Here is a 71,041-nt window from a genome sequence, read left to right as displayed (position 1 = left end):
GTTGAAACTCTATAAAGAGGTGATTACTTGTTACATGCGCTCACATGACCATGAGGGGCTGATTGCCTGCTGTAAGAAACTAGGGGACTCAGGGAAGGGAGGTGACCCTTCTCTGTGGGCAGATCTATTGAAGTACTTTGGTGAACTTGGGGAAGAGTGCTCCAAAGAAGTGCGGGAAGTCCTGACTTATATTGAAAGAGATGATATTTTGCCTCCTATCATGGTTTTGCAGACACTTTCCTCAAATCCATGTCTCACTCTCTCTGTCATCAAAGATTACATAGCTAGGAAACTGGAACATGAATCCAAGCTTATTGAAGAGGACCGTCGCATGATTGATAAGTACCAGGTAACTTTTGAGTTCTCTACTCTAGAGATTTCTATGTTTCTTAGTTCTTACATTGAAAGGGTATGTTTATTGAGGATTGGCAGTTAAAGATAACCAGTCATAAGCAGCATTAATTCTTGATTGACTGACTTCCTTGGTTCAATATAAGATGGTTCATAGTTGCCTAAAATTTATTTACATGAAATGAGGTATCGTTAAACAGTTTTCATCTTCTTACTTACTGGGTTTATATGTGAGTTGTCTCTAGTTTAGGATTCTACCCTCATGCAATAAGTAAGTACAACCTAGATTTAGTCGTCACCATCTATAAACAATTACATTATCATTCTTAGAGTCATAATAATGATTTTGGTGCAATGCAAGGTCATTTATTCAAGTTTGTTTCAATGGGCTAATTTTGGGACTTATCACTTGTAGAAGTAGGATTCTTGGACATTACTAATATTCTACTTCCCCATTGTTAATTGTAGGTTGTTAGACTATCATGTAATTACTCATTCTGGCTTTTTAGGGCAATTTAGTACTCAAGGAATTAGGGATACTTTCAAAGTAGGGCTTAATATTGATTCTTTTGCACATTCATGTACTAGGTTTTTTTTGACATATTCATGTACTAGGTTTCTAGAAAAAAATTATTTGAAATTTTAATAAATAGTGGAAGCAGTTGGAAAAGAGCTTATTTTCCTCAAAACGCCAATGGCATCTAAATCTAATGCATAAAGTAGGACCAATGTCATCCTAGTAGGGGTTGCATGTGTGCATGCTTTGTCTTCTTCTTGTTGTTTAGATGGCAGTTATGTTTGGTTCAGACGGGGTAGGACTGGACAGGTGAGAGTGACATTGGAATTTTTTAAGATTTTAATTTGACATGATTAGTTTAGTAATTTACCAATCTTGTATCATCTCCTTGATATTTGTTCCACCTATTTTGGTGGGACAAAAAGAATACATTTTTGTCCAACTCAAGTCATGTCATGTCCCAGTCTAATATCACATCAAATGTGGGATAACAAGTTTTTGTACTGCACGCATACCAAACGCACCCTAAATGGAAATTACAGAAAGCACTTTCATTTCTAACTTCATGATCTGCAAAGCACTTCATCGGTGTCTTTGTCTAAATGTAACGATCTCTCTGAATACCCCTTTTCTTCTACAAGGGACAAAAACCCGAGTATCCCTATGATGTGAAACTTTTCATATAAACAAATGAACCACTATGTATCTAATCGATCTCTTCAATTCTACAGGAAGAAACAACAACAATGAGAAAAGAAATCCAAGATCTCAGGACTAATGCCCGAATCTTTCAGCTAAGCAAGTGTACTGCTTGCACTTTCACCCTTGACCTTCCTGCTGTCCACTTTATGTGTATGCATTCTTTCCATCAACGTTGCCTTGGTGACAACGAAAAAGAATGTCCTGAATGCGCCCCTGAATACAGATCCGTTCTAGAAATGAAAAGAAGCTTGGAGCAAAACTCCAAGAGCCAAGATCAATTCTTCCATCAAGTTAAGAATTCAAAAGACGGGTTTTCCGTGATTGCTGAATATTTTGGAAAAGGGATTATTAGCAAAAACAGCAAAGGACAAGCTGGATCTCTGAACTCAACCTCTACTTCCACCGATGACTTCTGAGCATAATAGCTTTCGCTATTTTCACTCTCTTTCATTTGTTTCTTGGATCTTTTTGCAGTTTGTTTTAGAAACCGACGAAGAGCGGGAGATTGTGCCTCTTAGCCAAGAATGGGAATCAACGGTCTCTCTGTTCATGAACGAAGGAGTAATTCCGGAGGTAATACACTGCTTTATCTTTTTTCAACTTCTGCAGCCTCAGATCAGAGGTGTTTTTGTGATATTTGAAAAGTTTTGGTGTTTCACATTGAATTTTATTATACATGCTGTGTTTGTGACACGTTCCGTAGGGTGTGTTATTCGATTGGGTACTATCGTTCAATACATTGATCAGTTGCTCGGTTTGGTTAACTTGGCTTTCCGCATAAAATTAAAATTAAAATTAAAGCTTCTAACAAGGAGGTCTTCAGGGTCGTTTTACCAAACACAAATTGGGTGTTTTGGATGGACTAAATTCTTAGTCAATAAATATATATTATGGAAGCCCAATCCAGGTAGAAATTCAAGTCCAAACTCTATAACCTGTTATTGCTTATTTATACTATATTATAAATAGTGATGGCCAAACACCGGTCCCGGGCCGGGCTGGGCCGGGCCGGTCCCAAGATTTCTCATAACTGGTCCTGGTCTCGGTCCCGCTCGAAAAAGTTGAGCCCGACAAGCTTTATTGTAACCGGTTATGGCTGCCGGTCCCAACCGGTCCTGGTCATTATAAAATATTTTTATTTTATTTTTTTAATGATATATATTTTTAAAACATTATCAAATTTGTAATTGAGTCACTCAAATACATTTTAAAAATGCGTTTTATTATAATTAAAATTACATTGTCTTACAAGATATAGCGAGAAACCGATAATTGTGAACGTTTTTAGCGTTTTTTACGAATCGAAAACTTGATATGTAAATCTCTCAACCAATACACTTATATGTAGTGTTTAGAAAGCAAAAAATACAAAAAAGGGCCAAAAATGGCTACATTAAAAAAAATAGTTACATTTTTTAAAAATCGGGACGGGCCTAAACCGGTCCCAGTCCCACGAAACACCCCAAATCCATAACCGGTCCCAGATTTTGGTCCTATAACCGGTCCCGGGCTGGGCCGGACCTTGGCCGGTCCCGTTCCCGGTCCTCCGGCGGTCTCGGGCCGGGCCGGTTTGACCATCACTAATTATAAAGCATTGGACAAAAACTTTTAAAAACCATTTTTTATTAATGAAATATTGTTTGTTAATGCATATACTTAAAATTCTAGATTACAAGTAAACTATGCGTAAGTACAACTTATTAAAATTCCATGTTTGAATTCGTGTAACTAACTGCAAATAAACATAATCAAATAAAAGATAAAGTTTTCATTTTAAATATAAAAAATTAAAATATAATTAGGATAATTATTAGTTCTAACAGATTACTTAATTATTAAAAAAATTAAGAAAACTACACAAAAAAACCGAGAAATTTTATAATTTTTTCTAATTTTTTTGATATCTTTAAATTTATATTTTTTTCAAAAATAAAAAATTTATCGGTTTCCCAAAACCACATAAAACCGTTATATAACATTGACGTAGACAAAAAATAAAACGAACATTAAAATCGAGATGTATCTCGCTGCATTATGCGAATAACCTTCTAAAATAAATAGACCAGGAGTTATAAAGTGTTCAATCTTTTACTCTCTTTTCTATATGAGAAAAGATTCCCGCAAGACTATTCACATGTTTTTTTACATATATCAAAGTATCTTTCGGTTTGAACTTTCACTTAGTGTAAGTAATTCAAATATGAATTACACTGGTGGTCCATGTGGTTTGTTCAAATTTTGGATTTGGTCCCTAAAACAAACTATCTACACTGGTGGTCCCAAACTTTTCATTTTCATAGCATCATCCCTCCACTTAACGCTCTTAGTTAGCAACCATTGTGAATAATTTGTTAGTCTTTACACAAACTTTAGGGACCAAAAATGCAATTTACTCTAATATATAATTTAATTCACAGTCTTTTTTTTAAAAAATTATTAAAAATATTTTATATATTCATTCACAAATCAAATATCTTAAATAAAAGTTTTTATATTTATTTAAAAAAAGATAAAATTCACACAAAAAAAAATAAAGTTAAAAATCTCAAGTTTAGAAAAACAAAAAAAAATCGAAATAAATTCACATGTCTTTTGAGTTGAGAATTGAAATATGCGAGTAAAATATTAAAAATTAAGTTTGGTTAACTAAGATTATTAAAATACAGTCAAATTACAAATAAATTACAGTAAGAACAAAATATAAGTTATAAATTAATATTAAAAAACACTGATTATTCGAACAATTAAGGAAAACTATCGTTACAACAAAATTAAGTTTATATGATGCCAACAGAATTAAGTGTACTAATAGCCCACTTTATAAGACTTAATTTATGGGACAAAAACTAAAGTGTGCTATCTAAATGCATTGCAATAAGTTTATAAGACGCTTTTAGACGTCTTAACAAGTTTTTAGAATACTTATAATACAAATCCCTGCATTAATAATTTTATATTTGAAAAGGTTTTATATAAAAACAAACGTTCTATAAAAAAGATGGGTTTTTAGAACGTTTAATTTTTTTTGGTGTCATATAAACCTAATTTTGTTGTAGTGATAGTTTTTCTTGATTATTTGAATAATTAGTATTTTTCTAATCTTAATTAATAATTTCTATTTTGTTGTTATTTTAATTATCTGTAGTTTGACAACATGCATACGCTCATCCAGTGGCTTGGTAATTTAGTATTATCCAAAACTGTAACAACATATAGCGTTTGAGCCAAGATCTCATATGTAGGGTATTTGTTCACATGGAGGTTTTTTGGTTTGTTTCATGGGTTGTGCTCTTTTTGAACCTTTGATTACGTTTGAAAGTTACGTGTAAGGTTTTTGTTCTTTTGACCGTCTGTTTGGCTTCTTATGCTGCATTTGGTACTTGAAATGAAATAAGATAAAGAGTCTTTGTCACATGGCAAACGTATAGGCACGGGATTAGGCAGGACAAAAGTGATTCTCATTGGTCCCATAAAAAAAACACCAGAACAAAGCGGAATGATTTAGTAAAAGACCATTTTACCCTCGTGCTAACATTCAAAAATAACCCCTTTGCGCTTGTTCCTAAAATCAAACCCTCTTGTATCAACGCCCTTTTCCTTTAGGATTATTGCTCCAGCATCGTGCGTCGCTGTCAAAGAAATAAAAAAATCTTGTATTTTTTTTGTTATTATTATTTCTTTCAGAACCCAGAAAACCGAAGACTCTCGATTGTGATTTTTAGATTAACAAATTATTAAGCCAAATTAATGTGCATAAACTGCTGTATTATGGAGATCGGGTTAGACCAGTAAAGCAACTAATTAAGAGTTGCACGATTAATACTGAACCAAAAACAAACTTACTCAAATATATAAATACTTATTATAAAACATCTAACAATCTACATTACATCTCAGTAAATCAGTTTCTTTACTAAGGGACCGTCTACCAAACACATACTCGGTAAGCACTTAACAGTAAAATTTAACACTACCACTTACTTATCGGGTAAGACTTTAGTCCACCAAAACAACATCGTAAAAAAACAATTTAATCAGTAAATGCTTACCATGGTAAAAAAGTCGTCGCCCTCACTTATCGGGTAAGACTCTTGGTTATTGTCTCGTTCTTACCGGGTAAAATTCTTAGTTCATTACCATATTCATCCGATAAGATAATATGACTTGATAAACGGCTACCTAGACAAATATAAAGATTGATTTATTGTTTACTTTTTACCCCAATCTCCATGAGATCTAAATCTATAGAAAAGGCAAAAAAAATTGCATTGTGATCTTTACTTTTTTGCATAGTGAATAAAAAAGGAAGAGTCATTGAAGGACCATGTGTTGATCAAATCCATATTAAAGTTTTCCTTTTATTATATGGTTTTATAGTAAATAAAATGGTTTTTATTTATATATTATAAAGTATTTGATAAAAACTTTTAAAAACCATTTTTTATACATAAAGTATTGTTTATTAATGCATGTTACTTAAAACTCAAGATTACAAGTAGATTTGTGCATAAGTCCAACTTATTAAAGCTCCATATCTGAATTCGTGTAACTAACTGCAGATAAACATTATCAAATACATGATAAACTTCTCATTTTAAATATAAAAATTCTAAAATATAATTAGAATAATCATTGAGTTCTAACATAATACTTAAATGTTATCTTTATAAAATGTTATATTATTAAACCTAAAATAAATTATTTTATTATTAAACTTAAATTTAAAAATAAAAATAATAAATTAAAGAAATTACATAAAAAAATGAGAATTTTTAGATAGTTGATTTGATATTAACATTGATATATATATATATATATTTAATTTTTTATGATATCTTCAAATTTATATTTTATTCAAAAATGAAATCATTATTGCTTTCTTAAAAACACATAAAAGCGTATTATAACATCGACATAGACAAAAAATAAAGTAGAACAATAAAATTGAGATGTGTCTCGCTGCATTGCACGAGTACTCTACTAGTTATTATTAAAAATGTATTTGAAGTTATATTATTGTTTGAAAATCCTATAAAAGATATGCTATACGAATTACTAGTAATAAGATCTCCTTGTGGTCACGGAAGTTCAAATGCGGTGACTCCAACCTACCCGTGAAACGGATGGTCGTACTGGAATTAGTCGGCTCGCATAACATGTTGGATATCTAGATTAATTAAATATATATATATATATATATATATATGATTTTGTATTAAAGCTTCCTCCAATGAATTATCGATGATGAGATATATAATATCGTATTAAAACTTCAGTGAATAGAGTAAATTACATTTTTGGTTCATGTCACTTGTTATTAAGTCTGGCTTTTTTATTTTAAAATGATTACATATTCATCATTGTGGTTGCCGCTTTGTTACACAAGTGGTCACTGTTGTTGCCACTTTGTTAAGCTTTTTGTCTTTCTAACTAAAGCGTTGGATTCCGGTGAGAAGGGAAGTTATGGTGAGAAATGTAAGAAGAGACTTTCACCCTTGAATCAATCATAATTGAATGTCAACACTAATGAGGTACACGAAATCAATTCCCTTCTAAAGCGCAATTCCCTCCAGACCTCCAGTCATCTTATCCGGCTACTGCCTCTGGTCCACGATTTCATCTTCTTCTACCACGAAGAACCCAACTCCGAACAAAACCCACTATTCAAACCCAAACAAAAAACAATTAGGTCTCAGGTTCAAATCCAAAGAGCAATAAAAATCTCCTCGTGGCCATGAAGGTTCAAATGCGATGACTCTGAACTATCTGCAAAACAAGTGATCATCCTAAGATTAATCGGCTCGCATAGCTGGTTGAATATCCAAGTTTTTTTTTTTTACTGCTAACTGTAATTTCTTTCAATGTATAAGCCCAATAATGGGTGTAGGCCCAAATCCATACGTACACTTACTATCAATTTGAGACATGGTGCAGTGGTTGGACATGTGACAACTTCATGTAAATATCCACACTTTTTTTTTTCCTTCTAAAATAATTATAATATTTTTAATTCATTTTAAAATAAATATAATTCGTTTTAAAATAGGTATCATCTTATATTCAGCATTAAGCCGGATCTAGATTTTCTTTGTCCAGATACAAGACAAGTTCTGGGTTTGATCCTGATCTATGTTTTTAGTCTCAACTGTTGAGTGAGCCAAAAAATACCGTTTCAAATTGGTATCTTTGGAAGTTATTATGTGTGGGGATGGTACAGATTGTCGGTAATCAGCTTTTTTGTCCAAAAATAAATATTAATCTTAAAATTTACGGTTTTACTTAAAATTATATATAATGGGTTTTTTTTGGTAACATCGAAGGTTTTTTTTATCTTCTCTTTCTGTTGCTACTACCAAAAGTTTAAAACACAATCAAACACTGTTAATAAGCTGCAACCATTTTTTTTATAACTTGAGGAAACACATATCAATTTAAAAACAGATTCATCTTTAAAGACTTACTAGTTGTTTGTTTACCTTTTAATAGTTTAATTAAAAGGTAATATCTGAACCGTTAAGAGGTGAATCTTGTTTGGCAAAAAATATTTACATCTTAGTGGTTCTAAAAACCTCTTAATAATTTTGTATCATGGGTCTCCTTTAACCATTCAACGCCCTAATTTCATTGTAAACAATACCAAAAATTTACACTTCATTTTGCACTATATCATGAAAGTCTCTCGTTCCGACCATTTAATCATTCTCCACCAAATCATTCAGCAACTGCCAAACAGCCCCTTATTAAATCCACAAAACTAGTTGAATTACTTTCATTTAGCCAATTTACTTGATTCGAATCGAAAAATACACAGTTATGATACTTGAGACTTATTTATCGAAATAAATTTTTATTTTTATTTATGAAAAACAAAAAACAAAGTTCTCACAATATTTTTATTATATATCTCGAAATTATAAATAAAGTAGAAAAATGTTAAAAAATATTATCTATTTTTTATGAAAATTCCAAGTAGATTATTTAATTATAAAAACACCAAAAAAAAGTATTTAATATGCAATATGTATCATTTATGTTACATTCAGTTTAAAATTGACATTGAAAATGACTATTATGCCCCTCAAGTTTATTTTAAAATTTTAAATCATCAAATAACGACTAATTTAAAATCTAAAAAGACAATTAAAATGAATTTTTTATAATTTTTATAGTAAACCAAAAATCAAATTCTCTAAAAAATAATCCGTTGGGGCAAAATCTCCAAAATGTCTCATTCGAAATGTCTGTTGAAGATGCTTTAAATATTTTCAACAGAGACATATACCAAATATGACATTAAGGGGTCGTTTACTAAACACTTACATTGATAATCGTTTACTGACAAAACCGTCTATTAGCATATTAAATACGAGTTTTTTGAACAGGGTCTCCAAAATTCCGAGACCCATTTTTACTTGTGGTTGGGCCTGATTTATGTAAACGTGGGAACCACCTAATAATTTATTTCAAAATCAAAACGGTCATTTAATTTCAGAATATGCTGATAAAAAACAAAAGCGACTCTTCGATATTCTTCTAACTTTGTCATACTAAACATTTTCAAAACCAGTAGGAGGATCCTACTTACTGGTTTATTACTTTACTCAGTTTACTGAGTGAACATAACAATAACTAGTAATTTCACCCGATAAGAGACAATACAAGAACCAAAAGTCTTACAAGGTAACTCGGTAATTGAGGATGATAACTCTTATACCATAATGTAATGAATAGTAATATACACCCGATGTATATTGATTTTTATGGATTTGATACAAGATTGTGATCGAAACAGATATAAATTAGGCATTTGAGCTAATTTTAGTTGAGATTTTTCTTTAGGATTTAAATAGTAATAAAAAAAGAGATGGGTGGGAAGGGGAAAGGGACAAAAATGGAAAATACTAAAAGCAAAACAACGAGGGAGGGTCCACATGGCAATATCGACACACAAAAGAGACTTTGGGGTCACACACACTTACAAGCTTTGCTACGAACTGCTATCCCTCTCTCTCTCTTCTTTCTCTCTCTCTCTCTCTCTCTCACACACAAACACACACTGAAAAAGGGGCATGTTCTCTCTCGCCATCATATCAACTGATCCAATAGCCTAATCGGAACACTCTTTCCTTGGTAAATCTAATCGATTCTTTTGTTTTCTGTTTCAAGATTCCGTAAATTAACGATTTCTTTGATTCAATTGCTACTTTTTTTTTATTCACTTTGGGATTCTTTTCTAGGGTTTGTTTGGTTTTGCGTTTTTTGTTTTCGGGACTGGAGATTTCGGGAGATGAGCAAAGAACGGCCACCGGAGCCGCTTGATTTCTTCATTTGGACGGTTGAGGTATGCTTGATTACTTATGGTTATATATATATATATATATATATATTTGTATACAGATGATAGATCTTGTGCTTAATTGTGTTTTGAGTTGGAAATAGATGATGGGTAATTGGGCATTTCGTTGTTTCTAATCGACAAATGTGGGAGGGGATTTGAAGGTGTTGACCTTTTTGGTATCGTGTCTTTCGTATGGGTATTAACTAAACGTACCCAGTTACAGCTCTATTGATAAATTTTGATTCGAGTTGTTTGATTTGTTGGGCGATTTATCTTCAATTGAAGCATCAAATTACATTATCATGTTTGGTTTGTATTTGGGAGTGAATAAAGCCATTTCAACAGACCAACCAAACTCATTGCCTGCAAATGACACGACCTCCCCCTCTCCATCCTCCTTGTGTGGTTGTATGTGAGAGAAGGTTTCTTATCTACAAGAAATCTGATGGCTTCTTGTACTATGGCAACAGTAGGACACTACAATCCTATTCAATTGATCGTGCTTGTTTGGTGGTCGTATAATTTAGATATGATTCCTCAAGATGTATCAACAGTTTGTTGTGTTTATATCTGTTTTCTATCTTTTTTTGGTCATGATCCCAATCTTCTGTTAGGAACTATTGGAGATGAAAGATTAGGGTAACAGACTAGGGGGCTGTTTGGTTGGTTTTCCATTAAGTCCTGCATGGATAAAGTTGTTTGTATAGATTGGAAAGGTTATTGTTTGGGAGGGTTTTTTTCATAGATAAAAGAAGCGTATTTTTTAATTGGGAGGGCAGGTTTGGCAAAAAACTTGGCTTTCTGCATAAACCCCCCCCCCCTAGAAGCTTACTGAATAAGCCATTTTATATACCATTAAGCCACCAGCCCACCACCAAACAGACGTGTATAGAGGACTATTAAGCTCATTAAGCCGCTAACAAACAGGCCCTAGGGGTGGGCTCCCTTAGACAGGAGGAAGGGATCTGGAGAGGTCGAAGATGGGGTAGGGTTAGTCAGTGGCAGTTAGACTCCCTGAATTCTAGGTTAGACTAGGGGTGGGGTTCCCTTGGTTACGTTTTTGTGTACCTGCTCCCATTTGTATGCGTTTCTTTGTCTGTTTGATTTGTTGTTGCTTGCTTCTAACTTGTTTTTCAAAATTTAGTACTGTCTTTAATGTTTGCAACATCGTTTTTTCTTTCAAATGTTTTTCTTATGTTATTTTTCGGCAAATTTGATATGTATCTCTTTTTTCACACTATGCACTAGCTGGAGGTCTTAATGGCAACAACCTCACTACTCTTTTGGTGTGCAACATCGTTTTTTCTTTCAAATGTTTTTATGTTATTTTTCTGCAAATTTGATATGCATCTTTTTTTTTACACTATGCGCTAGCTGGAGGACTTAATGGAAACAACTGCTCCACTCTTTGGCTAGAGATCAGGTCTGCATACATCCCACCATCCCCTGACCCCAACTTCGGGTGGGATATAATATTTTTGTTTGGTTTGGTTTATCCTAGTCTTTTGTGTTCAAGTTTCATTTTCATATGCAACAAAGCTCTTGACATTTGCATTTAGTAGGTTTGTGTCAAAAATATCTTATAAATGCCATCATTTTATAGTGATATCCCAAAACATGGGTGAACTGATACAGAGGGTTCAAAAGAGGAACATTTAGAGGCTGAGAGAAAGATGAATTCATCAATTGAATCTAGTATCTCATTCTTTGCAACTATTTGTTTTTTGTATATTATTAGTCCTACTTTACAACGGAACTAGTTTAGCGGATTAAGATTTGTAAAATAGTAGAACTCCCATCTGTTCAACTGACACGTGCTCTAAGCAGTTATGGCGGTCCTACACTGGAATTTGTGACCAGGACTGTGATTTGATATATTGGAGATAAGAGTGGTAAAGGGGTAGCATAGTGGAAACAAATTAGCAGTTCATTTGATATAAAAATATTAAAATGTATATATATATATGTGTGTGTGTGTGTGTGTAATACTTAGTACATGTTTTATGTACGAGTAAATCAATACAAACCCAATAAATGTTACAAACTTACAAAACACATGTAAACATGCAATGTATAACATTGTTCTTTCATATATGAAACGTTTATCATTGTTTTGCTTGTGGGGAAAAAACAAAAATACGTTTATATATGAAACACACAAACACAAGAACCGAAAATATGAAACAATATGAATTATAATTTAAAATCAAACTCATTGAATGGTTTGGATTGGTTTTCATGGGTTTGTAACATTTATTGGGTTTGTATTTGATTATTGGTTTGTAAGTATTATAGTGTTATTTAATAAAATTCCAAAAATTCCATAATTTATTTATCTAATTAAATATAAATTTTAAAGTCAAAAAATGAAAAGAACTAACTGTAAAACCCCCATCTCTTTCCTATCCTCCCTCTACCTCACCTCTCTTTCATCTACCCCATCTCCAATTTTTCCTCTGACTCAGTCTATCTGGTCGATTAAAGAGGACGGCAGACGATGGCAAGTGATGACACAAGATTAGAAGATGAAACAAGTGGAAGGGACGAATGGGGTGGACGTTAAGTTTGAACTTTCTTATTTGATTCTCCATCTCTGATTTCTTTCACACCAAAAGAGCCCAACAAAAAATAGTGGTTTCTCTTTCCGCTATTTGAGTCCAATTAGCGGTTAATGGCCCCGTTATTTGATACCGCAATTGCGCCACCCTGATTTCTTCCCAGGGTGCTGTAGCGGCGCGGTTCACTGCCCAACATGTGCTTATCCCTTATTGAACCCATAATAGAAACAAAGTAGTAAGTAGTGTATTATGATATGCTTGTGATATCAATTAACTGCAATGATCATAACAACCCATACCAAGGTCATGGACCTCCTAAATCTAATGAACAAAGGGTAAATACTACCTCAGCATGCATTTTTCTGCTTGCATCACAACGATTCTATTTTTATTAATTTCCTTGCACTAGGTTATTTGAAGAATATTGCAGAGTGGTTGACGCTTTGTGGTCAAATTTTGTCTCCCAGGATGTTGGCCTTTGGTTGGAGGAAATAAATCTGGGAGGGTATCGCCAAACTTTTAAAGAAAATGGTGTTAACGGAGAGTATCTGGAAGGTATGTCCATGTTTACAACCGAGCAAATTCTTCGGTTCATTCGACGTTGCCACATGAAATGGGGGGATTTTATAACGCTTTGCAAGGAACTCAGAAGGATTAAAGGTTATATCTCTCGAACTCTGTCGCTTGCAAGTGTTTTTGTTGATTATCATGTATATTTAGTTTTGTGGCTCTTACAAGTTCCTTTGTTTCTGGTTATATAATTACTCATGGGTTCTTAGAACGCATAAATGTTGTATCTCATTAGTTGCATACATGTTGATCTGCCACCACTGACCTTGGGTCTGGTAAAATGTTTTCACATTTTTCTTCATACCGTTTGAAATTGTTTGTTGTTGTATGAAGTCTACCAGTTATAAAAAGAGGTAAAACCAACTAATTCTTCCAAACTTCGAAGGCTGATTTAGGCGAGTTTGAACACATGTAAGATGAAGTTTATGGCGGATATTACTTCGAACCAATGTCAAGAGTATAGGAACTGCAAACAATCTGCACAACAATTATGCACGTAAATTTATGCTGTGCTCTCGAATTTGGAGAGAATAAAGAAGAACAGGAATGGAAGGAAAATATTTTTTAGTTTTGTTTTCTGGAAAGGGAAAAGGAAAAGAAAGAAAATAAATTTTCATGTCCTTGAACAGGAGAGAAAGGAAAGGAAATATGTCATTTTTACTAATATACCCTTTAAAAATATATCCTTTAGAATGAAAGATTCGGTAGTTTTGTAATTTTAATAATTTTTTAAGGGCTTTAATTTCTTTCCTTTCCTTCCCTTTCCTCCCACATTTGGGAGGAAACTTATCATTATTTTCCTTTCGTTTCCTTTTTTTTTCTCCACTAAAAAAAGTTTCAAAAACAACTAGTTTTTTTTACTTTCCTTACCTTTCCCTCCCTCTTTTTTCCTTTCCTTCAGAAAAAAGGTTTTGAGAACAAAGTGTAAAGCAAATGAACTACCTACAAGTTTATTTACACTGAATGATTGATAGAACTAATAGAACATAATGTGAACTTGCTTGCCAGGTACTGTAAAAGGACACACTCATGCATACTTTCAAGAAAAAAAACTTAATCTGTGAGGCAGAGATGAGGGACTTGATAGGAACTTTTGGAATTTAATATTTCAGAATTATTATAGATAAAGTTGTATTTTCTTAGTTAGTAAAAGTACTGTATAAGACTTATTTTGGATAATTATCTATTTTGTTAATAGGATGATTATTTGCTTTACTGGTTAGGATAATTATGTTTCTAGAAGACATGTGAAACCACATTCAAGGGGGTCAAACTTTTGCTGCCTTGCCCATGGAGGCATCCCTAATAGTTTAAGATATTACTCTTCTTTATTATGCCATATCTAAAGCCTCGAACTCTCGAGCTTCCTCTGCCATTAATGCCACCATTTATTTGATTTCTTGCTCACAAACTTTGATTCCCACCCAAACAGCCTTTTTTCTTTGATGCATTAGATATTGTGGAAACACAGGTGAGTCATACTCAAACACAATCTCAAGAACAAGTAGTTGATTTGCAATCATTATGGAACAAATATTGTGATGTTAAATTGAATATGAACATCATGATCCACCATGTTCTTGATTTCCGTCCATAAAAACGTCCTTATTTTGGCTTTGTTGATTGTACATACCTAGTTAGACAAGTAGTCAAACACTTGTAAAACTATGTTCCTACTTCCTAGTTAAACATGGTAACCTTAATGGGACAAACAGGGTATTATTTCAAGATAAAGTTGTATTTGCACATTCATTATGAAAAGTTGGGGATAATTAGGATTCATATTATACGGATAAACATTTATTTAGATTGTTCATTGGATAACTTTTAGCTCTACTGTTTGGCTTTATTAGTTGGGATGATTATTAGGGGAGTATATTTAGTACAGGTGTAAACAGAGCAGAAACAGAACGGGCATTACTCTATCTGCATCTGAATTTGGAGTACAATTGGAATCGACATCCTTCGACTTCCGCATCCATGAGTTCAAATTTTTGACCTTTATACTTGTATGTGGTAGATACTATTCTAATCCCGAGACGCAGAAGAAAAAAATTCCATCAACTAGTATTAATATTATATAATACTAACATATTAATATGCAGCTTTAAGCCTGGTCTTTACTCTATACTGTTATTTCTAGTATAAGAAGGCTGGTAAAAGGTTCTGATTAAATATTTTAACTTTTAATTGTATAATTTGGTGCAATAAACATAAAATATATACAACTATTTAAATAATGTATGCAATATAAAACGCTGACAGGATGTGGAAACACAGAAGTGGAAATCAGAAGTTCGAAATTCCCAATATAATTTTGGATGTTTATAGATACACGGATATGATATCCACATTTACATCATCGTATAAATAACATACATATTGAACGGTTTGCAGCCTTCATCTGGGATTGCACATTTCTATTGGTGTCATAGATGGTTTCCCTTACTTTATATGATATCTTATGCTCGACTGCTATACCATTTGGGGAAGAGGACAGTTCCGCTTACATCTCAACCCCAGTCCCTACTTTCGAATGAGATATACTTAGTTTATTTGGTATGGTTATCGTAGACTCAGGCGCTGTTCGTTAGCAGCTTAACGAGCTTAATGAGACTCGCAACATATTTGGTCAGCTATACATGACTGTTTGGTAGTAGCTTAATGATTATAGAAAGTGGCTTATTCAGTAAGCTTCTGGGAGGGAGCTTTATGCAGAAAGCCAAGTTTTCTCCAAACCTGCCTCTCCCAATTAAAATACATGCACCTTCCGTCTATGAAAAAACCCTCTCAAACGAAAATCTTCTCAACTATACAGACAAATTATTAATCCCCACTGATAGCTTCATCCATATAGAACTTAAAATGAAAAACCAACCAAACAACCCCTCAGACTTGACTTTCGAGTGTGATATACAGTGTTTGTTTGGTTTTGATAACGTAGACTCATTTTGGTGTGTGTGTGTGTGTGAGATAAGAGAGTACTTGTAGTTTCTATATCTTATTCATTTATGTCTCTTTTGGGTATAAACTGATTCGGTTTGTTTATTGTTGTCCAGTGGCTTGCTTGAAGGGGGAGCAAAAAGTGCGGCGGCCGTGGTGGGCCCCATCTTGCCTATCGATAGTCTTTGTGAGGGTGGCAAAGCGTAACAGGCAATCACGGGTTGTTTCCATGAAGCTAGAACCTTGACTGAAACATGAGGTCTCCTCGGAAGGATGTATCATACATCTTTAATCCCGATTAATCGATCAGGACAACCAGATGTTTGATACATCCTTCCCGTCCATCTAATCCACCCACGATATCCGCACAACATGTCGTTTCTTTCGTTTCATTTTTATTTTAGAAATCAAACTAGCGAAGCATCTTCTTGTAGCTGCTGTTGAAGATGCTGCTGCTGCTGCATCGCCGTCGTCGTCTTATATTGTATCTTCTGTATCAATTTTATTATGTAAAGCTTGTGGAAGATAATACGGAGATGAAAATTGTATTATATTTTGTGTAGATGTATTTCTCTCGTTCGATATAGGCAAAGATTACAAAATTTGAACCCGTGTACTCTGACCACCAATTAAGCGCCTTTTCGAAAGGTATCCATCCCCAAAACCATGCGTTGGTAATCGTTTCTTAAGACACCGGTACCTTTACAGAAACAATTGTTCTACCATTTTGAGTGGACGACAAGTCTCTATGCATTTGATCCTTTGATCTACTTTTGAGTTGAGTGAGATATTCTGGGTATGCTTGGTTTGGTGGCCAGGTTTGACTCCACACTGGATCTTGGACCCTTGTTTTCTTGCTACATTTTAGGTTAAAGTTCATTTGTTTCAACCATTGACTGCTGGTCGATGCTTGTTTTCGATGGCTTGGTAGAAGCAACGACGATTAACAACAATGAAGGGATAGACCCAAGAATTTTTTCAAACGATGACATCATTTGACTATAAGAAAAAAATTTAGAGAAAAAATTTCAAACGGGGCATCGTTTGACTATAATAAACAAATATACGGAACTATTTGAAAATATACAAAACTTTTTTCAAATAGTGACACCATTTGACCAAGAAAATGGCACTAACAAGATTTGAACTTGGGTCTGGGGTGGAATAAAAGTCTTGCATACCAACTTTACCAAATAAAATTTGTTCTCATTGTAGTTTCAAAATACATACGATGACATACCACAAATTAATATGGTTGCACCTTTCACGAACCTAACTTTTTTTTATCCTTCGACGGGGGAGTAATGCCACCGTATGCTTCATACCAAGTCAGTCTCGGTATATATATAGAAATATTTTTTAAAGAGCAAATTGCATGAAAAAGTAACGTACTTTAACTTGATTCCTATTTTGGGTAACGTACTTTCAGAACTTTCATTTTGTTACCTAAGAGGGTGTTTGGGATTGCTTATAAAAATGACTTATTGACTTAGTTCGGTGTGGCACCGGTAATAATCACTTTTGAATGTTTGGAGAAACGGTTTATACCGGTGCCAAACCGGTAATAAGGAGTTTTTGAAGAAGTTAAATCATTCCAACTTATAATAAGTTGATAATGACTTTTGTAGAAAAAAAACATAAGTTGTTTCAAATAAACAAATCCCAAACACCCCCTAAGATGTTAAGTTTTAAAAATTTAAATATTCGGTAACCGGTTGAAGACTAATTTTAAATTAAAAAATTAATTTTAGATTAAAACAATTCATGTCATTAATCACGTCAGTAAATAATACTGAATCAGATACCACATCAATCGTCAAATTAGCACGATATCCATCAAATGCTTCAACTGGTTATCTAGATATTTTAATATTTAAAACTTTACATCATAGATACCAGAATAATTGTTTGAATTTGTATGCATTTTGACCACAAATTTCAAACTTTTATAACACTCGAGTTGAAATCTAGGGCAGACACCTTCTACCCCTCCTCAAAAGTTGTGTAACAACTTTTGCCTCCATTTCTCTAAAGCCCTAAACCCCTTTATTCAAATCTTCTGAGTTCTGATTCATTTCTTCAATCTCCTTCAGTCATGTTTTCTCCAGGGACGAAGAAATCCAACTTCAGCTCTAGAAAAGATCGAACAGTTCGTGCACACACGCCTCCTGTAGGTAATGGTTCTCCGGTGACGCCTCTTATTGAGAACAGAAAACCGGTGACGGAAAATGCTATCCCTGACCGACCTAATACCGGCACCCCCGCTCCCTGGGCATCTCGGTTGTCTGTTCTTGCTAGGTAAACTACTGAACTCAGTTGACTTGTAGATCCTTTTGGATGTACTATTTGTAATTTTCGTAAGTTGTTGAAGCCGATTGGATCATGTCTACACAAATAGAAGCACGTCGATGAGCAATGAAACCAAATGCACGTTTTAGGGGTGGAAACATTTTTGTTCGTATGGCGTTTAAGATTGGATTCTCTTTGTTTACTCCTTCCGATTTACAATAGGTGTGACTGATTACTTGTAAGAGTCGATTAGACCACTCTCTGACTTCAGAACGTGAATTTGGATAGTAAATGAACAACTACGCTAAACCCTACCGTAACCAAATCGAATGATAAATTTGATGTGAATGATGTGAAAATAGATAATGTGGATTTTGAATTTGAATTTGGGGAGTGCTAGGTTTAGCGTCTGAAGGTCAAATCAGGATGCTTATTGTGGGACGGAGTGAGTAATTTTATTTGAAGTACTTTTCTGAATCATACTTAAATCAAGGGTTTAAAGTACAGGTACATAATGTAGTTCGTCTCTACATGCTCTTTTAACATCAGTATTGTATGTATGTGATTAATTTTACATGATGTGCTGATGTATATGTTATATTTGTGCTCAATTATTGCTGGTTTTGGATTTTGTGTTCTACATGGAGTTACTAGTGTTTGTTTTGGACAAATTTTATGTATTCTTTTTGTTCTTTAAAGTATTCTATGATATCTTAAGCAGGTTTATACTGTTTAGAGATCCCATGGTTCTATTTTTTCTTTGTGTTGTTTGGATGAAGTTTGGTAATAAGTTTATTGGAGGAATTGCAGTCTATTGTGTTAAAAGGCTTGTAGGGTGAATATATTGGAGTGCATTATCTAGCCATATGAAATGAGGAATGGATTTGAACATTCTGAAAACATTTTGCTCATGGCACTTAAAATTTAGGTTTAAAGTGTAAAATACTTTTGGGAGTCATACCAGGATGACCTTCGGCTGTTCTGAAAACTCGTGATGAAGCAATTGGTGTTTTGTAGCTTTTAATGTGGACCGATTTTGATATCAATGTAGCTTTCCTATTAGTGATTATGACACATGATATTAGTGTATCTTCTTGAAGAATTGCTTGGTAGTATTCATCTGTGTTAACCTTGGATTTATATTATGTAGAATCCCAACTGTGAAGAAAAGCGACAAAGTGGATGACGTAGATCCCATTCAACCTGTATATGTTGGAGAAGTTCCCCAAGTAGTTCGTGATGAACAGGCTAACATGTTGCAGAAGCGTGGTTCTGGTCAGTACACATGGTTCTCAATTTTTTGAAAGATTATCATGTTGTTCCATGAGATGTCATGTTCACCTCATTTTGACAGGTGATACACGCATCTCTGGTGGGATGGACAAGGGAACCACTTTGGCATGGATTATATGTGGAAACCGGCTTTTCGTCTGGAGCTACCGATCACCAGCAGCGTCAAGAAAGTGTATCGTTCTTGAACTCCCTTCGAGCATACTAGAAGATGTTGATACTAACAAGAATTTGAGTAATGCATGGTTACTTTGTGTTCTTGATTGGGATCACAACACATGGAGTACAAACAAGGTTCATCAAAAAATAACTGCTGCTGGTGTTCTCTTATGCAATAGGAAAACACGAGCTCTTGTATATTGGCCCAACATTTATTCTTCCTCTCCTTCAGTCACTTATATCGATCGGTCAGAGTCCACTTCTTTGTCTAGTAGCGGCATAACTACCATAAACAAACAGAAACTATCAAGTTCTTATAATTCCTTGATTTCTTCTGCTATTCCTGAGAAGCATAATTTCTGCATAGCTCTTGCATGTAGTTCTAATGGTCAACTCTGTAAATTTATTTGCTCCCCTACTGGCATTCATTGTCAAGAGATCATAAGCGTATTCTCTGAGGGACCCAAGGGGTACCCAAGGTCATTGGTTTGGCATGCACCCGATCATTCTCTGAAAGAACCAAAAAGGAAGTTCCTTCTGTTGACGGATGATGAAATACAGTGTTTTTCTGTCGAACTTCTTCCTGATTTTAGAACGTCAAAGCTGTGGTGTCATGAAATAGTAAGCGATGATGGTGATGCTGGTATACAGAAGGGCCTAGCTGGGCAAAAGAAAATTTGGCCTCTTGACATGCAAGTAGACATTAACCGTAAAGTAATAACTGTTCTTTACGCCACCTTTTGCAAGGACAGGGCCACTGGTTCAAGCTACACCGAATACTCTCTTCTGACCATGCAATACAAACCTGGACTGGATGTGTGCTCAGAATCCACTTATAGTTCACATAAGAAAATTTTGGAGAAAAGATCTCCAGTTGAAGTGATAATTCCAAAAGCTAGAGTAGAAGATGAGGACTTCTTATTCTCTATGAGGTTGAAGGTCGGGGGTAAACCTTCTGGATCTTCAATCGTGCTCTCTGGGGATGGAACTGCAACAGTCACACGGTATTTGCGAAACACTAGCTGGCTTTATAAATTTGATTTACCTTATGATGCTGGGAAAGTTCTGGATGCTTCAGTCTTCCCTTCTGATGACGGAGAAGATGGTGCTTGGGCTGTCCTCACCGAGAAAGCTGGAATGTGGGTTATCCCTGAGAAGGCTGTTTTGCTTGGTGGAGTTGAACCTCCTGAACGAAGCTTGTCTCGTAAAGGAAGCTCTAAAGAAGGATCCACACAGGAGGAGAGAAGAAACGTCTCCTTTGCAGGAAATATTGCTCCTAGAAGGGCTAGTTCAGAGGCATGGGATGCTGGAGATAGACAAAGACCAGCTTTTACAGGAATTGCTCATCGGACTGCCCAAGATGAAGAATCTGAAGCTTTACTGGCCCAGTTTTTTCACGATTTTCTTCAATCTGGAGAGGTCACTGGTACACTCAATAAGCTACAGAATTCTGGGGCATTTGAAAGGGATGGAGAGACAAATGTCTTTGCCAGGTTAAGCAAATCAATTGTTGACACCCTAGCTAAACACTGGACGACTACTAGGGGTACAGAGATCGTGGCTCTAGCTGTTGTCTCCACTCAACTCCAAGATAAGCAGCAGAAGCATCAAAAGTTTCTCCAGTTCCTTGCTCTGTCTAAATGCCATGAAGAACTGTGTTCTCGACAGAGTATGATTACCGATCAATTTAATGCATTCTACTCATATTTTATAGTTATTGAATTCCCTGCTATAAACTTTACTTGCTAACAGTTAATGAGTTATGCACAAAAGCAATTCAAGAAAAAAATAAAAGTCAAAGACTGACAGGATTTTAGGAATACAAAAAACAATAATGGAGGGAGGAGAGACCTAGAGAAACAAAAGTGGTTTGCGTCTATTCGCTTACATAATTGTTGATGGGTATATGACAGAAAGATTGGTGCTGTATACCCCACCTCCATTGGGATGGGTTATGTGTTTATAGATGAAGTGGTTGACTTCCAAACATACATTGATCAATAGATGGCCTGGCCTGGGTATGTGTTTTAGTTTAGAACCCAAAACTCTAAACTATTTATACTTGTTATTTTAGGTAAATAATGCATGCTTTGGTGCAAATTTCTCTTGTCCACTATTGTTCAAGCATATGTATTATGTGCAAGCGACTATAATTGGTTAGTATTTTCTCTATGACTTCAGAAAGAAGTTAAACAATTGTTTGTTATTTAACAGTATGTGTGTATTTGTGGTTGCGGGGGTTAAGGACTTTATAAATCTCTTGCTGTTATTTTAGCTCCATATCTGAATAAAACCACAAAATATCCTCCTTGAAACCACCATAATTTTTTTCTGGTAGAGAAATTAAATCCCAGGGAGTTCACCTCTTTTTTGCTTTTGGGTTATACTATTTTATAGTTTTCTTTCTTTTCAATTTTGGCCTACCCCAAATAGGTTTATATAGAAAGTTTCTTGCTGTATTAAAGATAAATTACATCTCTTCCAACTTTTCCCTCTGGCATCCGTAAGTACGTGCCAAGAGCGTCCACTGTCTGTTCTGTTTATCATTGTCCACTCCTGCAATTATGAATTCTCAATTGTTTCTTCTTGTAATCAGGGAAATCCTTGCAGATCATCATGGAACATGGTGAAAAGCTTGCTGCCATGATTCAGCTCAGGGAGCTGCAGAACCTGATTAGGCAGCAGAGCTCAACTGGAAGTGCCTTTACCAACTCTAACTCACAAGATGAACTTTCTGGTTCCATTTGGGACTTAATCCAGTTAGTTGGTGAGAGAGCCCGTCAGAATACTGTTCTTCTGATGGATAGGGATAATGCAGAAGTGTTCTACAGTAAGGTGTCTGAAGTTGAAGAAGTATTTCATTGCTTGGAGAGAAAGTTGAGTCTCATAATTAGTGGAGATATGCCATTCACATTTCAGCTCCAAAGAGCCTGTGAATTGTCAAGCATGTGTGTCACCTTACTTCATACATCAATGAATTACAAGGATGAGAATCACATGTGGTATCCCTCTCCAGAAGGCTTAACACCGTGGTATTCTCAAACTGTCGTGAGGAGTGGGATATGGACTCTTGCATCTTTCATGCTTCAACTGGTAAAGGATATGGGGCACCTCGATAGATCAGCGAAGTTGGACTTTCATTCTCATCTAGAAGTACTGATTAAAGTATTACTTGAGGCATACTCTGGTGCCGTCACAGCAAAAGTTGAGCGTGAAGAAGAACATATTAGTTTATTGGAAGAGTACTGGAAGAGGAGAGATACACTTCTTGATTCACTTTATCAACAAGTGAAAGGTTTTAACCAAGCCACATACCAGGTAAAATTATTCAGAATCTATTCTTTTGTGCAATTTTGGTGTAGATATTGTATGTTTCCTTCCAATGGACTAGGATACAAGTTAATGTTTTTTTCTGGTCTGTTTTTCTTTTATCACGTTGGAGTCATCTGATGGAGCATGCCACTTAGATGCATAACAGGATACGCTTTGTACAAAACTATGCTTCTATTTACAAGCACTCATCTAATACTTATTATCATGAAGTTAACTTAATGGAATATGGTGGCTACCAAAGGGCCATTGGCCCAGTGGTACCTGGGTTATGAGCAGAAAGCTAGGTCAAGGGTTCAAGCCTCTCACCAAAGGTGAGGAATGTGTGTGAGTTTTACCATATATAATTATATACTTCAAATGGAATATGGTGGCCAGATAGACTCAAAAGGTCTTGGTTCGCCTTATCTTGAGAAATACTAAACTTAAACTTCTGGGTGCTTGGTCTGTCTTAGTCCCAAGGTTTTCCCTTGATGCATTGCCGATACGGGCATAGAAGCTTGTTGACAACATTGCCAGCTCTTATCTTAAATTGGACGTGCATTTGTCGAGTCAAGTTTCAACCTCTATATAAGGCATATGATCATATCCTTTCTGAAGTCGCCTATGATACTATGATCACTACAGAAGAGAAGCTTCTTATATAATGGTTGCAAATACAATTTTCATTTCCTTAAGTTTATTTATTGCTCTTTTCAGTAGGTCTTCCTCTTGCCATTGATATTAATAAGTGTAGACGCTTTTATTAATGAGGACAGTAAATTCAAGTTCCTGAAACACGCTGGCTAACTCTTCTGTAAGTGTGTGACCCAACTGAATGATGCATTGCCCTTGATGCTTAAGCCCGTATGAAATGGAATGTAGATAGCAATTGTCAGAAACCAAGTGACCTCCACCTAGAAAGATGGCTGAAGCTTTTTTGATATTGGGGGTTTGTTCTTTGTTGGGGAGAAACCTGCTTTCCAAAGATAAAATTAAGTGTTTTCCAATATTGTTTGCTTGTGTTGACATTTACCCGATAACCTGTAAATGTATAAGTGGAAATTTTGAGAGATGGATCTCTGCATATATGTGCATATTTGGGTGCTGAGTTCCCATATGGTAACTTCTGTTCGACATTGATATATTTTGAATAATCTTAAAAAAGACTTGGTCCCTTACACCCCATCTTGTGGATGTGGTGGGATGGGAAGTTTTTTTTTTTTTTTTTTTTTGGGGGGGGGGGGGGGGGGAGTATCAACGTTGAGTGAAAACAAAAACAAAACCTTTTGTATGATGCTCTTGACAACGTGAAGTTGAACATCTGAAACTTCATTGACAGATTACTGATATTATTGGTATTTGCAGGGTTCGAGTGAAGTGGTGGAAGAGCAAAATGAAGAAATCAGGCAAAAGCTTTCTTCTAATTTACTTGCTATTGCTAAACGGCATGAGGGATATCAAACTCTTTGGAATTTGTGCTTTGATCACAATGATTTGGAACTACTCCGAAGTCTAATGGTATGGATATAAACAAGTTCTATTCAACTGATTCAACAATCATTTAGTTCAATCTTCTTGATGTTTCTACATTCCAGTAATTATCGTATGCTCCATACCATGTCTTGTTACTTGACTTATCCCCTTGGTACCAACCCCAAGCACAACTATGCACACACTTTTTCTGGTATGTTTTGGAAAGTCGGTACTCCCTCCGTCCCAAAATAAGTGTGCACGATTCTAATTTACTTCGTCTAAAAAATAAGTGTCCACTTTCCTGTTCTACCCTTAGTTATGAGATGGAGAAATTTATTACTCTATTATTAAGGGTAAAATTGTCATTTAGTTAATTAAAAAGTGTAATAATTACATATTTTAAAACTGTGCATTTTTGGATATTTATTTTGTGACGGAGGGTGTATTATTTAGATTGAGATTGACGTGGTGTGCTCGGACGGGAACAAATAGAAACTGGGGGTCTTTTTAATTTACAGTACCAAGGAAATTCCATTGTTTTTGTTATTTAACAGTGTTGTCTCTGTGTGTGTCCTCAAAGCTCGATATTTATTGGTGCAGCATGACAGCATGGGTCCTAAAGGTGGATTTAGTAACTTTGTGTTTAAGCAAATGTACAACAATAAACAGTTCGCCAAACTTATGAGGCTTGGGGAAGAGTTTCCGGAAGAGCTAGCAATATTTTTGAAGGACCACCCAGATCTCCTCTGGCTTCATGAGATATTCCTACATCAATTTTCCTCGGCTTCTGATACTCTTCATGTCCTGGCACTTTCTGATGGAGATAGTTCAATCTCCGAAATTGAGGAGCCCACGTCTTATGAAACTAAAGTCGAACCAACATTGGCGGACAGAAGGCGGCTCTTAAACCTCTCAAAGATAGCTGCCATGGCAGGTCTGGCTTCTGTACTTGAACTTTTACATTGATCAGCTGCATTTGACCTCTTCGCCTAACTAACTTGTACTCCCTCCATCCCAAAATAAATATCCACAATGAAAAAGACAGTTTTAGAAATGTGTAGTTATTACACTTTTTAATAACTAAATGACAATTTTACACTTAATAATAGAGGGAGTAATAGATTTCTCCATCTTATAATTAAGGTAGAAATGGAAATTAGGCACTTACTTTTGAAAGTGAACACTTATTTGGGACAAACTAAAAAAATATGGACACTTATTCTGGGACAGAGGGAGTAATGATTTGGTATCTGTAGTAATCATATGTTAACTAGCATCCTTTTCCGAGTACCAGTTTCCAATTTCATGGAGCCTACCAGCAGTGGGTGTTCACGATAAAATCCAAATAGAACAGTAACTCCATTTTAAAGCTTTCTGGGCGTGTAGTGAAGAAACGGGATTAAAAGAACTTTATTATATTTTAAATCTCATACTTATAACTTGATGGATCGTTTTCACTATTTGTTTTTCCTGTTAAGTTGGGTTATGGTGGGTGATTATTTGTCAAGAATGAATGGAGCTGCTTTGCTACTGCTTACTGCTGAGTTTGGTTGTCCACTCGTATTCTTTACTTGTTGCCTTCGACCAATATTTCTATCTCCTTGGATGGTTTCAGATCACTTGATTTCATCATGGCTGATTAGATCTCATGTTTCTTCCTATTTTGGCAGGAAAAAATGCTGATTATGATACCAGATTGAAGCGCATTGAAGCTGATTCAAGAATTCTCAAATTGCAGGTAGGTTGTCTTCAGTCTGTAAAATGTTTCTTAGTGTGGCTGATAAGCTAGCTGTTAGTTGAAAAGTTAGTTGTTGGCTAATAAGCTGGTTGTTAATCTATAAGCTAGCTGATAAACTAGCTTATAAGCTTGATGACAATATAAAATAACCTAAAAGGACATTAGGGTATAATTGGAAGAAAAAAAGGTGGAAAAAAACCCTGCAGCATATTGAAATGCTACTTGAAGTGGCTTTTCAAAAAGCCAGCTAATGGCTAACTGAACAGAGTTTTCAATAAGTTCAAAAAATAAGCTCGCTTACGGTTGCCAAACATGGCCTTGATGTTCCCATCATGTTACAATGATTATGTGGAACATTCCCAACTATATATTCAGTTACTCTATATATTTATAAAATTGTATCTCTATATATTTATAACCTTCCATATATCGCAGCAAGAGATATTGGAACTCCTTCCCGATGATGAAGAAACACAGGAGATTGCTCAGAAGCTTCTCCCACCGGCCGACCTTATTCAGTTATGCCTCAAGATTGAAAACAAGAAACCTGTTTTGCATGCTTTCGATGTATTTGCATGGACCAGTCTTTCCTTTTTGAGGTGCAATACAAGTCTTCTAGAGGAATGCTGGAAGCACGTGGCTAATCAAGACGATTGGGAGACCATTAACCAGGAATCCATGGCTAAGGGGTTGAGCGATGAGGAAATCTTGGAGGTTCTTAGAGAAACCGCTCTTTTTCAGGCTTCACGTAGGTGTTATGGACCGGAAGCCGAAACTTACGAAGGTGGGTTCGAAGAAGTGCTTCCGTTAAGGCAAGAATCATCGGAGGTTTCTATGGGTTCTTCTGTGGAAGCGATCTTGATGCAGCATAGAAGTTTTCCAGATGCCGGGAAGTTGATGGTGATGGCAATCATGATGGGAAGCGTTGCGGCCGATGAGAGATCAGAAGACGGTCCTTCACCTATGGAGTGAATATTGTTGAGATGATAATGAACTGCAACAGAATGATGAATCAAATGTTTTGGTGAGTTGTAGATGTTTGTTTTTAGTGTTGTGAAATGGAATCGGTTCGAACCACTGTACATGACGTACTCGGTGCTTTCAAAATGCGAAATCCATTGCGATGGATGTCGATAAACCAACGACCATTGCGTTGAGTACAAGTTTTCATTGCATGAAATGGGTAGGATTGGTAGTGTAGTGGTTGAGGTTAGGGGTGGAATATCCCATCTGTCCAGGGTTTGATTTTTTGTTTTGTTTCGTATATGTAACTTGAAATTGGTACAAACCGGTACCAACATGTACCAACCGAAAGAAATCGGTACCAATTACAGTTGGTAGATACATAGTACATGATTTTGCATACCAATTATAATTGGTTGGTACATGGTATTAGCAAAAAAAAATGGGTACCGTACCAAACCCACCCCTACATAAAAATAAAAAAGCCATAGAAACTTTTATCTGAAAGTATTATTTTACATTATTTATTTTCATTTAAGACCATATCGATTAACTTATATTTGTTTCACAATATAAAATATCTTTTGTCATATACCATTTATTCTAGTCTTTAAGGGCCGTTTGCGAACACTTACCCGGTAAGCGCTTATCGGTGAATTTAACACTATTATTTACTTACCGAGTAAGAATTTATTCCATTAAAACGATATTGTACGCAACAATTTATCCGGTAATCGCTTACCGTGGTAAGAGTCGTTGCCCTTACTTATTGGGTAAGACTCCTGGTCTTTGTCTAGCTCTTACCGGGTAAGATTTTTGGTCCTTACCATATTCATCTGGTAAGATAATGAGACTTGGTGTTCACTTACCCGAGTAAGCGTTTGGTAAACAGTCCCTCAAAGGAAAAAATTAACGTAAAATAGCGCATCGGTTTTTACTGGGGCCCGTACTTTTTTTTGGAGGTCCTGTTAGACATCTAAAACTATAAATCATATAGAATGAATAATAAATAAAATAAAATATAGAATGTTTAAAATAACAAAGTGAAAATAATATCAAAAAGTTGTATTTGTTTTTAATCGATAAATTCTGAAATTAAATAGTATTTTTTTAATTTTGAAAAACTGATATAGGTCTCTAAGTATGGGTTAAAAGCTACATAATCCGAATCTCAAACACAAATAAAATTGAACCCCAAAATTTTAAAAGCTCCGTAAAAAACCAAGATTTGTTTACCTTTTAGTAGTTCCATTAGGAGACAGTCTCTGAATCATTAAGAGGTAAATCTTGTTTGACAAAAAAAAGTTGTCTCTTTATGATTCTAAAACCCTTTAAATGATTTTGTATCGTGTATCTCCCTTAACCATTCAGCGTCATAATTTTATTGTAAACAATTACCGAACAATTATATTTCATTTTACACTATATCTCAAAAATTCCTTTTTTTATTTTAATTTATTCATTTTTATTAGTGGCTGAGAATCAACCGAGAAAGAAATCTGAGATCCACGTGGCAGAAGATGGACCTCCATCTCACCCACTTAAAATCAGAAACCAATCCAATAAACCAATCAGATAATGCTGACGTGTACACATCCTAATCCATCAATTCCATATATAACCTCCAATTCTCCTCATCACCAATTCACACCCTCTACAAACTTACCTTCCTCTAAACCCTTTCAAGCTTCAAACACTTCCCTTGTAGCAATGGCAACCTCTGCAATCCAACACTCGGCTTTCGCCGGCCAGCCGGCGTTGAAACCGCAAAACGACCTCATCAAGAAGACCGGCACCTTCACCGGAGGCCGCTTCACCATGCGCCGTACCGTCAAAAGCGCACCACAAAGCATTTGGTAAAAACTCTCGTACTGATGTTTTCGGTTTCCAGTTCTACAACGATGAAAAACTAATTGGTTGTTTACTTGATATTTCTCGTGTCTTACCGGATAAGAGCCTCTTACTTCGGGGCAGACCCATAAGGAGCAATGCGGTGGCAAGGGCCATTGCTTTATTGAACGGTGCCACCGTATTGTTTTGTTGGGTGCCACCATTTTGTTTTTGAAATTGAAATGTTAGCATAAAGAGGCAACCCCTGAATCGTTAAGAGGTGAATCTTGTTTGTTTACCTCTTAATAGTTTCATTATGAGGCAACCTCTGGATCGTTAAGAGGTGAATCTTGTTTGGTAAAAAAAAAAAAGTTTGCCTCTTAATGGTTCTAAAACCCTCTGAATGATTTTGTATCATGGATTTCCCTTAACCATTAAGAGCCCTACTTTCATTGTACACAATTACCAAACAATTATATTTCATTTTGCACTATATCATGATAGCATCTTAATCATCCTGACCACTTAATCATTTTGCTCCAAACCATTCAGCAATTGCCAAACAATTTGAGATGGTAAATGCTCATCATTCCGAGTCTCATAGTTGTAAAAAATTGTGTCTTTTTCGTTGTGGATTTTTATTTTGTGATGAAAGGATTACTTCATAAACAACCATTTCGACCTCTTACCTAGACTTTGGTCGGCGCTTATCCAATTTGTATTGATAAACGACTCGTAACTGAAATTACTTGTAATTGGTTTAACAGGTACGGACCAGACCGCCCAAAGTACTTGGGCCCATTCTCTGAGCAAACCCCATCGTACCTGACCGGTGAGTTCCCCGGTGACTACGGCTGGGACACAGCAGGATTATCGGCTGATCCCGAGACGTTTGCCAAGAACCGTGAGCTTGAGGTGATCCACTCTCGGTGGGCAATGCTTGGTGCACTTGGCTGTGTCTTCCCCGAGCTTCTCTCAAAGAATGGTGTCAAATTCGGCGAAGCAGTCTGGTTCAAGGCCGGATCCCAGATTTTCTCGGAAGGCGGGCTCGATTACCTCGGAAACCCCAATTTGGTTCATGCCCAGAGTATCCTAGCCATCTGGGCGTCCCAAGTCGTCCTCATGGGGCTCATCGAAGGGTACCGTGTTGGTGGTGGTCCACTTGGCGAAGGACTCGACAAGATTTACCCCGGAGGGGCTTTTGACCCACTTGGACTTGCTGACGATCCAGAAGCGTTTGCTGAGTTGAAGGTTAAGGAGCTCAAGAACGGTCGGTTGGCGATGTTTTCCATGTTCGGATTCTTCGTTCAGGCCATTGTAACCGGAAAGGGCCCGATTGAGAACCTTTTTGACCATCTTAGCGATCCCGTAGCTAACAACGCCTGGGCTTACGCTACCAACTTTGTGCCCGGAAAATGAGTTGAACAACTGTAAATTTGATAATCGGTATGCAAAATTACAAGCAGAAGCTGTGTTGTCGATGAACTATGTAGCATTTCATATATCAAGCTTCAGTTTTTATTCCCCAAGTAGTTTTTCAAGTTTTAGCATATTTGTATCTCATTTCACATACTTTTCGCTAGTCAGGGGTCCTCGTAGAAACAGACGTTCTACTCTTTAGAGTAAAAGTCAGGTCTGTGTACGTCTTACCTCACCTCCAGGTGGGATATACCGGGCTCGTTTGGTTTGGTTTTTATTCCCGAATGATCGAACCTTTTGAACCAAGTCCGTTCGTTCAAAAAGTCGATAACTTTTTGATTCTTGAACTCTTAACAGAAAGTTGCACCATGTTAGAGATCAGATAAGATGGAAAGCATGAATCATAAAGCTAAAGATCAAGTTGAATAAATTCTGGTTTTGGAGCAAAATTAATTGGGGAACTGCACTATAAACAAAAGAGAACTATGGAACGAAAGAAACTAAGGGCTTGTTCGGAAATGGCTCTAATTGGCTTAATGTAATGTATGGCTTAATTCATACAAAAAACTTAATATATATAGGACTTAATAGAAAAACCACTGAACAGCTCCTAAAACATTGATGAATAAACTGATCCAACTTTCAGAAAGTAAAGATTTAACCTTTGATCATCACCATGCTATAGCCGGTTGATAGCAGTATGTAGACGCAAGAACTGAACCTGCAAATCGTCTTCAAATCAGTGATCGATTTTGCATCTGAATCGAAAACAGACTCCCATTGTGCAGATTCATAAGATTCTTTTGGCAGGTGAGATCATGATAGTTCACCTCATCACCAACATCAGGGAACCAAGTATTTCATGTATTATTTATGATGAATAACCTTGAATAATGATGAATATTGTTGTCATGAATATCATGCATTATCATCATAAATATCATGTATTTTCATGATAATGAATGATTCATCATTGAATATCTATCACGACATTCGTCATGAATAAAGCAGAATAGTTGGTACCACGTTCTCAAAATATTTACGGTTTTCACTTTAACCTGCCTCAATAGTCATCACCAATAATCCATGCAAGAACATGATCCGTTTTTGAAATGATGATAACGGCTATTGTCCCTGACAATGATTTCACGATCGTAGATCTTGGACAGAAGCTTCGTAACCGAGTGACAATCATTGCAGACACGAAGATTCTTCACTATCCGAATTGGGATCCCTGGTTTCATATTAATTAGACCAAAGGCAATCGCTAACCTCTCGCTATGGCTTTCCAACTCCATTTCCTTCTCATCATCCCCTTCGATATGCAGCAGAACTTGCGTTTTATCGGGCACGTGCCCTAAAGATTTCAGTTGCTCCCTAATCTCGCTCAACTTATCGTATATCTCGTCAGTCTGAGGATGTGATTTATCGCCCACCGTAAACTCATGAACCGAATCTTTATACTCTATCAAACTGCATCCAGGATCTTTTTTCACGCCTGTTTTCCTCATCGTTTCTCTAATATTCGACACTTTATCCCAATTCCCAGTTGCAGCATACATGTTAGACAAAAGCACGTAACTTTCAATGGCATTTGGCGCAATCTTGGTTAAATGGCAAGCGGCAAATTCCCCAATTTCCATATTTCTATAGATTCTTGAAGAGCTAAGCAAACTCATCCAAATAATCTTGTTTGGTTTCATGGGCATTTTTTCTATCACATTCTTTGCTTCCTCAAGATGACCCGCTCGGCAAAGAATGTCAACAAGACAGCCATAATGCTCGATTGTGGGTTCTATTCCATAATTGTTAACCATCATATTGAAATATCTTCGACCATCTTCAACCAAACCTGCATGATTACAAGCATTCAACACACCGATGAAGGTTACAGCAATAGGGATGATGTTAATTTTAACCATTTCATGGAATAGTTCAAGAGCATGCTTAGCCTGTCCATGGATTCCTAATCCTACGATTATAGTGGTCCAATGGCCCAATTTTTTCTTGGGTATAGCTTCAAAAACCTTCAAAGCATTCTCAATGCTCCCACATTTGCAATACATTTCTATTAGCGAAGTACCGAGAACTCCATCTAATTTATGTCCGTTTTTAACGATATAAGAATGAACCCACCTTCCCTTGCTAAGAAGAGCTAGCCAAGAAATAGCAGATAGAGTGCTGACCAACGTACTATGAGTAGGTACGTATAGCGAGTTTAGCAGTTCCGTAAACAGCTTTAGAGCTTCTGAAAACCTTCCATTGCATTCATACCCTGCAATCATCAAATTCCAAGAGATGATGTCTCGATCTTCCATTTGGTCAAACAAGTTACGAGCAGAAACAAAGTTGCCCGCTTTCATATACCCGTTAATCATGGCGTTCCAGGATGCCAAGTTCTTGCTCGGCATTTCATCAAACACCCTTCGGGCATCATCAACTTTGCCACATTTTGACAACCCATCAACCAACACCGTCCATGAGACAACATCCCTCTCAGTCATCTCATCAAATAACTCTTTTGCAAGTTCAATGTCACCAGATTTTACATACCCGTCCATCAAAGAGTTCCACGAAGTCAAATCCTTGTGAGTCATCCCATCAAACACCTTTCGTGCAGAATCGATATCTTTACATTTCGAATACATACTCACCAAACTGCTCTGAACAAACACCTCCGAACCAAACCCAAACTTCAAAACTAACCCATGAATCTGCTCCCCTTCTTTGATCGCCATTAATCTTCCACACCCTTTAATCACACAAGGCAAAGTAAAAACATCAGGCATTAAGCCTGACCGCGACATAAATTCAAGAAACAAGAGGAGGGATTCTTGCGAACGCTGGTTTTCGACGTAGGACTTGATGAGAACGTTCCAAGAAAACAAAGTTGGTTGTTGCATTTGGTCGAACACAGAGCGGACATGATCAAGGGTGTTGATTTTAGAATTGGCATAGAGAGATATAAGGCGAGAAGAGATCAAAGGATCATGAAAAGTTGCTGTTTTCACTGATACAGCATGTAATTGAGCAGGTTCAACTGGGTTTCTACAGATTTGGAAAGAATACAGGCTTGATTTTACATGAAGAGAGCCAGAAGCTGCAACTTGGAGCATCTTGAAAGGTGGGTAGAATTGTAGGCCGTTTTTGTTGAAGAATTAAAGGAAACCAAGAACAATGCTGTTATTGATCGTCCGAACTGGAAATTCCCTAAAGCTCTCGGAAAACAGATATTTGGTTTGCCGCTGCAAATCTTGGATTCCCGCCGGACGAACTCGAGAAAGTCAAATCATTTTGTCAAAGGGCCCAAAAAGATAAGGGGCACAATTTTTTTTTTTATCTCGAAAACCACGGATGCGTTCTTATAATTTTAAAACTATAAGGACTAAAAGTGTTATATCTGACAAACTATAAGGACCCAATTTTTAGCTTACTCATTATATTATACAGAGTCCATAAAAATTATATAATAGAGAATTCGGTACTTTTTAAAAAAAAAAATTATCTCTTAATATCTCTGAAATTTGATTTGTTCAGGCATTTGAATATTAAAAGCGTTTGTTTTATATCTAAAATAATAGTTTAAAAGCTCTAAATGTCTTCTGAAATTTTTAAGTGGTAAACGTATCACTTAATACTTCTTAATTCTAATCTACCTTCTATCAAATGGTTCATATTTTGGGGGATGAAAAACATTTGTTAGCAAAAACTATTTATCTTTTATGTTTTTGTAAAAAAAACGGTTTATCTTTTATATTTTTGCACTAGTTTGACCGATTCATATTTCAGACTTCATACGTAAGAACAAACAATCTTATTGATCCAGATTTCAGACTCCAGGACCACATCTTATAAATCATAAGTAAAATCAGACTTCAGACTTAAGCACTTCTTAAAAATATAAATGTCACCTTAAATTATATATAAGAGATGTGTTTTTAGTCTTCTCTGTAATTCAAAAGAACTTTAAAAATAGTAGATAACAGGAAACCCAAAAATATATGAATAATTATATTGCATACTGAAAAATACAAAAAAGGTTAAATAACAATTTGTTTTATGTCTATTTTTTTAAGTTTTTTATTCGATATAAAGATATGATGTTACTAATTTCCGATATGTCTATCTATTTCAGTATTTAATTGCTTTTGTGCTACACCTTGATAATTTGCTTCATTATTTATCTCACATCAAGGGGTTGTTTATCTAAACGCTTACTCGATAAGTGTTTTCCAGTAAAATTCAACACTATTGATTACCTTACCGAATAAGATGGTAAGCGTATGCAACAATTTACTTGGTAAGCGCTAACTGGTAATACTTTTGATCCTTCTCATCGCTCTTATGGGGTAATATTCTTGATCTTTGTCATGTTCATCTGGTAAAGTAAGTGATCCAGTAAACAGTTACAAGGTAAGCATTTAGTAAACGAACCCCCGACCCTCTTGATTACTTCATCCACGTGTAAGTTTTCCTTTGTATCTGAGTAAAATGGATTTCTTGTTATGAGTTAAAATAGTTCCCATCTTTTGAAAAATTACCAACCATGGTAGATGGTCAAACTCATATCTACGATTAAGGATTTGAAAACTAATACTGTTTTGTCATGCATTTTACTGCTAGTGATAATGAGTGTGTGAATCTTAACTGACCTCTTATCTAAAAAACAAACTAAAATCTGAAGTTATAATTAACATGGGCGTTTGACTATGAAATTAATGGTTCCAAAAAACAGTTTGTTTTAACCTTACAGGTAAAAAACAATGATATAAAACATTAACATGTGATGAGATGGAACATAGCTGAGTTTTTTTTTATTAACCTGGATATTCAACTCACTATGCGAACCGACTAATCTCAGGACGACCACCTGCTTTACGGGTAGCCCGGAGTCACCACATTTGAACCTTCTTGGCCACAGAGGATGCTTATTCCTCTTTGAATTTGAAGCTGAGACGTTCAAACACTTTTGACCTTTAGAGCCCAACCCCAAACCAATCAAACACCACCATTGTGGTTACATAGCTGGTTCTTTTGGTCATAATTTTGGGATTTTTCAATTTCGTGTTATGATTTTTTCCAGCTATTAACATTCTTGTTTACAATAAGAAGTTATTTATGCCGACCACATTTTTCTTAAGGGGTATTTGTTATGCAGACGAAGTTGGACAAAACTAGATAGGAGCAGACCTACAAAGGACCGAACAGGGTCCCATGCACTCGCTTACGTGATTATTGCAAGGAAAAAAAAAACAAATATCTTGAAGGTGTACGCGCTTGATTTTGAGGTCACCCTGATGCATTTTAAAACCAAACTTTTAACATGAATCTAGACTTGGTGAGATTGTTTAGGCTACGCGAACAAAAGTTATCCATATAGGAGGTCTCAATTTCAATCTTTGTCTGTAGCAGATATTTGATTTTTTTTAAAGAACTGAAAACCCAATTACTGATATTCTTACTCCACACTGAATACTCTATTAATTTCATCTCCATTTCTATTTTTATTTATAGTTTTTGTTGATTAATTGCATATTATTTATCTGTTCTTGATCATTATTTTTTTTCCAAACGTATAAGTTTTCCCTCCTGATTTGTTTGTATTTTACAATTTACTGTTAGTTACTGATTTAATTACCAGTACTCGAAAGCCTAGATGCCTAAGGAAGACCGAAAGATAAATAAGATGCATGTTTAATTTTAATTTGCAAAACATACTATTTAACACCAGGAGTTCTACATAAGAAAAGGAAATTGAAAACCTAGCAAAAAACGGTCAGATCAAAACTAAATACTGAAAATTGGAAAGTTTTATAAAAACAGCCAAAAAAGTTCCCCGCAATGGTGGAATTTAGCTAAAAACACGTCAGATGTAAGACGTAGACTTGTGTCATGCTTAAAAAGTCAATGTTAATTTAGATTGAAAAAAATGTATTATTCTCGAAATCGATATGGTTGACTTTCCCTCAAGTCAAACTGCCACAACTTTTCCCTTCTATCAAACACGTGACTTCACAAGTCTTTGATTCACCTTAAAGGTGCATCCGCTTAAGAAAGTCTATGGATCTGTCAAATCGGACGAACGAAAATAAGGTATATGAATGAAAAATCATGGAATGTTTTAATATAAGACTAGAAGGGTATTCGTGCAACGCAGCGAGATACATCTTGATTTTAATATTTTATTTTATTATTTATCTCAGTCGATGTTATAATATATTCCTATGTGATTTTGAAAAAAAGGATGATGTTTTTATTTTTCAATAAAATATAAATTTGAAGATATCGACAAAAATATATCGATATTAGTATCAAATTAATTATTTAAAATTTCTCATTTTTTGTGTAAATTTTTAATTCATTTTTTTTATTATAACTTAATTAGGTTCAATAACGAAGTAATTTATTTTTGGTTTAATAATATAATTTTCTTATAAATGTAATAATTAATTATTTTGTTAGAACTTGATAAATATTCTAATTATATTTTAGATTTTAAAATGAGATTTTTATCCTCTATTTGATTATGTTTATCCATAGTTAGTTACACGAATTCAAACATAAAGCTTTAATAAGTTGTATTTATACATATTTTTTTTCTTATAAAGATAATAATTAATTATTTTGTTAGAACTTAATAATTATTCTAATTATATTGTAGATTTTAAAATGAGATGTTTATTCTCTATTTTATTATGTTTATCCGCAGTTAGCAACACGAATTCAAACATGGAGTTTTAATAAGTTGTATTTATGTATAATTTACTTGTAATCTTGAATTTTAAGTAATATATATCAATATACAATACTTCATACATAAAAAAATGATTTTTAATAGTTTTTATCAAATGTTTTATAATATAGTATAGATATAAATATAGATAGATAGTTTAGTAATTTACCAAATTTTCTTAATTTTTCATCTATTTTGATAACAAATAATGTTTTTTTTTTCTACAACCATCATCCGCTAGTTCGTCTAGTCCAGTGTAACCCATCGGTCTGGTCACATCTCAGCCAAAGGAACTAACCAGATACCACTGCAAACATATCGTCTGCCCTAATTTCAAAATAAACCCTAGGCCTAGGGTTTTAACAGCCGTAAAAGGGTCTCCGATTACGTGCAATTACGATAACGTAATCATCTTTTTAGGTGTATATATCGCATTCGATTCCCAAATTCATGTTTCTCACCACCCAATTTCTATTCATATGGTCTTCAATCGACCACGTTCACTCGTAGAATCATGCCACCGTTACCATTTTTCACTAGAAAAATCGGTACTACTTGTATTGATTCTTCCTCAATGCAACTGTTCGCAGCCGGCTCATGAATGAAATTTCTATCTTTCAACACGAAATGGTAAAACCTTTTAATCCCCAATCTCTTTTTGATCTCCGAAAGCACTCCCCTCTACTGGGATCTCACACATTTCTTAGATATTCATCACATCCCAATCTTTATGCTGAGAATAACAAGCGTACCTACCCTAATTTGGTCGATAATGTTTCTAAAATCTTGTGTGAACCTCGTTGGTTTGAAAACAAAGAACTCAAGCATGTTAGTCATAAACTTCAGCATGTTCATGTTGCCAGAATTGTAACTGCCCATAGAGATTTAGATGTAGTTGTTCGTTTCTTTTATTGGATTTCCAAGAACCATTCTTATAAGCATGATTTGAATTGCTATAAGGCGATGTTAAGCAGGTTAGTTCGTGAAGGCCGATTGGCCGATATGGATCATATTAGGGTTTTGATGGTGAAAGAATGTAAATGTGAAGAGGAATTGATGGGTGTTCTTGATTATTTTAATGCACTTAGAAGTAAAGGTCTTGGCTATAGTTTATATAGCTGCAACACTTTGTTGATTCAAATGGCGAAGTTTCAAATGATTGAGGCTGCTCGGGATGTGTTTACACAGATTTTGAGTTGTGGGATCAAACCCAATTTGTTGACATACAACACCATGATTAACATGTTGTGTAAAAAGGGAAAGGTTCAGGAGGCGGAATCATATTTAGATCAGATGATTCAGTATGATTTGTATCCGGATGTGTTCACTTACAGTTCTATGATTCTTGGTTATTGTAGGAATAGAGATTTAAAATCCGCTTTCAGGGTATTTGATGGGATGGTGAAGGAAGGTTGTAATCCAAATTCAGCGACTTACACCAATCTTATAAACGGGTTATGCAATGTTGGCAGGGTTGATGAGGCGTTAAACATGCTCAACGAAATGATGGACAAAAACATCGAGCCTACTGTTTATACGTTCACGGTCCCGATTTCTTCATTGTGTGCAGGTGGGCTTGTGAAGAAGGCTATTAATCTTGTCGTTATCATGAGGAAAAAGGGCTGCCTGCCAAACGTGCAGACCTACACGGCTCTTATCAGTGGGTTGTTTCGTACGGAACAAGCTGAAGTAGCAATGGGCTTTTACCACAAGATGTTGAGAGATGGGCTGATCCCAAACATGGTTACTTATAATGCTTTGATATATGAATTAGGAGAGATAAGGAGGTTTGACTCTGCCTTTATGATTTTTGATTGGATGGAGGTACATGGTAGCTTGCTGAATACCGAAACGTACAATGAAATCATTAGGATCTTGTGCTTGATAAGAAACCTCCAGAAAGCTATGGTTTTATTAAGTAAAATGACCAAAGTAGGCCCTTCGCCAACAGTTGTTTCATATAACACACTAATTATTGGATTCCTCAAACAAAAGGATCTCAATAATGCAATGAGATTATTGAGTTTGATGAAGGCAAATGGATGCAAACCAGATGAGTGGACTTATGCTGAACTCATTTCCGGGTTCTGTAAAGGAGGGGATCTTGATGGAGCTTCAACTCTTTTCCATGAAATGTTGGAGCAAGGATTGATACCGAATAAGGTCCATTATACTACTTTAATAGATGGTCATTGCAAACAAGGGAAAGTAGAAGCTGGTCTTTTGTTGCTGGAAAAGATGGAAACACATGGTTGCAGGCCCGAGACTGAAACTTACAATGCAATAATATCTGGTTTATCGAAAAGGAATCAATTATGTGAAGCCCAAAAGTTATTTGAGAAGATGGTAGCGAAAGAGGTGGCTCCAAATGTGATTACCTACACAACTTTAGTTGATGGCCTGTGTCGAAATGGTGGTGTTCATCTTGCATTTGAGATTTTCCATGAAATGGAGAAGAAGAATTGCATGCCAAATTTGCTCACTTATAGTTCACTCGTTTATGGGTTATGTTTGGAAGGCCGGGCTGATGAAGCGGAGATATTGCTTGAAGAAATGGAGAGAAAAGGGATCACTCCTGATCATGTGATATATACTTCTTTGATCAATGGATATATATCACTAAATCGAGTGGATCATGCATTTTCACTTCTTCAACGGATGGTTGGTAGAGGATGCAAACCCAACTATAGAACTTTTCAAGTCTTGATGAAGGGACTAGAAAAGGAATGCCGGTTACATTTTGAAAAAGCCGCAGGCCAACATGAAGAAATGTACAGTTGCAGCTCAGATGAGAGAGATGCGAGCTTTGAGAATCTTCTGGTCAGAACGTCAGAATATGGGTTTGAACCAACAGTTGAGACCTATAGTACCATAGTTGCCGGTTTGTGTAAGGAGGGCAAGAGTACAGAGGCAGTCGAGTTGCTCCAAAAGATGGAAGAAAAAGGCATAAATCCTGACCGAAATATATATGCTTCTCTCATAGCTGCTCACTGTAATAACTTGAAAGTGGATGTTGCTTTGGAGTTCTTTGATTTGATGATGGTAAAAGATCTTGAACCTCATATCCAATCATATAAATCACTTATTTCTGCTTTCTGCAAGTCAGGGCAAGTGGGTAATGCTCGTCTGTTATTTGAAGACATGCTTGACCGACCATATGATGCTGATGAGATTGTTTGGACCATCTTGATTGATGGGCTTCTCAAGGAGGCTGAGGTGGAGACATGCATACATTTTATCCATATAATGCAATCGAAGAACAAAATTCCTAACTTTCAGACATATCTGATGTTGGCAAAAGAATTGTCGGCAGCCGATAAGAATTGTGATATTCATGAGGTTGTAGCTAAATTGAAACATTATAGCGGGACGACAACAGGTTGAATTTTCTCCATTGTGAAAGGTGGTGCTATCCACTTGAGTCATTGAAAAAAACGTGTTCGCTAGGTTGGCTCCTTGCCATCTGTAGATAAATGTGAGCTGCAACCTCTTTCTAGCCATGCGAATCCTTGCATGGTGAGTGCGAAGATGCTCTGTTCGTATAGGTATGGTTAATTATTGGTATTTTCGCTTTCTGGCGATGCTTCTAAAAGAGCATGCTCTAATCAGGTGGTCAAATTTGTTACAGAACTCCATGGATGAAGAGCACCAAAATCGCAACATCTGATTTTTGGAAAGATGTGACCCTACTGATAAGACATGATCATTTCAGGTAAACACATTTTATGAAAATTTTATTCCCATTTACTTTCTGAATTCTGAATAATTTGTCTAGATTATATTTTTCTTAATTTCTGTTCTAGTATAGTCCATAAAACATACTACATGACGAATGAAATTTGAATTTAGAATTTGGCGAATTTTTCTGTCTTAAAATTGCAACTTTGATGTTTAATAGAAGTCTTTGACTATAAAGCAATTATAGTACAAGTATAACCCTTCATTGATAAAAGAAAGGATTCTTGTGAACCAAAAACAATTAGCATCAATATAATTTGTTATGATTACTATGGGTAAATAGGTAGTTTAGCTTGAAATTTCGCTCAAAAAGAAACTTCATAATTCTCTTTGGTTGGAGAAAGAACATTATAATTCTACTATAATGATGTGGATTTTTATTTCCATGACCCCAAAATAATGCTAGGCTGGAGGACGTGTATCTAGTCGAACATTTTTGTATCTTTTCTAGTGCAGCCTTCTTAGTTTCTGAACGATGAAAAATGGAGATAGAAACAATGAGGAAAATATACCAAGGTTGAACCAAACACCAATTATGATGATAAATTTATTCCATGATTGAATCTATTCATCAGTTTCTTGAATGTGAAAAGTGGAATTCACTTTCGAAGACTTGTGAGCTTAGAATTGCCTACGATTACATGATACGCTCATTTCTGTGGAACAATTCTATGAGACTGTCAGGACTGTAGGGATAGAAAATTGTTGACTACCGATGATGAAGCGTCATATATGTTTTCTGTGTTTTTTTATAGAAACAAAGAAGTCTTATATTTGCTTATAGGTAAAAGGAAATAATTTAGTGCATATGGAAACGAAATTCTGGTCCAAAAGTGAAATTTTGTTTTTGAACTACGGAGATGTTGTAAACAAACGTTAGGCTTTTTGGTATCTTTGCCCCTTCATGAAACTGGACCCCCAAAGACTAATCTGAATGGAACAATTTGTAAGTCCAATAATTAACCATCTTTTTATTAGTAAGATGCAAAAGAGTTGCCAAAATTGTCGGAGAAGGATAAACGAACCACAAGCAGATTAGGAATAATTTTTAAAAAAAACCAAGCATGACTTATGCACCCTTTCTGTAAGAGTAAACAATACAGCAGCTGTCAAATCTGTTACTTTTTCCATTTTTCAGAAAAGAGTGTTCATCGACTCATTCATGTTACTTGAAAAGAAATTATGTTAAAGCTTGGTAGTTGTTACAAGCTTTCCTTATCATGAGGACAGAACAAAAACTTGTTCTACGTTTAGTGTGACATTAGAGGAGACTAGGACATGAGACAGTGGGACAAAAATGCATTTTGTCTCACCAAAATAGGTGGAACAAAATGTCAAGGGAGATGGGGACAGGATAGGAAAATTACTAAACTACTCATGTCAAATTAAAACCCTAAAGACCTTGCACAATTCTTTCACTCACGTACCTCACTCTTGGTCGTCTAGTCCTGTTCATTCCCGTTTGCTTACTATAACATGCACAATTTGGAACTGAAATTCACGGCTCCAAACTTTATATAAAAACCGATGTGGATGGCAAAGACCAACTTGAACCAGACAACGAAATGTCTTCATCTTGATTGATGACACCATGATTGCTGAGCATGGGTTTATATCATGAAAGTAGCTTCATTCCTAGCCAACATAAATTTTATGCAAAATAGTTCCCGGTTTGACGTGTAGGGTTCTTAAGCCTTTAAGGGATAAACTGGATTTCGAAGGGAGTACACTGACCAAAAATACGTCTTTCCGATTTATTACATTTTTCTTTAGCATCGTGTACAATTTCAAGTTGATAGCATATTATTTTAGATCTTTTACATAAAATGCGGGTTTAAAATTCATAATGAATAGAAAAGTACCGGGCTTTGTTCAAGTTGTCACGAATTTCATCAGCTTTCTTTTCAATACTTTGCAGGATTCAAAGATTCAACAACGGGGTTGCTTACAGAAGGCAGAGAAAACTTGGCGTTGATAGATATACAATCTTATATCTATCGATAAACTTACTTGTGGTTCCATTTTTGCAGCAAGACGATGCCTTTCTTGCTATTTACAACACGTGAGGCAAGTTTCTTCGTTTTATGCTTTAGTAAAGCCTTTCTCGGCACATTCTTGAGTACAGAAGCATGATACCATTGGAAGCCATAATTGAATATATAGAGATTCTTTACTGATAGTTTTACAGTAGATTGAGTTATAGTGTACACCTGCAATTTTGATCTCCTGGTGCTTCATCATATATGTGAAGTTCTTTTTGGCTTTTACGGTCAGTCGTATTTTTTATGCGTTCTGTTGCCAATTTGGCACCGATATTTTTGTTTGTACAGTGTTATAAATTGGTTTTGACATGAAAGCCTTACAGTTTTATTTGCAAGCCATGGTCTTCTAGAAATCATCTCTACTCGTTGGGATAGAGAAAATGTCTGTTTACATTTTATTATTTTTGTGCCGATTGGTTTGGTTCGGTTATACGAAATCAGTCTCTCTTGCAAAGATGAACATGTTTTTTATTGTACATTTTTTTTTCATGTTGGATCTTTCTGATGTTGTCGGTACAGCTTATTGATGTCATTGTTTTGGGATGATTTGTGGCATCTTAGGGCATGTTTGTTAGCAGCTTAATGGGACGTACCAACTTATTCGGTTAGCCATGCATGACTGTTTGATAGTGGCTTAATGACATAGAAAGTGGTTTATTTAGTAAGCTACTTGGAAAAAACTTTATGCAGAAAGCCACGTTTTTCCTGAAGCTATAACATTTCAGTCTAAAAACAAGCTCTTTCCCTCTATGTGAAAACCCCTTTAAACAAAAATATTTCCAATCTATACAAACATATTCGTTCATACAGACGTCTTTATTTATATCGGACTTATGAAAAACTAACCAAACAACTCCTTATATATATATATATATATATATATATATATATATATATATATATATAATATTTTTTTTTTTTTGTAAGGGTGTCCGGGCCAAAGCCCGACTAATCCCCGGCAAATTTGGAGTCAAAACATGGCCTCACTTAAATGTCGCCAACACTCCCCTCCCAGGGCTCGAACTCGGGTTCATGACTATGTCATGCCCAAGTCTTTACCACTAGGCTGGAAGGTCTTTGACTAGTTATAGTCATCATGATCAAATCTAATTTTTAAATGACTGATTAATGGAACCAGTTAACTGTTAAAGTTAACTGGTTCATACTGCTTTTTTAGAAAACATAGTGTGATGCATCCGTCTAGTTTACGTGGTGATACTTTTTGATTCGGATTTATTATAATCGGTTTGAGACACCGGTCACAACTGTTTTTTTTTTTTCATTTCTACCATCAAACTATATAGATTAAACGCATGTAATATTTTCTTAAGTGAAAACTTCTACTGGTTTTATTTAGGACAGACAACACTTGATACGCCATAAAAATGTTCACGTATTTATTTATTTATTTATTTATTTATTATGACAAGTATTAATGCTTGATCATTTGAGAACTCCAAAATTTATTATGACAGTGTGCTTGTTTCATATGTATTTGGTTTACAATATGAAATTTTTTTACGTGTATTTTTTGTTTCACAAACAGGCCAAAGAGGCTCACATTGTGAACCAAGTATACGTGAAAGAAACACATTGTGAAACAAAAATATGTTGATTATTACACTATTTCATATGGGAAAAAAAATCATATAAAATAACACATGATATACTGGTTCTCAGAGATCTCACAAATTAGAGAGTTCTTAAAAGAAGGTCCTCCAACAAATACCTATATGTTGTATAGCTAGAGGTGTTCATAATGGGGTGCGATTGTGAGCTGAACCTGCAAAGCGTACAAAATACATGTGTTGATAATTTTCAATGACATACAGGAGGGTGCATAACTGCATTTTAATGAAATATTATAAGAAGTAAAAATGATTGCAAATAAAATGTCTATAACCAGAAAAACTCACGGGGATATTAAAAATCTTATAGTTTTCTGTATTTTGGTACATAGTCCGAATTTGAACTTTTGTTGTGCGGTTTGCATATTTGGATAAAGAAACCATGATTCTTTTACATCAGAAAACATAGTTTATCGAATACATTTTTAAAGTTTTGACTTTATAATAATTTAATTGAACTGTGTTATATAACTGTATAAAATGTACCGCTCCACATTTTGCAGTTTTAGACATATGTAACACAATTTGGGGGAAAAAAAAAAGCTCCAATCGTATGTTCTTTGTGGTTTGCATTTTGGGCCCAAACCAGATCACACACACCTCTAATGAGATACAAATCAATTTCATTCGAAAACACAATTCATTGGTTATTTAAGGATGAAAAGTGATCAAATGTCCAAATCTTTTATAAACTTCTCACCTTAATTCCTATCCTCACACAATACTTCTTGTCTTCTCAAAACCTTTTTTTACGAATAAAAGAAAAGAAAATGAGAGAAAAAACTCGTGTTCTCAAAACTTTTTAAGAGGGAAAGAAAAAAGAAAAAGAAGAAAAATAATCATAAATTTCCTTCTAAAACTTTTCCCTTCGGAACTATTATATGTCCAAGGTTCAATATTGAAAAAATTTCAGAGGTTTTCCCTGACTTTGTCCGTGTCAACAAACAATTCGAAATACCTCGACCTTTTAGAACAGGTCCGAGTTTTAGGTTCTTTAAATTCCGTGGGTGGCGTAGCTACCGAGATCAATGCAGTCAATTATGTCTCTCCTAGAAGTTGGTTAGCTACTTCTCATTTACATTACATAGCATTACATAGTCCGTTTTAGGGATTGGCGATTTACCCATTCAGTGACTTTGGCACTGGACGTTCCCCAAACTGGTAGAAGAAAAGAGAACAAATTAATACCTTCTAAGAAGATTATTAAAATGATTTTTTTTAGAATATAAATAAAATCATATATATATATATATGTTTTTTTTAATTTTATTTATATTAAAAAATATAAAAAAAAATTATTTTTTTATTACGGAAACACATTATCGTATCAAATCAAATGTGAAGTAACAAATTTCACACTGTTCCGTTGATGTTAAAGGTTTTTTATTGGTTTTATTTTTTTTCCATTTTCCAAATTTAGCAGGTAAGAACCCCTCCATATCCAGAAGCTTCCATAAACCCCTATTTTTTCCTCAAACCCTACCAAAACCCTTGTAATCCCTCCGCAGTCGCGAAGAAATTTTCAATCTATCACACTCTTGTTCCTCGGTTTCAATTGCACAAACATGCACAGGCTATCTAGGCGTTCTGTCAACTCTCTCCTCCGCTACGGTGGCCATCGCCACCGTGATGCCATGCCTGTGGCCTCCATTGGTTCTTCAAGTATCAACGAATTGGTATGATTCTTCATCTATTCTGGATTTCCTACCAGTACCCATTTTTTTTATGTAGTGTTGGTTGTCATTTCTATTAAGCAGTATGACTTTTTCTTGCTCACCAAGTCTTGCCATAGCGAGACGGTTCGAGGCTTCCTCATTTCGTTATAGGATTTTCGTGGATCATTTCTGACACTTATTTTGTACCGAAAAGGAGTTCGATTGATATTGAACGGGTTACCTTTCAACTGCAAAATTGATATGAACATTAGAGAAAATTAGTATTTGGCAAATTTCTTTAAATTTGCAACACGATTCATGTGAATATATCGAGAATTCCTCTAGTGGTCCTAATGATTCATGCTAGCAGTGCAATCACAGATGCGTAATGTTGTCTTTTTATTGATCTCCTGGATGATTTAGCAAAATGATTTATATCGTCAATTAGTTCCAGGTATTTTCTCACTTCTTTTTTTGATATATCTGACACGAACAGGGTGGAGAGAGGGATGCTAGTGGCAGAAGGTATTCGATTTTAACGCATTTGACAAGCAATGGACCTGCTTCCACCAAGCCTTTGAAATCAGGAAACATGATTCCTATAGGAAAGCGGTATGAATCAACTGCTGCGGACATTTCAGCAACTGATACACCTGTGGAGAAGTACGAGTATCAAGCTGAGGTGTGCAAATATAAACTATCTAGTTTTCTTTAGTGTAATGAAATTAAACTTGTTTTACTATCATTAGCATGCAATATCATGATGTTGTTCTGCTGCAGGTAAGCCGGCTTATGGATCTCATTGTTAACAGTCTATATAGCAACAAAGAGGTGTTCCTTCGGGAACTTATCAGGTAAGTTTCAAACTTCCAGCAAGTTTGTAATGTAGTCACTTTTTTTTTGTAATTCTTCTGCTGTTTTTAATGTTTCAATGTTGAATTAAAAATTCAAAATGGTTATGGTGTGGAAGTGTTTGTGATCATGTGTATTTCTTACCTTATGTGATACAAGATATATGATATTAGTAGCGTGAGGAAGAGACAAAGCCTCTGTTACTACCATTTCTGAGTGATCATCAGCAAAGCAGGCTGATGAGATGAATTGATTCCAAGGTATGCCTGCGGAGGTAGGCAGGGCAACAAGGGCAAGGCTGCTTGAAGAGTTTTAAAACTAATGTTATGGTAGATATACAATATGGGTACTGTGAGATAAAAGCTCTTGTACAACACTCATGAGTGTTTCCAAGAAGGATAAGAAGCCAGGTGTCCGATCAATGTTGGGGAAATAAAATGAAGTCTAGTGGCAGGTGTTTATTTATGGAAAATTAATGATTTATAAAGAGTGACAGTGCATGCTTGTTCCATAAATGATTTTGTTTCCCTAATGAATTCTGTTTTATTGGGAGCTTTGTGCATATAAAAATATGCTAGTGCATTCATAGATTGTCTTAGCAGTGTAATTACTCAGCTTTGCGATGCTTTTGTTTTTTCTGATCCTAGTTTGCTGGTTGGTCTTATAGATGTGATGCTGATACTTAATATGGAGGCTGTCATGTTCCTAGCGTATAGCTTATTACTATATATGTAATTATTAGCTACCAATGACACTAAAAAGCGTTGGTATGATGGCATTAACTCAATTCTGAGGTGGATCAGTTGTACTACTAGTTGCATTATACATGAGCTTTATATATATATATATACAAATGATTGATGTGTCTTGTTTTAAGTTGTTGCTCTAGTCGAGGCTTATAGATCCAACCAGTACAAGTCAGTTTTAATCCATTATGTAGATCATCTAACGGTTATCTCATAATTCAAATACTTTTTTATGCTTCAGCAATGCAAGTGATGCCTTGGACAAGCTGCGCTTTCTTAGTGTTACTGAGCCACAGCTTTTGGAGGGTGCTGCTGAACTTGACATACGGATTCAAACTGATCAAGACAATGGAATAATTACTCTCACGTAAGATTTGCAGCGGCTGCTGCTAAGATTTTTGGTTAAAATTTTACATGATTTTTTTTCTAATGTGCCTGAGATATTCAGGGACTCTGGTATTGGTATGACGCACCAAGAACTTGTTGATTCCCTTGGAACAATTGCCCACAGTGGAACTGCAAAGTTTCTAAAAGCTTTAAAGGTGCATGATGTTATTAACATATATAATTTTTTTTCTCGATTAAAGAAACATCAATTAAAAGTGTCTTATACGAGGATGGGAGAATAAGATATGATATACTTACGGAAGCCATTGATTTCACAGGATAGCAAAGATGCTGGTTCTGACAGCAATTTGATCGGTCAATTTGGTGTGGGATTTTATTCTGCCTTCCTGGTTGCTGATAAGGTATGCTGCATTTCAAACTTGTAAATTGCATCTTCACATGAGACACTTTGAATTATTTATGGTCTTTGTCTGTCTCACTGTTTATGTTATTAACAGGTGGTGGTCTCAACAAAGAGTCCCAAGTCTGATAAGCAATTTGTTTGGGAAGGAGAGGCCAATTCTAGCTCCTATATTGTCCGAGAAGAGACTGATCCTGAGAAGATGATTCCTAGAGGAACTCGCATTACATTACATCTCAAGGTCTATATGCAAACCACCATACTATCTTTTGCTTTTGATTTTTTGTTATCAGTCTCAGTAACAATACCAGTCTATGTTTTGTTTTTATTCAGCGTGATGATAAAGGTTTTGCTCATCCGGAGAGAATCGAGAAACTTGTTAAAAATTATTCGCAGTTTGTGTCATTTCCTATTTACACATGGCAAGAAAAGGGCTACACAAAAGAGGTACTTGCATGCTGTCCATAATTTCGTATAATGGAATGTTTCAGTCTTTCTTCTATGGGTAAGCATATTTGAGGGTCTCAATCATTCTGCTAATTAAGTCTAGATTTGCGTTCCTACATCTTCTGTTTCCTTGCGGCTAGCAGTCATGGTTCCATGAAAACGGTTCCTCGGAATGTATCTGCGTTGAGCTAGCCTATTGTGGGGGTGCAATTGCTCCTTCTATATTGTTGATGGATTTATGAGAATCCATTGCTGTAGTAAAATATTTAGGCATCAAATTTTTTTGGTTCACCCAGTAGTTTGTTTCTTGAAACAGGTTGAAGTTGATGATGATCCAGCTGAGGCCAAGAAGGATGGGACTGATGACGGTGTTGAGGTGAGCGAGTACTCTTTAGTAAATTGAGGTCATGTTGCACAAGATGGGAGATCTAACCACCGGAGCATGGTAATTTTTGTTGTAACAGAAAAAGAAGAAAACAAAAAAAATTGTTGAGAAATACTGGGAATGGGACCTCACTAATGAGACACAACCTATATGGGTAAGTTCTCTTTAAATTTATGCTTTATTTGAGTATTGTGCAAGTTACTTTTGTTAAGATGTGCATCTCAAAGCTTTCCATTCTTGCAGCTTCGGAACCCTAAGGAAGTTACTACAGAGGAATATAATGAATTCTACAAGAAGACGTTCAACGAGTACTTGGAACCTTTAGCATCTTCACATTTCACAACAGAGGTGAAATACAAGATTTTGGTGCCTTCATTTCGGTTTATATACTTTACACAAGCATCAGATTTCTTGAAAGACTAGTTCCTTGTTCTGTTATTTAACAAGTTCAACTTGTGGGTGGTGTGAGCATAAATTTTTAAATCCCATACGAAGAGAAATGAAGATGTGATCCACAAAATAGTAAATGGAGAATGGAGGAAAATGGGATAAATGAATATAACCTTTGCCGCCTTGCTGTGCGGTGTAAATGGGACTGCTGATATATGCTTCATATGTCGAGTTCAGTTTGTGGAAATAATTTTTTACACCCTTATTTTGCAGGGAGAGGTGGAATTCAGATCAATCCTTTACGTGCCTGCAATCACTCCCATGGGGAAGGAAGACATTGTGAACCCGAAAACTAAGAATATAAGACTCTATGTGAAACGTGTCTTCATTTCAGATGACTTTGATGGAGAACTGGTAAGAGCAATCACTATGTATTTTGTGGGGGAAAACCTTAAAAAGAGTTTCCAGTTGGGTGTTAACCAGTTTTCATTGTTGTATGTTTGTATTAGTTTCCACGATACCTAAGCTTTGTCAAAGGTGTTGTCGACTCTAATGACCTTCCCTTGAATGTATCACGTGAAATTCTCCAAGAAAGTCGTGTTGTAAGTTTATCTGACTTGCTCTTTTTTTCACAAGCTATTTGGAGTTAAACCCAAGTATTGATTTTAATGTTTCCATATGAAAGGTACGTATAATGAGGAAGCGGTTGGTTCGAAAGGCATTTGACATGATTCTTGGCATATCTATGAGTGAGAACCGAGAGGTGAACACCTTCTTTTCCATTATCCTACTTTTCTCCAAGTACCTGATATTATTCATATTACTCCCATTCGGCTATAAAAGAAATGTTATTGTTGCTATAAAGAAAAATGCTCCCTTTGTTCCTTGTTACCTTCTTACTTCTTATCTCTTGCTTTAGGACTATGAGAAGTTCTGGGAGAACTTTGGAAAGCATTTGAAACTTGGATGCATTGAAGATCGTGAAAATCACAAACGTCTTGCTCCATTGCTTCGGTTTTTCTCGTCACAGAGTGAAGAAGAGATGATTAGCTTGGATGAATATGTTGAGAACATGAAACCCGACCAAAAGGATATTTATTACATTGCTGCTGACAGTGTCACAAGTGCAAAGAACACCCCCTTCTTGGAGAGACTATATGAGAAGGAGCTCGAAGTATGTTACCCTTTTTATCTATAGCATGTGGCTACAGAATTTTATTTTTTTGTCTTCTTTCTCTGTTTTTGCTGTTTAATTGGACTGTTAATATTTATGGGCTTTTCTACAGGTACTATTTCTAGTTGATCCCATTGATGAAGTTGCTGTCACAAATCTCAAATCGTACAAGGAAAAGAACTTTGTTGACATCAGCAAGGAAGACTTGGATATTGGTTAGTCTTCAGGCCTTTGAAAACTTACAAATGACACTCCATCCACACCAAATTATGTTTTCCGATATGAAGTGAGCTCTTTGGTCATGCTTTTCTGAATTAAATGACTGTCTATGTTTTTCCAAACGCTCTGCCTTCGTATGGCTTTCACCTTTGGTGGTTGTCAACTCTTTTAAGTACGTATTTTTTTGTAGTTTTGCGTTTCTAGTGCGCTTAGATGAAAACCTACTACAATTTTATGCACATGATCAATTCATTCCGTAATCATCAATTCTTAGAATCAAACATGCCTTGCTATAACTATAAAGTTAAACAAATAATAGCCCAATTATTTTGTGGTGATATTTGTGGGATTTTCTCATTTTTATGCTTCAAGTGAAGACCCTTGTTTTGGAAGAGAAGTACAGCAATGTTCAATGAATTATGAATTTAGGTCTTAGCTCAAAAAGGGGTTGTTATTTTGTGATTTCAACGTATTTTAGCTCTGAGTTCTAATGAATGGAGTTTACAGCCTGACCTTCTACCCAACACCTTGCTAAGGTTTCTGTCATGTTCTCACAGTTTCCTTTTTTTTTTGCTGAACTTGTTAGGTGACAAGAATGAGGAGAAGGAAAAGGAGATGAAGCAGGAATATGGACATATTTGTGACTGGATGAAGAAACGGTTGGGTGACAAGGTTGCGAGTGTCCAAGTTTCAAATCGTCTAAAAACATCTCCTTGTGTTCTTGTATCTGGAAAGTTTGGTTGGTCTGCAAATATGGAGAGGTGAATTTTATTCTCAGCTTTTTTAAGGCTCTCAGGGATTCCGTATTCTTAATCTGGATTTTCTTTTTGTAAACCCTCAGGCTGATGAAGGCACAGACCGTTGGTGATTCTTCTAGCCTGGACTTTATGAGAAGCAGGAGAGTGTTTGAGATCAATCCTGAACATTCAATCATTCAGACATTGAATGTATGATTCTTATTTTGTTAACTAAGTGTCTACCATTGGGAAGATTGTTATAAATTTGTCTAATAATTTTGAATTGGTGCATGATGCAGGCTGCTTGCAGGAGCAGTGCAGAAGATGAAGAAGCCCTAAGAGCTATTGATCTTTTGTACGATACTGCATTGATTTCTAGCGGTTTCACTGTAAGTATCTTCCCTGCATTTTTGCCGCATGTTAAAAATACGTTGCAAGAATCAGTATTTGTTTGAACCATGTTATGAACTAATTCTACATCATACTCCTAGTAAAAAACATATTACTCCCATAGAGATTTTTACGTTTATACAATAGAAGTGGTTTGGCTATAGTTAAATATCTAGAATACTCTTCAGTAACAAAACAAAATAATCTTGTGGACCAAATTCAACTCCACAAATGACATGACAGTAACTTTACCAAACGCTTACCGGTAAGCGCTTACTGGCAAGAGTCACCACTCATTTACGTTATTGGGTAACATCTCGACCATCAAAATGGATTCTTTGTAAGCGCTTACGGGTAAGTTTTTTTTTCCACTTACCTGGTAAGATTCTCGGCCATCGTCAGGCTCAATCGGCAAGGCAAGTGACGGTTGGTAAGCACTTACCCGGTAAGCATTTGGTAGAAGGTCTCTAAGGGACGGACTGGTTGGTTCTCCATTAAATTCTGTAGGGATAAAGCTGTTTATATGGATTAATCTGTCTGTATAGATTGGGAAGGTTTTTGCTTGGGAGGGCTTTTTCATAGGTAAAAGGAGTGTGTGTTTTAATTGAAAGGGGCAGGTTTGGAAAAAAAAAAAGTTGGCTTTTTGCATAAAGCCCTTCCCAGAAAAGCCAACTGGTTAAGCCATTTTTTTATATCAATAAGCCGGTACCAATGTATAGCAGATCGAGTAAGCTGCGAGTCCCATTAAGTTGCTAACAAACAAGGCCCAAGTGTCATTCAACTACCTATTTCAAAAACTGACGTGGTTTATGATTTGATTTGGTGCAGCCGGAGAGTCCATCGCAGCTTGGGGGGAAGATTTATGAAATGATGAATATGGCTTTATCGAACAAATGGAGCTTACAGACACAAGAGGCTGAAATAGTGGCTGAGCCCCAGGCAACCCTCGAAGCAGAGGTAGTTGAGCCGATTGAGACCACCACCGGTTCTCAGAAATGATAATATTATAATGTCTGGAAGAAGAAAAGAAAAGACACATGTAGAGGCAGAACTACTGCTTATTAGAAAGGGAGAGTTTGTCTTGATTGTTGGTTATAATTTTGTAGTGAGCCACAAATATTTTCAAATTAAGAGAAACATAATCTACTCTTACCTTTTCTTAGTACTCCTTGACCTAATTTCTTATTGTTTTGGCCCAAAATCATTGCAATATGGGAATTTTTGTCCACCATTCGACCCTTTTTATCTTCCTCGTAACGTTACTGGTTAAATTAGCATTTTGTGTTCGATACGTTACAAGTAATTCTGTATATTCTCGAAGTTATAAAGCAAAACCAAAACCAAAAACCGAACACGAAAATTTAAAACGTCAAAACACATCAAGAATCTTTCCGAGTTCGGTTACAATCGCTTATTCTTCAAGTAGTGTATCACCGAAGCTTGACTACCATTACTCGCAAAAAGTGCATAACTTGGATAAAAAGACTAAAACGAAAAACTAGCATCACTCGAAGCTCGAGATCATAACCCATCGATGCATCATTGGTATAAAAGTGATTAATACATCTCAAAGGTAATTAACTCATAAATAAGTAATTAATTAGTACAAGTTTCTGAACCAACATCTTTTAAGCCAATCTTAAAAACCAAATCTTTGAGCTCCATCATCCGCGGATCATCTTCTACTGACCCTTTTTCCAGTTCCAGCTACCTAAATTTTCTCACCAATTGCCCCCCGTCACTATGTGTTTGGATCTATACACTATCAATCTCATTACTTGTCAAAGTAAATGACTAAAATGACCTTCCACACCTCTAACTTCACCTTTCTTCTTCTTTTCCGCTTCATCTGCCTCTACTTCCATTGCAGCTTGCAGAAGCTCTTCTGGTGTTGCAGCTGGATCAAGATCCCAACACCCATCTGGCAAATTGAGCCCTTGACCTTTTAGCAAGCAAGACGGGACCTGGTGCGAAAACCGAACCATCTCTTTTTTGGGAATCGATCGCACCGCATTCTTGTTTGGATTTCTTCGATACACAGTCTTGTACCCTTCTAGCTTCACCAAAGGTGTCACGCAGACTCCACGTTTTTCAGAGTAATCGTCAAGAATCTCCACCATTTCATATCGTTTCGTTGTCTTCCGATTCCGATTCTCTGACCAATTCCGATACACAGCCCAAATGTCTCCTCTTTTCGGGTATATGCCAACGCATCCGCCTCTGCCAGCCTTCTCTCTGCCCAAAAGATGCGAAAAGATGTTCACTTGGTCAACCATGTCGGAATGGGAAACCCTGAAACTTCCGCAAGATTTAGTGAATCCAGATTCAATCTTTGTGGAACCAAATTCAGTGTCGGTTTTAGAGTTCAAGTAACTGATGTGGACGTGAAACGGTTTCACGGAGATGACCTGGCGGATTATACAGTAAAGACGTGGCATCCCATCTTCTTCGTCGTATATAGCCCATATTTGCTTCGGCTTGAAAACTTCCTCAGACCTATCCATGTCAAAATCATGAAAATCGGGGTCAGGGACTGTTATTGGCATCGAACTAGTTTTATTCTGTGCTTTTCCGTTCTTTTCAACTTTCAAAGTGGACGCCAGCTTCATTTCCTTTAACTTCCCCCGAATTACCGATCTAGCTTTGTCAATTAACATCTTTCTGGCATCAAAAACAGGGGGAACCGGGTACTGCCTGGTTGGAATGTCGCCATTAGTTGCTACCAAATCTGGTTCAGTTCTTAAAGCCGTTTCCCCATTTGTGTTCCGAGGTGCATCTGCTGCTTCTATCTTCCGTTTCTTAGGTGGTCTGCCGAGCCTAGGAGCTGGGGTCTCGCCGGAACCCGTGTTCAATCTCATCTGATGTTTCCCGTTGGCTTTTGCCCTACTAATGTTGACGGATTTAGAAGGCAGACCGTTAGGATCCAAAGTATTCCACTGGAATGAAACTGTGCCGGTGTATTCATACCCGTGTGCAGAATGATTAGCAGCAGACCCATTGCCGGAAACACATACAGATGAGCTTGGTACATACGTAGCTTCATTATACGGATGGTTAACATATCCATTCTCAGATGAATATGACCAAGGAGCATAGGTCACCGGAGCTGCACCAGTTTCAACTGCTACAAAAACTCCTCGACAGTTTTTGCACGAAAGTCTCTTATTCACGTATTTTCGAAGATATTCATACTGAACACGACAAGAGGTGCACACAGTCCAGAAAGTATCAAGTCTATTCACAGATGAATGAGTGTTGGAAGAACTCTCAGAACCTGGAACACCGGAAGTACCATAAACTGTAGCCGATAAGTGCTTATTTTGCTTGGCATCATACAAGCTTCTTTTCACGCTATCGGATAACACAGCCCACGCTTCAGAGAGAAGCTTGAAAGCCTCATCGGCTCCCACAGTTTTGTTCTTGTCAGGGTGAAGAAGGACGGCCATCTTTTTGTACCGTTTCTTCAGTAAAGACTTGTCTGCAGATGGATCCAATCCAAGAAGTGCGTAGAAATCAAATTCCCGGTTCATATTTGTAGCAGCATATATTTCAAATGTGGCCACCATGTGAGCGATACCCTCAAGTTGAGGGCACAATGATTGAGCCCTCAAAGCATATTGTTTCGCACCTGCAAAATCTTTCACTGCAAATAGCTTCTCTGCATTCTCTTTAGCTCTAAGAGCTTCTTCTATGGTTGGATCCATCTCAAACGTTCAGTCTCTACAAGAAAGCTATAACTCGTGAATAATGCACCACAACAAAACAAACCAAACCAAACCAAACTAAGGGGTTGTTGGGTTGGTTTTCCATTAGGTACTGTATGGATAAAGTTATTTGTGTGATTAATTTGTCTGTATAGATTGGGAGGGTTCTCTCATAGATGGTAAAACATATATGTTTTTCTAATTCATAGGGGCAGGTTTTGGAAAAAATCTTGGCTTTTTGCATAGGCTCCTCTAGAAGCTTATTCAATAAGCCACTTTCTATATCATTAAGTCACTACCAAACAGTCATTTATAGCTGACCGAATAAGCTGTGAATCCTATTAAGCTCATTAAACTACTAACAAACAGGCCCTAACCCAGTATATATTTCATTTGAAAGTATGGTCTAGGGGTGGGATGTACGCAAACCTGTCCTCTGCCCCAAAGAGTAGAGCGATTGTTTATGTGAAAACACCGTCTAGTGCAACTGTGCAAGCAAACAGGTAGATGGAACAATGACTAGCATGTATAATGCACGACAACAAACCAAACCAACCCAGTAATATCCCATTCGAAAGTAGGGTTTGTGGGGTGGGACGTACACAGGCCTGTCCTCTATCCCAAAGAGTAGAACAACTGTTTACGTGAAGACACCTTGTTTTGCAAGCGTGTGAGCAAACGGGTAAGATGGAACGACGACTATCATGAATAATGCACGAGAACAAACCAAACAAAACCGATTTACTTTGAAAGTACGGTCTTGCCGTCTTTATGGTGCGATGTACGCAAACCTGTCATCTACCCCAAAAAGTAGAGCAGTTGTTTCTGTGAAGACACTGGCTAGTGCAAGTATGTGAGCAAATAGGTAGAAGGAACAATGACTAGCATGAATAAAGACAACAATCTAATTCCTATTTCATGCTCCACCATGTCTACATAACCAAACAAACTACATCCATAACCAAATGCAGAGCATATATTCAAATTGTAACTCCAATAACAGGATTCAAAGCTCCCAAAATTAAAAAATTGCCAATATTAATTTCCCAACTTTATGCAGCATAAAACTACAAATATGGAACATATTTGCAAAACAGATAATAAGAAATGATACATTTCAATCGTCACCATTATAAGTTTGCCTAGATTACCAAATCAAACTCATAATTATCGAAGCTTGGATTCAAGACCTACTCATACTCTAGCTAAATCTACAACCAAACATAGATACGAGTTAATTATAAGCTTAATTACAAAACCCCAACTAATTTTCCCCAAATTTAACACAATTACCAGTTCAGGAAACTTCATATAGGTCAACAAATTTCAACTGTATGTCAAATTGATGATCAAAACGAACAACACAGTTGAAGATACAAAAACCCCACCAACATTCGAACACAAAACAGTAAAATCTCCGTTCAGATCAGCTAAATACCTCAAATTTTAAACCTACGAAAACCCTAAAAAAATTATTGATCTATTCCCAAATTCTACAGTATCTGAACTCAAAATTGAAGTAAAACTTACTTGAATCCGCATCCAACAGCAACAAGATCTCGAATTTGTGCTGATTTTGCGTCAGATCTACGATCAACGGAAGGAGCTTAACTTTTGTAAATTTAGGAAAAAGTGAAAAATAAAAATAAAAACTTAACCTTTAAATAAATAAATATACCTTGTAATTATTTATACTAAAATAAATATTAGGGTATTGGGTAGATTCATAATTTAAACCCGAAAATAAAAGCAAATTGTGGAATTCCGGCAGCCACCGGCGGCGAGATTTCAAGATTCCGACACGTCGCCGACCACTTACACTATTCAAAATGAGAATTAAAAAAACTATTTGTAACGTGAAATACGTGACTTAATACATATACTTTAACTGAATACATGTATTCATGTTACTTAGTCTCCTTCCATTTTTATGTAATTAATTAAAATATTTTTTATTTTTCATAAATTAAATTTTAAAAATTACTTGTAAATTTTACAATATATTATCAAATTCACTTTTTAGCCATTTTTCCAAATAAGAAAACAAATTTACGTAAAGGGTTTTTTTTCTTTATTTTTTATATGAAAATAGGCTTTATGCAAATGCCCTTTGGCTAAAAAGTGAATTTGTTTGAGGAGATCGGTTATTTTGGTCAATTTCCTTAAATTTGTGTCGTGATGATCTTGATTTTGCTAAATTGGTACGGAGGCTCAAACTTTTCATGTTCTCGAACCTAATTGTCACATTGTGTCATGTGGATGGTTTTCCGAGCTACTTTTTATGTTATTTCTGTAATTGATTTTGTATAACAGGTTCTGGTTCTTGTTTTAATGTGTGTATATGTGTGCTTGTTGGAAGTGCGGTTGCGTTTTGCTGTAGAACCCAACCGCAACCCTCTATCGCTTTGATCAAAATGTGACTAACGTGCATATTTTGTTTTCGTATGTGCCCCTTGGCGATTGCTCCCTCTCTTAGGCTTCCTTTCGCCCCAGGTTCCAAATTTGAATCACATAGTTATAGATCCACAATCGATAGATCTACAATTTGTGTTGCGAAAGACGTTTTTGGACCAGATCCGCAATTGAAGGGATCAAATATGTTAATTCGAAAACACATCCCCAATTGTAGACATATTTTTGCGGACCTATAACTAAATTTACATATTTGGTCCCTACAATTACGGACCTGGTCCAAAAACTTCTCTTTTTTACAATTTGACATCTCTGCAAATTGCAGATCTCTGCCAATCGTGGACTTATGACTGTTTTCTTTATTTTGGGAGAGAAATAATAAGAGATGAAACCTACGGTTAAAAAATGACTATTTTAATTTCCCTTTATTTTATATACATATGCTCGACATCCCCTTTGTACTGGAGATGTATTTGTGCAATGTAACAAGATGTAAATTTTATTGTAAATAGATAATATAAGATGACATAATTATTCTGTAAAAGGGTATACAAATTTATTGTGGATTCCACAGTATTAGTAAGACTCAACGCTTATCTGTATCTAAACGTATATAACAGTTGGTTCTATAGAATTCAAACAAGGAGTTTGTAAAAAAGCTGTACGTATACCGTAATAACCTGAAGCTTAAATTTTAAGAGATCATACATTGATAGAATATGCATGTTGTGTATGTTCAATGTGCCTATTAGATATTTTCTCATATTTTATCTGTTTTCTTATTTGTTGACTGTATGCTAGTCTTTATTCCTGCTACCTGTTTACTCACACTCTGCCTATTTCTTTGATTTTGATATGTGAGTTCTATTATTAGGGCTTGGATTCATGTTTATCTATTGTGCGTATTGTTGTATGGTGGTTGAAGATGGAGAACTTATCGAAGAAGATGACTAGGGAGTATGGGAGTGGCCGAATATGGCTACTGGTTTGATGTTTTTTCATTTTTGTTTTATTTTTTTTAATTAAATGTCTTATATACTTATACAAAATGCATATAAAGTTGTAAAATAAGAAAATACTATAGAAATAAAGATAATGACTAAAATATCCTTGACTTAACAAGGTTAGGGTAAAGCCCATTTTCGTATCGAAAATGAAACCTTGATAAAACCAAGGACAAAAATTAGGTTTATGGTAACCTCTTCATAACGAGGATAAAATCACATGGACAAAATTTTAATTTACTTGATATATGTTTTAAAAACTGTTTGGTTGGTTTTCTTTTTAATCATGTATGGATAAAATTGTTTGTATTGATTAATTTGTCTGTATAGATCGGGAATAACTTTGTTTGGAAATGTTTTTTCATTGACGGAATAAATGTGTTTTTTAATTAAGAGAGTCAGGTTTACAAAAACTTGGCTTTCTGTAAAAAGCTCCATTGGAAACTTACTGAATAAGTTAATTTCTATATCATTAAGTCATTGCCAAACAGTAGGTATAGCTGACTGAGTAATCCGTGAGCCTATTAAGCCTTTTAAGCTACTATCAAATAGACGCTCAATACATACACACACATATACATATATGTATACATACATACATACATACATACATACATACATACATACATACATACATACATACATACATACATATACACATATATGATGAGAAAGGTAAGAAGTGATCTATACTTTGGATGAATCATAATTGAAGATCAACACTAATGTGGTGTATCGAGATGCACCACATCAATTCCGATGATAAACGTAATTCATGGGTGGAGATGAGATTAAAAATGATCAATGATCTAGATCATTTTTTACATTTCTCACCTTAATTTCTATTATCACATGATGATCATTTTTTACATTTCTCACCTTTATTTCTATTATCACATGATCCTTCTTTTCTACGAACATATGTATTAACAACCGACATTCGAATCACCATATACCATATACGTCATAGCATTTCAATCAATAAGCCCAATTTAAAATACTTAAAGAAACCAAGTAGCCCATGAAGCCCAATTATCGTAGGGTTGCAAATTGCAATGTCAACACGACACGAAACGTCTATATAAATTGGGTTAGAGCTAGGGTTTCTTATCTCACAAGACGCACGGATTTCCCCTTAATCCTGCTCGATCTACCATTGTAAGTTAACCTGTTTTCATCTCTTGTTGTTCAATGTGATTCTGCTGCATTGTACCAAGTGTGAGGTCGATCGATACCTTTCTCTTGATTGCCACAGCGGCTGTAGCTACATTCACTTGGAAGTTTTACTGGCCGGTTGTCGTTTTTCAGTCGATAAATCTGCTTACCGAACTTCATACATATTCTCTAATCTTCTGTCTATTGTTTGTTGCTTGATTGATTTCGTCTGATTTTGTGTCTGTATGTACGATTGGAGAAGAGATCGTAGAATGGAATTTGGCTTTTGATTTTGTCTTCTTTGATGATCTCTTCTCTTAAATTAAGAATGATCACGTCACTTTCCAGGCAACCTGCTTCGAATTCACCGGCTGTTTGCGTCTATTGGTGACGACATCTGATAAATGATGCATTCTTTTTCATCTTGTTGATAATGACTATGGATTCGAAGCAAAACTTTGAGGATTCAACTGCTTAATACGGAAAACATTAGTAGGGATTAAATATTAATGATTTAAATTACAGATCTCCGACTTTAGAGGATGGCCATGGCCACATAGTGAAAACTGGTGATTGGAACCCTAAAATTAACGGATGTAGCTGCCATGGAAATTTGAATATAAAATATGTGATTAGACTACAAGAATTGGTTGCATTCTTGTATTCTCTCTTGTATGTGGAGTTTATGCTGGTAACCCAATCAATTAATCACCTTACATGAGTTGTTTTGGATACCTGGTAAGAGGCTGTTGGGTAGTTTTTCGAATGATTAAGTGGTCCGAATGAGCAAGAGGTTCTCATAATATGATGCAAAATGAAATATAATTGTTTGATAATTGTTTACAATAGAATTTGGGTGCTAAATAGTTAAAGAAGAACTATGATACAAAATTATTCAGAGAGTTTTAGAATCATTAACTGACAGATCTATTTTTTTGGCACACACGATTCATCTTTGAATCATTAATGATTCAGATACTGTCTCTTAATAAAACTATTCAGAGACTGCTTCTTAAGTGACTTTGGCATTGGATGTTATCTAAAATGCTACTATTTGATTTCGAGAACTCAATAATAGGCATGTATTGTACAAGAGACTTGCTTCTTAGGCTGTATTTGGGATTGTTTATTTGAAACAAATTACGTTTTTCTACAAAAATGTTTATCTATTTATTATAAGTTAAAATAATTTAACTTTTATTCAAAAAAAGTTATCATCGGTTTGTCTAAACATTCAAAAGTACTTATTATTGGTGTCATACAAAAATAAGTTGATAAATTATTTTTATAAGCAATCTCAAACACCCCCTTGGTTGTAAAATACATTTACATATAAAATGACTCTCTTAATGAATAATAATGTGATTATTAGCAGCTTAATGAGACTCATAACTTGTTTGGTTAGCTAAACATATTGTTTGGTATAGAAAGTTGCTTACTTATTTTGCCAAAATGGTAAGAAAAGACGAAACATGCGACTACGTGATGGCCTTCTGTGACTTCGAGATGTAGAGGGCAAATGAAACACGAAACAAATCAAAATAGAAGCTAACAAAGAGAAAATAAAACAAGGACTACGAAGGCGAACCAAATATGAAACAATGAAAAGGAGATCCTGATTAAATTATGAGATGGAAGAAATATGATGTTGCCCTGCGATCTACTGACCCCAACTCGGAGACTGTTCCAACTGTCTTGAAATCCACTTAAACTCTTATTTTCCCAAATAACGCATCTTTGCCAAGAGGAAACGTGAGAGCACTTGGATGCTTTACAATACCGTACACCGTATTTGCCAAAATATTGTCAAAAGTCCACTATATCTGAAATAATTCCGAAATTTCTGATGCAAACTTGCATCCAACGTTTCGTAACAAATTGGGCATTACACTGAATGCGAATTGGGGACCTTGGTCAATTAGGGTTTAGGGGCTTGCCCATTTGGTGACTTTTCAGACCTTGTTATTATTCTTACAGGGTAAAATTCTTGTTTTTTTTGTCATGCTCAATCGGTATGCCAAGTGATTCGGACAAATGCTTACACAGTAAGAGTTTAGTAAACGACCTCTTAATTTATAAAGTTAGAGTTCATGATGGTAGCTAAAAACATTATAATGTTGATATTTCTGATGGTGTGATATTGGGAATTTTTAAGTGGTTGGAAATCAATGATCACTGCCATTTACACCACGATCTTATTTAGTAAGATGTTCTTCTGTTTCTTATTTTTTGTGGTTTTTCACTTAACCTGATCCTAAAACTTCAATATTTGATTGATGACTATAAATGATTTTTAAATTTCGATGTATGGAATCACTTAAAAACATCTTCGATATTTATGTTAAAATAATGGTATTGGAGATTTAGTAGATCTTTTTATTCAAAATAACAGAATATCTAGAAAGTTCTAAAAGTTGGCTTATTGTAATGACTTATCATCGCTTTTACCGTGTAAGATTCTAGGTCATTGCGATGTTCATCCGATAAGGCAAATGATCTCGCAAGTGCTTACCGGATAAGCGTTTAGTAAACGGCCCCTAAGAATCTTACCTGGTAATATGCATAACAAATAACAAGAATCTTACTTTGAAAGTGAGGAAAAACACTTACACGGTTAGCCGCTTATCGTGTAAGAGACACTTACTAACAGTTTGTTATGATGGTCGAGAATATTATCCGATAAGGTGAGAGTGATGACTCTTGCTGGTAAACAAGCGTTTGATAAACATTAATTTTAATAGCTCCTGGTTGAGCCCTTCAATATCATTCTCAAGACCTGTTAAGACGTTGAAGTGGGGAGACTTAGTATGGTGGTGTTGTTATATAAGAACAAAGACAACGCACATGCTTGCCGAAATGATCGATGTATGAAGTTACCGAGTCACACATTACGGGACCGAGTCATCGAGGATAGGGTGGGGTGAGAAACATAGGTGATCGATGCTATATATGTTACTTTTTCTTCGTTTGAAAAGCTTTGTGCTTTTGACAAGGAGATGTTTTAAATTTTATTTTAAGACAGATAAAACGATAGTGGGAGGCTCAAATATAAAATCTAAATTTCGTAAGAAAGTAATAATAGAATTTTAAGAGAAAATTCATATGTGAATAAAAAAATCCATATAAAGATACATATATGAACCATATGAATAGTTTATAATGTTGGTTTACATATATATATATATATATATATTGAGTTCACGTGAGACCAATGGTTTTTTCGTGAGACCCGGAAGACCAATTTATGTTCATTGATCAACTTTATAAGCTAATGATCTAATGGTCTAAAGTTGTACTGTGACAATTTTGTGATTATTAAGAAGTCTCGTGACAATTTTGTGATTATGAATGTTCAGATTATAGATCTAATCCAACGGTTGAGAATTGGTCTTATGGATCTCACGAAAAACCTTTGGTCTCACATGATCCCAAGTCTGAAGATTCTCTTCTTACTTTCTCGTAAAATTTAGTCACCTTCTTGTCTGAACCGGCCGATAAAACGGGTACATACACATTTATAAATATGTATACATTTATAAATCAAAATTAAAGTACAATAACTAACAAAAATAATATAAACAAGATGCATATTTTTCAAGGTTCTAAATGGTGTGATGTGACGAGGTCAAACCTCAAGCCATAGGAGAACGGTGAGACCGTGACATTTTTCAAGACATGACTTATGGCGATAAATCTTTATGTTATCTATAATACTATGCATATAAACATAGGGGAATGATCAAATAAAACCACTCAATATGTAAAAACCGTAAAAACCTTTATCCACCAATCATAATTTTTCATTTTGTTCATTTTTTTGTAATTATGAGAGATTGATTAATTATTTTTATTGTGAAGGATGTTAATCATGGATATTATCATCTTCATTATTTTAATTTTAGAGAAATACATGAAACAATTTCATTAAAATTTCATTAAGTAATATATGAAACAATTTCATTAAGTAATATATGAAACAATTTCATAACCATATATGAAACAATTTCATCAAAAAAAATATTATATGAAACAATTTCACAAGATTAAATAATTTCATGAAAAAATTTCATAAGATTAAACAATGAAATTGACGGATGAAAGTAGTTTTTACGGTTTTTATAAATTGGAGTGGTTTTCATTTGATCGCTCCTATATATACATATATATATATATATATATATTATTTAACATGTCAATGATATTAAATAATCTAAATTAAATTATACATTAAAAACTAACAAATAAAACATTAAAAAGTAAGAAAAATCAATTATTGTATTACAAAAACTGCGTATTATGTCGTGACATGCCACATACATAACATAACATAACATAAGACATAAGTCTTAAGCAACAACAAACCATAAGAGCTGTTGCAACTAGCTTTTTAGAACATTGATTTTTTTAATATTGAAATATCAAAATTAAAAATCAATAAATGATAAATAAATGTTTGTAATTTTTTGGACAAATTATTGGGAATCGAGACAAAAATAAAAATGCGACGACGTCGTATTTTGGCATTTTCTTACGAAATGCTCTTGGCGACTGTCATATACTAACGTTCACGGCCTTGCATAAAAACTTGAGCGAAGTCGCCCGGGATTCACCGCCGACCACCCCACCACCACCCAACAGTCTCTCATAATACTCCACACAAAACAAAGACAACGACAGCTCCACCTCATGCCGATTCCACACTCGCCGCACCACCTCCGACTCGCCGCCGTCGATTCTCCTCCTCTTCAGTTGACTCGCCACCGGCCTCACACACACCATGTACAGCCTCCGGTACCCACCCAGTGCCAAAACCACCGACCGAATTCCAATCGACGGCGGCGGTGACACGTTTCCGAAACATAGGTGTTCCCATAACGAGTCATTCCGGACGATGGAACACCATTGCCGACACACACACGCCGCCGCTGCCAACGACCGTCCGTCGAGCCTCTGCAACACTTCAATTAACAAATCGACGTGATCGTTTATGCAAAAATTCTGCTCCAATTTCTTGGTTTCTCTCTCCAGATCACCATTAATGTCAACAATCTGTAACATTGATGATTGATCAGGAAGGAGATCTGTAATATGTGAGAGATGGGTGTTGGGTATTTGTAGGAGGAGGAGGGTTTAAGCTGGGGTATCGACGGGATAGAGCGGAAAAGGATAACCCACAAAATTCCAAGGTGGTGTAAGAGAAAAAGTGATGAATGTTTAGGGGTGTCTTTTGTAAATATGTAAACACAAATACAAAAACATGACAAGTACCGAGAATCTCACGTCATAAGAAACATAACAAAAATTAAGAATCTTATCTGGTCAGTGAATAAAAAGAATATTACTTAATAAGTGAAAGAGAAGACTCTTACTTAATAAACGCTTAACAGATAAAAAAACGTTAAGTATGATCAACAAATACATATTGACTTAATGTTAAGAAGTTAAATAAAAATAAATACTATTTAACAGCTGAACGAATAAGCCATTATTACATAAAGAGCATAAAATATAGCTGTGTGTGTAGGGAATATGTCAACCGCATAAATAGAATATTAAAATGAAGAAAAAATAGTCAATTTATTTGTTTATGGGGAAACGGAAAATAATGGTTTTTTGTTGTTGTTTTTCATGGATTTTGTTTAGGTTTCAATTGATCCGTTGGGTGAATCTTTGTTTATATCTTTACTAGATAATCAATTACTGGTAGAAATGTTTATGAGTTGAGTTGATCGGGTTGAAGATCCAACCTAAGCTTGCGGTTTGAAAAAATCTTAACCTAACCCAACCTGTACGGGTTAGTCGGGTTGATACTTTGGTACATTAAAATATTCTTTTAACCTTAATATATTATTTCTCTACTCATAGTTTTCTTTTCATCATCATCCATTTGATACAACTTATCCATATTTCTTACGTATATCATATTCAGTTAACTTTCTCAATCTACAAATATATGTTCACAGTTACCTAACATGTATACGAATGAGTTATATAGAGATGTGAATAGATTGAAAATATGTGTATACGAAAAGATACATAATAGTGTAATTGTGTAAAGTATATATTGATAGAAATTCAACAATCATATTAAATCCAAGAAATAAAATGATATCAGATTCATCGGGTTGGGTTGGGTTTAAATAATAGTAACTCAATATCAACCCAATACCTATGGTTTGACAATTTTACAACTCGATTAGACATCGGGTTACTTCGGATTGAATTATTTCGCGTTGGATTGTGAGCACCCTTACTTACTGGTATTACTTATCTTACCGATTGATTATGATATAATGACTAAAAATCTTACCCGGTAAGAGGTATAACAAAGAACGCGAGTTTTACCCGATGAGTGAGGAAAAAGACTATTACTCAGTAAGTAAGAAAAAAATATTTTTACCTGATAAGCGCTTAATGGATTTAAGATGCTTATCAATAATCTATTTTAATGACCGAGAATGTTACATGATAAGGTAAGTGAGAGTAATTTCTTCTACGGACAAACAGTTACCTGATAAGTATTTGATATACAGTCCCTCACTATTTGATAATTCATGCTGTTTAGATTAATGAGAGGTCATTAAGTCATGACTATTGTCTATGCACTATGGATGTGAATAAGGGACGTCTTCCTTAATAACCGTTGTTGCTACTACAAAACATAGTTAATACTGAAAGTTGTGGATAACAAACTGAACAGAAATTCCAGTAGTAAAGATTTCTTTGAGAGCAATTGATCGTATGAATTGTTCAGGGGATATTTTGTTATTAATATTCAGTTATTGAGATTACCTGCAATAAATATCATAAAAGTAATGAACGTCGTTAATAAGTAAATAATCAGTTGTCGTGGTTATGCACAATCTTATGTCTGGGATATGGCTGTCGCAGACTTATATTAGTCGTTTGCTCTTATGGATTTTTCACCTAAACATATATTATGTAAGTTTGTGGAAGATATTATTTTGAAGTATATAATATTTATATACGGCAAATGTAACAAATAAACTCACACACCCTTCTTACGTATGGTGAGGTTTGAACCCCTGACCTTCTAAGAGGACAAATACTACAGTATCACTAAGCCAAAGACCCTTTGGTTACTAATGCTCTTTAACACTTTTAAAAAAGACGTGCGGACAAAATTCCTAGCTCTCTAGCTATTTATGTCATAAAATTCTAATCAAAATTTAAAAAGTTATACGATGATTGGCTAGTGCAAGTTCAAAGAGTCTCGACTCATTTAAGTTTTAGGGGTAGTTTGGTTGGTTTTTGCCATTAAGTCATGTATGGATAAATATGTCCGTATGGATTTAATATGTCTTTATAAATTGAGAAGATTTTTGTATGAGAGAGTTCTTTTACAGATAGAAGAAGCATATTTTTTAATTCAAATGAGCATGTTAAAAAAAACTTGGTTTTTTACATAAAGCTTTCATTATAAACTTATTAAATAGCTTACTTTCTATATCATTAAGCCACTGACAAAAGAAATAGATGTGAGAGACATGAGGGAATAATGTTGGTTAAGATCCAACCAAAATAAAAGAAAAGAGAGCATGGTAAGGTTGCTTTCAATTCACAAGTGAATAGATTCAAAGGTCCCACAAAATCCCATGGGACAAAATGCCTTCTATATATATCCCCATTCTCTTTTCCTGGAACTACTTGCTTTTTCTACAATATTTTAACTATTTTTTTTATTTTAATGTTATTTATCACAAATTTTAAATGCTTTTTATTAATAATATTTTTTTTAATTAATCTGGATATCCAACCCGTTATGTGAGCCGACTAATCACAGGACGATTACATGCTTTACGGGTAGATTGAAGTCAACACATTTGAACCTACGTGGCCACAAGGGGTTTTTATTTCTTTTTGGATTTGAACCTAGGATTACCAGACGCCAACTACAGATACTGAAGACACTTACTCACAATATGACGATGATGAGGAACTCGACATTGATGACCTTGATGGCCAAGAGGCTATTAGAAGAATTCAAGACACATGTGCTCTTCAAATCAATCCGACATGGGATACCGATGATGATTGATGAATAAGTGTGTTTTTAAATAATTCTATAATGTATTTTTGTAAGACAATGTAATTTTTATTATAATAAAATGCATTTTTAAAGTGTATTTGAATGAACCAATTACAAATTTTATAATGTATTAAAAATATACATCATTAAAAAAATAAAATTGGGATAGGCGGCCCATAGCCGGTTATACATAAGCTTAACCGCACTCACCTTTTTCAACCGGGACCGGTAATGTCGGGAACGCTTATGGTCAGACGTAAGTGGCCCAGCCCGGGACCAGTTTTGGCCATCACTACCAGACACTTTTGATCTTTGGAGTCCAAACTCAAACCAATCAGACACCACTCTTGTGCTTAATTTTTTGATTTTTAATAACATCGCTACAAGTTCATAAAGTTTAAATAAAAAAGACTCGACTTCATATCTGGTTCATTATTCAGTTCAAGACCGAGCCGATTTTATCAAGTCAGAAATGAATTCCTTCAAGATGGTTTATGTTTTGAGCTTTTGGTTCCAGTTTCATCCCAATAAACAACCCTATAAAATATCTATATAGAAACGAAATCTTATGAACTTTAAATCATATGATGGTATCAGTTCAAGTCTTGTAATGTTATCAGAGATTTTCTGGCGGTTCTCCGAACTTTCTCAGATTAGTTGAGGTGCATACAAACTGACTCAGACACAATAGATACATAAATAATATCTGAAATTAAAATCTATAGAAAATATAAAGGAATAAAATCCAATAATAAAAAAAGTTAGAGATATTTACATAATTTAAAATAATTAAAAATAAAAAAAAGATGGTTGTGAAGAGTAAACAAAAGGAAGAAAACAAGAATTTAAAGCCAAATATTTAACTCCAATTCACTTTAAAATTATCTTTTGGAAAACATCAAAGAAGACTTCTCAATCACATGTCTTTTATCCATTTTCTTTTCTTGATGGATTGAGAAATATGAGGCCTAAAATGTATATGTAATTATTACTGGTTTAACATCGTTTTAATGGGTTTAAACCTGTATCGAATGATTTGAAAGATGAATATGAACACTTGTTGAACGTTTGAATTATGAACTGGGTTTTTGATGATCAAGCAGATGTGAAGCGTTGGTGTTAACTAATGACTTTTTTTTTATGAACTGACCTAAGAATTTAGTAGCGGACCTAAGAATTTATCTGAGCGGTTGCATCGTTAATGTTGGTCTGCAAAATCGCGGTTTGACCTGAAGGGAAAGTCTACAAAGTTATTTTTGATGCAGGGAAAGAGCTTAGAAAAGAGGCGGAATCGATTTCTTGGAAGCGGAAATCACCGGGGAGCATAATTGCCTGCTATAAAAGTTGAAGTCTTGAGTTGTACGTTACGCTTGGAATGTTGTAATTAAGGGTTTTTTTTAGATTTACATGACAGAACATAACATAGATCATTGTTTCATGTTTAACATGACTTTTATGTGAAACAGACAGTAACAAAATGGAATAGGCATGTTCCACCTCCACTCCATGTAACAAGGTGAGACAAACCTATATTTTACCAGTATACAATCAAAATACAATCCAACTCTCTTTTAGAACATCAAATCCGTATCTTTCTCTTTACATTTTATCCTCTTTAAACTTACACTTTACTATCCTTAAAATATTTTTTTTTTATGTTTTGTATATTTTGGTTATATGAAATATTAATAATAAAAAATAATATAAAAATGTATAAAATAAAATTTGGAAATTAATAAACTTCATATTTTGGTGTCATTTTAATTGATGAAAAGTTTCTAATGATATAATTTGTTATAAAAAATATTTATTTCTTTATAATTTAATAAATTGCATAAATTAATCAAGATGTAAAAAATATATAAGTAAATCATTAGGGGTAATTTGGTCATTCTATCAATCATGTTCTGTCCAGCCAAACAACTGTTATGTGTTGTCATGTTCTATGTTGTCCTGTCTCGTTCTGTCATTTACGTCATGTCTGAATACCAAATGCACCCTTAAAATCTATAATTTAAGATGGTTTTTTGAGATGCAGGACCTAACATGGTCAAAAACTTGAAGATGACGATTTATTTGCCTCGACACTCGTTGGCTAAGAGTCTGTTTGTTAGCGGTTTAAAGAGTTTAATGAGTCTCGTTTTGAGCCAAGGGGGACCAACCTAAACGCCACCTCTGATGACAGAGGAGGAGATGGTGTCATCGGCATCGGCATCGACATCGACATCGACAAAAAACTAAAATCAATCGCCTATTTCTTTCCCCATCTCCAGCTCTAGTAAATCTCTTCCATATGTCAATTTTTTTTTAAGAAAAACCCTAATTTTGTTGGTTCAGAACATTAATCGAATGGGTGGTACCTGATTGGTTTGAGCTTGAA

General features: G+C 35.3%; 9 protein-coding genes, 1 long non-coding RNA gene and 1 other non-coding gene across 13 annotated transcripts in view; 8 read left to right on the top strand and 3 right to left on the bottom strand.

Moving 5' to 3' along the window:
• Positions 1-2,330, top strand: part of LOC112501192 (vacuolar protein-sorting-associated protein 11 homolog) — a 5,809-nt gene extending 3,479 nt beyond the window's left edge. The window contains exons 4-5 of the mRNA XM_025104875.1: positions 1-349; positions 1,600-2,330. The exon at positions 1-349 is cut by the window's left edge and continues 1,430 nt beyond it. Coding sequence (XP_024960643.1) covers positions 1-349; positions 1,600-1,986 — 736 coding nt within the window. The 3' untranslated portion in view covers positions 1,987-2,330. The remainder of the gene's footprint in view (positions 350-1,599) is intronic.
• A 7,239-nt stretch (positions 2,331-9,569) lies between these two features.
• LOC112501131 lies at positions 9,570-16,589 on the top strand. Its single transcript, XM_025104796.1, has 4 exons — positions 9,570-9,700; positions 9,808-9,911; positions 12,934-13,126; positions 16,096-16,589. The coding sequence occupies exons 2-4, from the start codon at positions 9,858-9,860 to the stop codon at positions 16,224-16,226; spliced, it is 378 nt and encodes a 125-aa protein (XP_024960564.1). The 5' UTR covers positions 9,570-9,700; positions 9,808-9,857; the 3' UTR covers positions 16,227-16,589.
• Positions 16,590-18,000: 1,411 nt separating this feature from the next.
• LOC112501134 (nuclear pore complex protein NUP133) lies at positions 18,001-27,316 on the top strand. Its single transcript, XM_025104800.1, has 8 exons — positions 18,001-18,277; positions 19,419-19,543; positions 19,623-21,386; positions 22,314-23,035; positions 24,395-24,547; positions 25,103-25,436; positions 26,173-26,240; positions 26,676-27,316. The coding sequence occupies exons 1-8, from the start codon at positions 18,075-18,077 to the stop codon at positions 27,210-27,212; spliced, it is 3,906 nt and encodes a 1,301-aa protein (XP_024960568.1). The 5' UTR covers positions 18,001-18,074; the 3' UTR covers positions 27,213-27,316.
• A 1,542-nt stretch (positions 27,317-28,858) lies between these two features.
• On the top strand, positions 28,859-30,562 carry LOC112500726 (chlorophyll a-b binding protein 5, chloroplastic). The gene is made up of 2 exons (XM_025104289.1): positions 28,859-29,059; positions 29,801-30,562. Exons 1-2 carry the CDS (start codon positions 28,914-28,916, stop codon positions 30,450-30,452), a joined length of 798 nt encoding a protein of 265 aa, XP_024960057.1. The 5' UTR covers positions 28,859-28,913; the 3' UTR covers positions 30,453-30,562.
• A 357-nt stretch (positions 30,563-30,919) lies between these two features.
• On the bottom strand, positions 30,920-33,726 carry LOC112500838 (pentatricopeptide repeat-containing protein At2g29760, chloroplastic-like). Its single transcript, XM_025104433.1, has one exon. It carries the CDS (start codon positions 33,566-33,568, stop codon positions 31,526-31,528), a length of 2,043 nt encoding a protein of 680 aa, XP_024960201.1. The 5' UTR covers positions 33,569-33,726; the 3' UTR covers positions 30,920-31,525.
• A 3,824-nt stretch (positions 33,727-37,550) lies between these two features.
• Positions 37,551-43,314, top strand: LOC112500098 (pentatricopeptide repeat-containing protein At5g65560-like). The gene is made up of 3 exons (XM_025103390.1): positions 37,551-40,730; positions 40,814-40,897; positions 42,842-43,314. The coding sequence occupies exon 1, from the start codon at positions 37,783-37,785 to the stop codon at positions 40,567-40,569; it is 2,787 nt and encodes a 928-aa protein (XP_024959158.1). The 5' UTR covers positions 37,551-37,782; the 3' UTR covers positions 40,570-40,730; positions 40,814-40,897; positions 42,842-43,314.
• A 2,657-nt stretch (positions 43,315-45,971) lies between these two features.
• On the top strand, positions 45,972-53,486 carry LOC112501208 (heat shock protein 90-6, mitochondrial). The gene is made up of 20 exons (XM_025104898.1): positions 45,972-46,269; positions 46,745-46,930; positions 47,029-47,102; positions 48,088-48,213; positions 48,295-48,388; positions 48,512-48,595; positions 48,692-48,835; positions 48,928-49,041; positions 49,358-49,417; positions 49,506-49,580; positions 49,670-49,774; positions 50,090-50,230; positions 50,326-50,418; positions 50,502-50,579; positions 50,736-50,990; positions 51,103-51,205; positions 51,796-51,970; positions 52,051-52,156; positions 52,246-52,335; positions 53,165-53,486. The coding sequence occupies exons 1-20, from the start codon at positions 46,159-46,161 to the stop codon at positions 53,333-53,335; spliced, it is 2,385 nt and encodes a 794-aa protein (XP_024960666.1). The 5' UTR covers positions 45,972-46,158; the 3' UTR covers positions 53,336-53,486.
• Positions 53,487-53,583: 97 nt separating this feature from the next.
• On the bottom strand, positions 53,584-57,790 carry LOC112501209. 3 transcript variants are annotated; one of them, XM_025104899.1, is made up of 2 exons: positions 57,719-57,790; positions 53,584-57,627 (listed from the first exon to the last, which is right to left on the bottom strand). In XM_025104899.1, exon 2 carries the CDS (start codon positions 56,038-56,040, stop codon positions 54,118-54,120), a length of 1,923 nt encoding a protein of 640 aa, XP_024960667.1. In that variant the 5' UTR covers positions 56,041-57,627; positions 57,719-57,790; the 3' UTR covers positions 53,584-54,117. The 3 variants fall into 3 exon arrangements, with proteins under 3 accessions (XP_024960667.1, XP_024960668.1, XP_024960669.1); XM_025104900.1 differs by lacking the exon at positions 57,719-57,790 and having other exon boundaries at positions 53,584-56,067; positions 57,571-57,704; XM_025104901.1 differs by lacking the exon at positions 57,719-57,790 and having other exon boundaries at positions 53,584-56,056; positions 57,571-57,616.
• Positions 57,791-60,565: 2,775 nt separating this feature from the next.
• Positions 60,566-61,251, top strand: LOC112500948. The gene is made up of 2 exons (XR_003067400.1): positions 60,566-60,614; positions 60,960-61,251. It is a non-coding gene; the product is annotated as an uncharacterized LOC112500948 (long non-coding RNA).
• LOC112501321 lies at positions 60,712-60,797 on the top strand. The gene has a single exon (XR_003067456.1). It is a non-coding gene; the product is annotated as a small nucleolar RNA snoR109 (small nucleolar RNA).
• Positions 61,252-65,162: 3,911 nt separating the features above from the next.
• LOC112500469 (F-box protein SNE-like) lies at positions 65,163-65,669 on the bottom strand. The gene has a single exon (XM_025103964.1). It carries the CDS (start codon positions 65,667-65,669, stop codon positions 65,163-65,165), a length of 507 nt encoding a protein of 168 aa, XP_024959732.1.
• Positions 65,670-71,041: the final 5,372 nt, after the last annotated feature.

This window comes from Cynara cardunculus (assembly GCF_001531365.2).
Source record: "Cynara cardunculus var. scolymus isolate 2C chromosome LG 17, CcrdV1, whole genome shotgun sequence".
Lineage (NCBI taxonomy): Eukaryota > Viridiplantae > Streptophyta > Magnoliopsida > Asterales > Asteraceae > Cynara > Cynara cardunculus.
This window is presented reverse-complemented; position numbering and strand designations above follow the sequence as displayed.

Coding starts and splice junctions, on each gene's coding strand:
- LOC112500726 (XM_025104289.1), top strand. CDS start 28,914: ATGGCAACCTCTGCAATCCAACACTCGGCTTTCGCCGGCCAGCCGGCG. Junction 29,060..29,800: donor AGCGCACCACAAAGCATTTG/GTAAAAACTCTC, acceptor TTGGTTTAACAG/GTACGGACCAGACCGCCCAA.
- LOC112500469 (XM_025103964.1), bottom strand. CDS start 65,669: ATGTTACAGATTGTTGACATTAATGGTGATCTGGAGAGAGAAACCAAG.
- LOC112500838 (XM_025104433.1), bottom strand. CDS start 33,568: ATGCTCCAAGTTGCAGCTTCTGGCTCTCTTCATGTAAAATCAAGCCTG.
- LOC112501209 (XM_025104899.1), bottom strand. CDS start 56,040: ATGGATCCAACCATAGAAGAAGCTCTTAGAGCTAAAGAGAATGCAGAG.
- LOC112501208 (XM_025104898.1), top strand. CDS start 46,159: ATGCACAGGCTATCTAGGCGTTCTGTCAACTCTCTCCTCCGCTACGGT. Junction 47,103..48,087: donor TTCCTTCGGGAACTTATCAG/GTAAGTTTCAAA, acceptor TTTATGCTTCAG/CAATGCAAGTGATGCCTTGG. Junction 51,971..52,050: donor TGGTCTGCAAATATGGAGAG/GTGAATTTTATT, acceptor GTAAACCCTCAG/GCTGATGAAGGCACAGACCG.
- LOC112501131 (XM_025104796.1), top strand. CDS start 9,858: ATGAGCAAAGAACGGCCACCGGAGCCGCTTGATTTCTTCATTTGGACG. Junction 9,912..12,933: donor TCTTCATTTGGACGGTTGAG/GTATGCTTGATT, acceptor TTTGTCTCCCAG/GATGTTGGCCTTTGGTTGGA. Junction 13,127..16,095: donor GGAACTCAGAAGGATTAAAG/GTTATATCTCTC, acceptor ATTGTTGTCCAG/TGGCTTGCTTGAAGGGGGAG.
- LOC112500098 (XM_025103390.1), top strand. CDS start 37,783: ATGAATGAAATTTCTATCTTTCAACACGAAATGGTAAAACCTTTTAAT.
- LOC112501134 (XM_025104800.1), top strand. CDS start 18,075: ATGTTTTCTCCAGGGACGAAGAAATCCAACTTCAGCTCTAGAAAAGAT. Junction 18,278..19,418: donor CGGTTGTCTGTTCTTGCTAG/GTAAACTACTGA, acceptor TATATTATGTAG/AATCCCAACTGTGAAGAAAA. Junction 25,437..26,172: donor AAAGATAGCTGCCATGGCAG/GTCTGGCTTCTG, acceptor CTATTTTGGCAG/GAAAAAATGCTGATTATGAT.